Raw genomic sequence first — 72,089 nt, forward strand, 5'->3', positions numbered from 1 at the left:
TAATTTTGTTTTTAATTCATTTTAATAGCTAAATGACCAAAATTTAATTAAAAACTATGGTGTTTTATCTTCCTTTAGGTTTTTTTGTCCAAACTAGTATAATGGTATAATTACTATCCAAGGACCTCCACTTTAAAAACCCATTACTCACGAGTACTTAGTACCTTTGTGAACTAGAACACACATTTTACAACTTTTGCAATTTAGTCCTAAATATCAAATTGGACCCTCTATCGATAAAATTTCTAAACAAAATTTTCATACAATTGTGAAATCATGCCATAGACCTTAAAATGATAATAAAATAAATTTTTCTACCTCAAATTTGTGGTTTCGTAAACACTATTCTGTTTAGGCCCTATTTCAGGATTTTTGTCCCCGAAAATCTTACCAGTGAAGAGATTTGGGTACTGTTTTCACATAGTCTCTTCGGGATCCCATGTAGCCTCGTTTACCCCATGTCTATTCCATAACACTTTCACAAGTGCAATACTTTTGTTCCTTAATTGCTTTACCTCTCGAGCTAGAATCTTTACCGGTTTTTCACCGTAAGTCATGTCTGGCTGAATTTCAACCACTGTCTGAGAAATCACATGTGTCGGATCTGAACAATAACGACGTAGCATAGACACATGAAATACATCATGAATCTTCTCTAACTCAATCGGCAAAGCTAACCAATATGCTAATGGTCCGACTCTTTCAATCACTTCAAACAATCTAATAAAACGTGGACTTAGTTTGCCTTTCTTGCCAAATGTGAGAACTTTCTTCCACGGGGATACTTTCAAAAACACATTGTCACCAACTTGATACTCAATCTCTTTTCTCTTCAAATCTGCATACAACTTCTGTCTGTCTGAAGCTGCTTTCAAGCAATCTCTGATGACTTTTACTTTCTCTTCTATTTCTTTAACTAGATCAACCCCGTAAATTTGATTTTCCTTAAGCTCTGTCCAATACAAAGGTGTACGAAATTTATGTCCATACAAAGCTTCATAAGGTGCCATCTTCAAACTCGACTAATAACTATTATTGTAGGAAAACTCTACTAATGGTAAGTACTTTTCCCAACTACCTTGAAATTTTAGTACACAGCATCTAAGCATATCTTCAAGCACCTGAATAGCTCTTTTTGACTGACCGTCAGTCTGAGGATGGAAAGCTGTACTAAAACTCAACTTTTTGCCCAAAGCTTCCTATAACTTCTTCTAAAATCGTGAAGTAAATCTCGGATCTCTGTCTGAAATGATCGATAATGGTACCCCGTGTAGTCTGACTATATTTGAAATATACAACTCGACCAACTTGTCAAGTGAATAATCTATATGAATTGGGATAAAATGAGCCGACTTCGTTAACTTATCAATCACAACCCATACTGTATCTTTTTTTCTCGATGTCAACGATAATCCTGTCACAAAATCCATAGTAACTCGGTCCCATTTCCACTCAGGGACTAGCATAGGCTGCAATAAACCTAAAGGTACCTGATGTTCAGCCTTTACCTGCTGACAGATCAAGCATCTAGAAACAAACTCTGAAATGTCCCTTTTCATTCCTACCCACCAGTACATTTTCTTCAAATCATTATACATCTTTGTACTACCTGGATAAATAGACAAAGAACTATTATGTGCTTCCTGTAAGATCTTTTGAATAAGCTCATCATTTTTCGGTACACATACCCTGTCTCTGAACATCAAACAACCGTCAGAACTAATCTGAAAATCTGACTCTATATCCAACTCACACTGAGCTCTTTTGGCTAACAACTCACTGTCATTTCTCTAAGCTTTACAAATTTCTTCAAGAAATATCGGTTTAGCTCTCAACTCAGCTAAGATAAAACCATCATCTAATAAGGCTAGACTAGTGTTCAAAGTTCTTAATGCAAACAAAGATTTCCTACTCAAAGCATCAACAACAACGTTTGCCTTACCTGGGTGATAATCGGTCACTAGCTCATAATATTTAATCAACTCTAGCCATCTTCTTTGTCCCAAATTCAAATCTTTTTGAGTCATCAAATATTTCAAACTTTTGTGATCAGTGAATATTTGGCACTTCTCACCGTACAAATGATGTCTTCAGATATTCAGCGCAAAAACAATGGCAGCTAGTTCTAAATCATGTGTCAGATAGTTCTTCTCATGTCATTTAAAAGTGTAGTATGCTTTAGATTTATCCTTCAAAAAGTCAACCCAAGTAAATCTAAAAAAAATCATCAAAATAAAACACATATTTCGTATCTCTCATTCTTTTTGTTTGCATAAGACCAACTATATCTCTATGTAGCAACTTTGAGGCCTTTTTTAGAGTAATATAACTAAAATAAAAAAAAATTGTTACATAAAACTATTCATAAACAAAGTGCCTCTAGTATTGTCCTCTTTTAAAACTTCTTGAATCGCCATAGGTGGGATTTCAAACATATGGAAGTTTTATAATTTGAGAGAGCCAATTTTGCTATTGCGCTCTGTACCTTATTAAACTCTCTAGGAATATATCTCAAGAACATGATCTCCACAAGTTCTTACAACTACACTACCAAATTTAAGAAATCTACACACCGCATCATATCAAACTAACCTTTGAAGATTTGGATAGTTCAAATATCCAAGCTTTTGGTGCCAAACCTTCACACTATGTTTGGTTTAATGGAATGGCTATTCTATTACGACACGGTTTAAAACTCCACAGGAAAACAGTCGTTTGGTAGGTTGAATGCTCAAAATATCAAATAGAGATTCCAGGTTCATTCTAAACATCACCGAATAGCCATTTGGCTTTAGGGGAGAAGGTGCCGAATGGCTATTCCAACCTCTCCATCGAATGACCTTTCTTTTCCCCTCCGAAAATACCCTTTCTTAGACTGAAATTTCTTAAAGGTTTAAACTTTTTTTTTCTTTTGGTCATTTTACAATCTCAAGCTCAAATCAATCTAAAAGGAAGCAAATCAACTGAATTTTGTTGTAAGTTCAATTCAACTAGGGTTTGTTTAGCATTTTGATTGATGTTTTTTTTTGTTTCTGATGATTTGTCCAAGGGGAATTGAAATGGATTCTGCAATTGTTCACGAGGAGATTGATTCATTCTTCGAGTCAACTTCTCCTCTCAAAGATTCTGCTAAAATCATAGACAAATTGAATCAGTTCATCCAATTTGATTCTCCTTTAGGTACAGTACCTGAAGCTAATCGATTATGCATATATTTTTCCCTACCAGATATTTGTTTGTATATGTAAACCGTTTTGTATTTTTCAAGAGAAGAAAAAGGGAAGAGGGTTAAAGAGCTGCTAAAACGATGCCCAAGTTTTAAGAAAATTATTATTTTTAGGGTTATTTCAAAAGCCAAGCCACACAAGGAATGCCAGGTATTGGCCAAATTCACCTCATCTATTATTTGACTCATGGGGAAATACATGCATGTAGAGGTGCAATTTGAATGAGTAAAGTTCTCTCAATTGAATTTTTAAACTCAAGTCTTGTATCAGTTGTGAATTATATGAGTAGATATGCAGGTAGATTTTACAGAATGTAAATCCCAAACATCTTCCCTTTTTATATCTTACAATTGATGTTATTTTTTCAGTTTGATAGGAAAATAATTGCAATCAAAAGAATAGGTTGTTTTTTTTTTTCACTCAATTGTTATTTTGCTCCTTTGCTATTATTGACCATGTTGTTCTCTTCCAAATTTGAATATCTCTCTCATTTTTTTGCTTGCATTCATGTGGAATGTACCTTATATTAACACCTTTAATGAAACTAAAGCTTCTTTTCTTACCAAAAAAAAACGTTTTAAAGAGCTTTATCCAAAATTAATATTTGGTTTTGTGTGTATACACATTATACCCATGGTATGTTATACCTATAAAATGAAATCAAATGAGAATCATTGATAAAATAGCAGTCCATGATTAGAACATTTCAAGACAAAATGGTAAGTGCTTCTCTTTTGCGGATCATAATAAAACTATCCCATCAAAGCATTTCTACAGTTTTGGAACTTGTACAATTTGCACATTTACTTCGTTGTCATTTTATGACTTAGCTTCTGGTTGAATGAATTACCAGTAGTGTTTGTATCTTTGGTTCTTTAACTGAGATTAATTTTATGCTCTGCTTTTGTGCTCTGCTTGGTTATTCACTTGTGTTTTCATCTTTTTTAGCCAACTTTTAACACACTACTCATTTAGCTTGAATTCTTGTGGAGCAGCTTAAATTGATCAATTAGAAATTTAAAGTTGGTTTTTAGGGATATGTGATGTTTATTGTTGCTGCAGATTTTGTGAGAATTGAAGCTATCATCATTAAGAAAATTAAAATAGAGCGTAAATATGTTTTGATGCATTCGGTTGATATTTGGTTAGTTTTATGTAGTAAAAGCCTTAAATGAGATAAAACCATCACTTGGATAGAGAGTTGTATATGCATTGATTGAGGACGATCTTTGTGGTGATGGTGATTTACCGCCTTGGTTTGGTGTAACATGTTCGACTCAAGGAGACTATAGAGTTGTTACTGAACTGAATGTATCATATCTGCTATGATTTTTGTTTTTGCTTAATATGCTTATTAGTGAAAAGGATGTGTCTTTGCTTCACAAACGCCATCTAATGAACAATGCAAATGCCTTTTGCTATTGATTCTTGTTCTATATTTCATTCCAACTTGTATCTATATCTTATGTTATGGTTTAGGGGGGAGATGTCAAAATAAATACCGCTCTACCATGATTGAATTCTAATGCCTTTGTTTATCTAATAAACAATGCAAATGTATTTCACCACTGATTCAACATTCTATGTTTCATTCACATTTATGTTATATCTTACATTATGGAATTGGAGGAAAGATGCCAAAGTGAATACTGTTCTGCCATGATTGAATTCAAACACTTTTTGGTTTCTCATTCTATGTGTTCTTTTTTTTTTTTTCAATTTGTATCTTATCTCATTTTAGAGGCTACTTGAAAGATATTCAAGTGACTACTTTTCTGCCTTGATTCACTATTGTATGTTATTCTATTGGCTTGTATTGTCCCTAACCCTGACCTTGAATTGTTATTATCACTATTTTCTTTTACAGGGAAGTGTATGCAGTACCCATCGTTAGTCCTTTTCCTATTGCTGTAACTAATTTATTGGATTTAACAAATGGGTAGCTTGGGAGACTGAGTTTCCATTGTTGCACGTGCAAAAACTTTACAAATTTTCAATAAGAGGAGCCAATGGTTGCATGTTATTCAAGTATATTCAGTCATTGGTATTCTTGCTTTGTATTTTCCAACTTCTAAAATACATTCAGTTATTGATGCAGGGAAGCTTTATATGTTCAATAATTTTCGAGTAATATATATTATATTAAAATAGCCTTGTATTATCATATTTGATTCTATAAAATACTCTCGGTTAGTATTTTAAAGGAACTTTAATGCTATTCTTTGTGAATAGATACTTTCAATCAATGTTCTTTGTGAAGTTTGGCCCGTATAAAAATGAAGTTGCATGAGATTTTGTGGTTACAAATATTAAATCTATATTATTCATTTTTACTTTTACATGAAATTCTTATATTAAACACGTCTAGCACCATAAATAAATTAATGAAAATATGTTAAAATATATATACAACATAACAATTTCATTAGTTCTTTTGTTGTATTTCAACATCTGTCTATGAGTAAAAATATTTGAGACAATATATTCTTTAAATTAGTCTTTTAAATTATTCTTTAAGTAACATAGAGATTATGATATATATGCTAAATTATTTGTTTTGCTAATAATATTCTAACACATTAAATATGCATTATATTTTAAAAATAATAAAGTAGGTTGTATATTATTTTTGTAATATTATATATTATTTTATTAATTCATATTTTAATAATTATTATATTAAGAATATTATTAAATTGTATATTATTATTGTTAAATTATATTTAATAGTAAATTTATTAAAATAGAATTAAATTATGTATTATTGTTTTTATTAAATTATATTTAATAATAATTCTATTAAAATTTAATAACAATAATCATCATTTTAACAAAATTTCTATTAAGGGTACTCTGGTCATTTCAACTTCTTTTCTTATGCTATTACAACTCTATTCTATTCAACCAAATACAAGAATACTATTACAGTTCTATTCCATTTCATTCAACTCTAATACAACTCTATTCCATTACAGTTTTATTCTATTACAACCCTATTCCATTGTACTGAACTAACCGAAGTATTAAATCTTGAATTAAAGCTTTGTGAAATACGTAATCATTTACAATCCTGCAACAGTTATCAAAGTATCTTGCTCCCTTTATGTTATCAACTTTTTCATTATTAATAACATTACAACTGTCTTTGTTGAATTGTACATGAAGTCATTAAACACATAATTGACTTCTGTTTATTGAATTTACCTTTAACCCCCTATATCAACAACACTGTTTAATATTCAAAAAGTTTTTAATATTTAGTGTACCTTTACCAATGATTTTTCCTTTCCTTTCATCTCCAACGTGACTTTGCCCTCAAAGCAACTTTCAATACCTTTTAAGTTTGTTTCATCACCAATTATATGTCTCAAATAACCACTATTAAAATACAACAAAATGTTTGTAAAAGTCTTTATCGCCGTATGAGAAATGACATAACATTTTTGCTCCTTTTGTCTCCACACATACTTGTTTGCAGGTTGAGAATTTGTGGCAACTCTTGTGGCACTTGTGTTAGCTCCATCTTTAACCTTTCAAAGATCTCCCAACATCTTGTAGTATTTGGGTCATATATATATTCAAAAACTCCACAATGATGACACATTGACACCATCCTTCTTTCTGAGTCGATCAAGTCTACTACTTGATTCATTGATCTTCTTTAATGCATTTGTGTTAAAGAAAAAAGTTCCTACTTTAATAAGCATAGAGGACTTAAATTTTTCTTAACTAATATTATCTCACACTTGATCCATTGCTCTCCATAGACTTAAAAAATGTCTTCGAATAATTTATTTTGTATAATTAGATTATAGGTTCTGATATTATATACTCTCTTTGATACAAAATCTAGAACTACTTATAACTTTTTTTTAACCTATAAATAGGAGAATAATACGCTTCAATGCACTAAAACTTACTTCCTCATGCATTGGCAACAATACATGTACGAATCGAGTAAAGACTCAATCGGTAATCCTCTAATCATTTTTAAAGTTAAACAAAATCAAATTTAACCAAAAAAAATTGTAAAAAAGAAAGAAAGAAAAGATAGTTGAGCCGAAAAGATTGGGGTTTTGTTGGGCTTGGAAACTAAATTAGACCAAACCTAAACAAAGAAGTCAAAGGCATTTGACCATTAAAAAAAGAGTTATGCTTCTCCTCTCCGTCACTCCCTTTCCCTCGCTCAAAAACCCTGAATAATTCTCATTTCCCCTCTATTTCCCAAATTGTTATTAGTATTTTCTTTTCACATGATCCAGACGTAAGCTCTTAGCTACTCATTTCTTCATTTTTCTTTATTTGTTGTAAAAAGATGTATTAATTTGATGATTAATGGTTAATGAATGGTGATTAGCAGCAGATTAAGATGACACAACCGTCGGTCATACTAGCAACCGCCAGCTATGATCACACTATTCGATTTTGGGAGGCAAAAAGCGGCCGCTGTTACCGTACTATTCAATACCCCGATTCTGTCAGTTCCTTTAATTCGCCCTTTTTTCTCCCTAAATCTATTGTTCTGTTTCATACTTTAAGGTTTTCAGGAATTAATAGTTTTTTTTTCTTGTTGGAAATTCTGCATTTGAAATAAAATTATGAATATTTTCCCATCAATTGTAAGTTTTATGTGATTCTAATTGTTACGACTTACAAATATTGGGATGCAAAAGGGTTTATAGTGGATACATGTTTTTGGACCTATTTCATGCGTTATACTTTGTTTAATTACTTTTCTGTGCAAATTGAAGGCCTTGATTTAAGATAAAGTTGGAACTAAGAGGTCCCTGCATTTAAGTTAAATAATGCAGGAAAAAGATGAATGATCTGCAACCAATCTACTATCTATCTTTAGATAGGGATGACATTAGGTTGGTGATATCGGGGAAAGAACATTCATGTGGATAATTCTATCTGGTTGAGATGATTTATGTGGTTGATGCTAAGTTCGGGCTCATCTGTTAAAATGCTTATGAGAAAGTGAGGAGTAAATGACACCTTACCTCCAACTTAGTTTAGTTGGTGTTTTTGAAGCTTTAAGTTTCCTGTAAATGTTTTCTATGGGATTTAATTTCACTTTGTGATGCCTGCAGCAAGTTAATCGGCTTGAAATAACCCCAGACAAGCGCTACTTGGCTGCAGCTGGTAATCCTCACATTCGTTTGTTCGATATTAATTCCAGCAGCCCTCAACCTGTATGTTCTTCTACCCTTTCTGCATGATCTTCATGGACTTTGTCCTCATACATTAGTCCTACTGTTTCTTTTCATATCATTGACTTTGATTAGGCACTACTTTTTACTTTTATACATACTGATTACATGGCAGGTAATGAGCTATGATTCGCATACAAATAATGTTATGGCTGTAGGATTTCAATGTGATGGAAAGTGGATGTATTCTGGTTCTGAGGATGGCACTGTAAAGATTTGGGATTTAAGGTAGATTAAATTTGTGCATGCAGACCAGGGGCCTTAATTTATTGCAATGCTGTCAAGGGTGCAAGGCATGATCTAGGTGCTAGAAACTTTATATAGCCTGAGGAGTAAGGCCCAAAAAATGCACTAGGCTGAGTGAAATAAGACGCAATATTTATGTATGTATTTTTGTCTGTCTATAGATATACATACATATATTTATATCTGTATGCATGCACACATACATACATCTGTAAGCTTAAGACATAATTATGATAATAAACTCTAAAAGTGTTGTTCAGTTTATGCTACAACATGCAAAATTCCGTTTTTTTTTTTGTTGGCAAATATGAATGATTTTCTTATGGTGTCATGCTTGTTGTTGAATATCCTCTTTTTGTTAGTAATGGTAAAATTAATTAAAAATTAGAAATTAGAAAGGACTTCAATTGGGCAGGCTCTTTTTTTTGCCTACAGCTTTAGGAAAAAAAAAGTGCCAACTGCATCAGTCATGTGCCTTGTCCTAAAGGGTTTGATGCTTTTTTGTTGTCTAGCACAAAGGCACGGCCCCTATGTGCATACCCTAACACTGATTTATTTAATTATATTTCCCTTTATGTGCATATTGTATAGACTTATTTCACATTGTTAAGTCTAATGCAGAGCTCCTGGTTGCCAAAGGGAATATGAAAGTCGTGGTGCAGTTAACACCGTTGTCTTACATCCAAATCAGGTGATACTATATAATGTAAATTTTACAGTGGTATTTACTTGAATATTTTTCTGAGTATGCTATTATATTCTGCAAAGTTACTGTTTTCAAAAGAAGATGTGTCTGTATAATGCAAATTATGCATTAAGCAGGCTTATGTTGGCTTTTCTTAGATGTCCATTTCCTTCTTTCTATTTTTTGGTTCTAATACTGTTGCTGTATTGAGATGTTTGCTTTGCTTCATTAAATACCTTTATGCTAATTAACAAACCTACCTGTTTCTCATAGTCTTCGTGCTAATATGGTGATTGAAAAAACTATGTATGTTAACCAACCAAAGAAGAATAAATTTTATTGGACATGTTCATCTTTGATATTTCTTGAACAGTATTTATCCAGCAAAGCATCTCTTCCCACTAGTTCTCTTATTGCTTTTGTTTATTTTCTCTTACTTGTACAGCATTGATTGTTTGACATGTTTTCTTAATTGCAATTCCATGGTTTTGTAGACCGAGTTGATATCTGGTGACCAGAATGGTAACATTCGTGTATGGGATTTGACAGCTAATTCTTGCAGCTGTGAATTGGTATTGTGTTCTTTCTTCTATCTTCATTGTACTGTTTATTTCTTCTTATTTGATTTACCGTTTTCAATGAAGAACTTATATGTGAGATGTCTCTTGCATCAACATGAACTTTGTGCCTTTGTGGGCATCTACATTGGTAGTTCTGTACCATATTTAAAAAATTGACTTTTGTAGAGGATTATTTTATTTCATTTATCATTGACAAAATTATCATAAAGTTATAGAATATATCCATGCATTTATTAAAGATAACTGTTTTAAAGCTCTATGGATGAGCCTGGAAGCACTTGTAGCTAGATATTATGGTCATCACATGAAGGAAAATAATTTATTGGATTTTAGACTGCAGTTTAGTAACTTGGACTAAGGAAATTGGTTGTTTTCTTTGTTGGGGCTGTTCATATGATATCCTATACTTAAACAGTTTGCATGTACTCCAAGCTAGCCAGAGAATCGACAGTACTTATTCCTGCCTCTTATATCCTTCAGAAATGCCTTGAATATTTATGCTTAGGCCTTGAATAATTGCATTGTCTGCTTCTTTCCTCATCCTCTCATCTACTTCTCTACTCCTCAATCTCCTTCCCCCCTCCCCCACCCCCCACAAAAAAAAAAAAAAAGACTCGTTGATGAACCTGAGAACATGTATATTAAACTGTCAATTATTATCAATTTTGTAAATCTAGGTGCCCGAGGTTGATACAGCTGTGAGGTCTCTTACAGTCATGTGGGATGGAAGCTTGGTAGTTGCTGCAAATAATCACGGTACCTGTTATGTTTGGCGCCTATTAAGAGGAAACCAGGTTACAATTTTATCTAAGTTGTGTTATCAATGGTCTTTTATCAACTTATTATGTTTTTCCTTAAGAAGCATTATTTTTTTCTTCTTGCAGACTATGACCAACTTTGAACCACTTCACAAGCTACAAGCACATAATGGATACATACTCAAATGTCTCCTTTCTCCCGAGTTTTGTGAACCCCATAGGTTGTACTGGTTAAGATTAATCTTTTGATTTTTCTGTTCATTTTTTGGCTTCTTTCAGGATCCAATTAATTTTGTTTCTGCATTGTGATGCTAGTGTAATTACTGTTAACATATCATTCAGATATTTGGCTACTGCATCTTCTGACCACACTGTCAAGATATGGAATGTCGATGGCTTCACATTGGAGAAAACATTGATAGGTATGCACTGAAATCTCAACTTTAAGCGATGCTATAATTTTGTCCACATAAATTAGCCCAGCTGTAAATTGATTTTCAGAGGTTTTTCTGTGTTTTATGTGTTATTACGTCTCAGGACATCAGCGCTGGGTATGGGACTGTGTTTTCTCTGTGGATGGTGCATATCTCATAACAGGTATTTGGCTTTAATATTTCATGTCTGGATCATACATCAGTTTTTCTAACCATTTCAGTGCCTTTAGTTTATTTCATCCACATTTATTCGGCTGTTCCTGAACACCCGTTACAGAATCACGTAGATTCTAGTATGACTATCATAACTTACTGACCCAAGTCATGATGGCATCTGTCTCCCTATATATTATTATGGCACTGTGGATGTTACATTAACTGTCATGGTTGTCAAAATAGTGATTTCTTTAAAACAACTCACATCTTCAAAATTAACTTATTTAGTTCTAATTGATTTATTGATACTAAACAATTGCATGAAGATTTTTGTATTGGATTAGAACTCACGAAACTCCAAGACATGCACCTTTCTTCCTCTCTCACTTTGCAGAAATGGTTAAGCTGCTCCATCCTTGGGTTTCCAAGCCTAATCCATGGTTCCCTTCCAAGATCAAAGAAAAGATATTCATATACCATCTTAGGCTCCCCTCCCCTCCCTGCCTCGCCCCGTTTTGCTCTCTATTTCTGTTCAATTGGAGCCATTTTGGTTGAATTGTGGAACTTTAATGCCATTGGTGATCTTTTCATGCATTCATAATTGCGGATCAGGGAATGACAGACATGGACATTGGCCACCCTAAATCCATTATGAGATGGCTGCTACATTGCTCTAAAATGTTAAAGATTTTCTTTCTTCTTCTACTTCATTGCTCTGCTAGGCCTACTCCATAACTGAAAGTTCCTTCTTTCTTTCTAGAAAATGCAATATTTCCTAATTTAATTCGACCCCCAATATAAAGAATTGTGTGATATACCATGCAGCCTCTTCTGATACAACAGCTAAGCTTTGGTCCATGACAAGTGGTGAAGAGATAAAGACATACCAAGGACATCATAAAGCGACTGTCTGCTGTGCACTACATGATGGAGCTGAGCCTTCTCCATCTTAAACCTTGAATGAGGTATTTAACTGTTCACTTAAAGAGATGCGAAGTTTCTGTTCTTATCCTGTTTTGTACAGTGATCTTAACTTCATGGATGGTTACAGTGCCTGCTTTTTTACTTCAAAAATAGCTGTTTGATGATGCTGTATTTTATCTGTTTCCATCTCTTTGAGCTTGTGCATTTTCATGAGCTGAAATCTCTGAGTTTTTAATTTAAAAGATTAAAAAAAAAAAAATTGTTTAGCTGAAGCTGGTATATCAAATGGCTTTTGTTGCTGTAATGTTTAGGTGAGCTGAAATAAATATATCGGGGTTATTCCTTGTGATCACCAAATGGGCATTTTCATTGATTTTGGGGAATATTGAACCACATTGGCCAGATTGGTTGATCTAAAATAGGTACATATTGGTTCAATCGATTTTTTTTTTAATTTTTTAATGATTTATTTAATCAGATCAGATAGGGGAATGAATTTTTTAAATTGCCATGCAATTTGAACGAAACAATTGAATGGAATTGGGAATGGATTAGGGAGTAGGGAGTAGGGAGTAGGGAGTAATTTGGCTGACCAGTACAAGCCAATCAAAGACGTTGATATTTCTCGATACAAAAATTTATATTATTTATATGTATATTTGTTATAAAGCCTTTGATTAATTAGATATCTATTTAATTAACAAAAGATAATATTTTATTTTATAAAGTAAATTGTATTATTTATGTTTTACCATTTTTAAATTGTTTTTCATAAATATATATGTTATATGATTTTATTTTCCATCTGTATTCTGGGTGTCGTAATATAAAATTTATTTTTTCCTTCACGCGCTGAAAACAATAAGCAGGGGTGTAGATACAGGATTGGCATTGGCATTAGTACTTCAAAAATGGTATATATGTCTATTAGTCTCTTTAAAGCTTTCAAGTTAGTTTAATATCAAATTTACATTTTAACTCTAAAAATTTATTATTCATCTCTAGCCCCTTCTAAAGTAATTTTCTTGGTTTGTCCTTAAAGTTGTCATTTTTTTCCTTATTTGACACATCAGCATTTTTTTGTTCAATTTGGAACTTAAAATTTTCAAATGTTATACAAATTAACTCTAAACACTAACAATGTTAGCTTTTTTATGGGGTAGAAATAGTCAAGGTATGACCAACATGTTTAATGATAGGAAATGGTACATTTATTTGAAGTTTTATTTATTTTACTAATTGGGTAGAAATAGTAAGGTATGATTAACATGTTTAATGACAGGAAATAGTACATTTTTTTGAAGTTTTATTTGTTTTGCTCATTGGGGCTGAGATTATTTTAACTACTAATTCTAGGAATGATGTAAGTGGGACTACATGTTTAAAACATAGTTTCTTCAATTCCACAAAAATAGTTAGTAGCATAGGAAATCTGTGTTCAAAAATAGATATTGAAGAAAACAAGTTTTAAAAATCCAAAATAAAACAAATTCAGCTTGAATTAAAAAATCAATATAAAATAAATTAATTAAACAAAAATAATTAAATGTTTAAAATAAAATAAAAATAAAAATCATGTCATCTATCATGGTCATACATTGATTATCTTTATTACCTCATAAAAGAATTAATATTGTTAATATATTGAAGTAATTTCTATAATTTCACAAGTTTAACAATCAAACTAGACAAAAAAGAGCTTGGGAATCAAATTAAAAAAGCTGTCCAATTCAAAAATTAAATTGGACCAAGAAAAAAAAAATACTTAATATCAAATTACAAATACCAAATGTTAATTTTAGTTAGGCTTAAACAAAACACAAAATTATCACCATCACAAAAAGAAAGTGCGAATATGTCAAAGAATTAACATAACACGAATTACCCTAATTTTATCCTCATGTAAACATTGCTTCTACAGTCATTTTAACTGTCTATTACAGAAAATACCCTAATTTACCACCAAAAAAAGGCAAAGAATTGATAATGCATACGAACTTGTCTTCTCATGACCAAAAAAAAAATGCTTGAAAACATGTCTAAAATGAAAACAGACGAACGCAAATCAAAGTGATACAGACATAAGGTTACTGCCATTCAGAGGAGGGAGCTCGGATCTATTGCTGCTGAACTCTCCCTGTCATTCTAGGCTTTCCCGCTGCAACCTTGGCAGGGGTTGAACGCTCGGACTGAGTGAAGAGAATCAATATTTGCATGAGGAAGGTGACGATGGCCAAGATGAATGCTGACAATGCAATACCCCTCCATGAGGATAAAAGCGAAGACCGTTGGAGAAACTTGAGAGCCCCGTAACCCACAATACACGCCCAAGAGCAAACAACCTGACCAAGTCATATTAGTTCCGGAAACAACTCTTAAAAACACCGAAATATCTAGAGAATGGCATGCTAACTGAAGAAAATCAATACAAAGATTAGTTTATTTGAGACAAAAAGAAACTCACCAGAAGAGGCTTAGCTGGCCGACCAATATCCTGCAATGGTTGGTCACTGAAAGTGTCCTCAGCTCTATGTTTGTCCAGCAACTTGTCCTATTTGAGAAATCAAACAGAAAGAAAATAATAAGTAGGAAACTAACGCATCAACTATCGCAAGCACAAGAACGAACATGGTTAATCGTTAGACATAAAAGCACAACGATACACAACCTGGTCAAAGCTTAGAGTAATTCTTCTATTCATTTTTAAGCATACGTTTATCTCAAACATGCATGAAAGACCATCTAGAACGGCGTCTTCCTACAACACTAGATGAGTAATACTCACCTTCTCCACAAACAGATCTTTACACCATTGTGCAACAGCCTCATCCATTTCAGGCAGTTCCTTCATGAGGCATCGTTTGATATGTACATGTACCTGTAAACGAGTGAAAGGAATGACATAAACCCAAAAGAAAGATCAATGATACTGGTAGGTTTTAATGATCACAGTTTCGGAATGACATAAATGTTTCAACCAAGGGAAAAGAAAGGGGAAAAGCAAATACTATTTCAGCAAGACCAACAAACTTGTTGGCCGTCACTCCTGGGATTCTAAAAGATCAGATAAAAGAAGTGAAGAAATTAAGAAGCAGGCCCTTCACTTCATGTTGTCATCAGAGATCTTTGACATCACTTTATACCTTTAAACTTGGCCTGAACTTCATGATAATGCAGAATTTAAAAGTGAAGTCCTTTGAGGAGACACATCAAATTCTCCCCAAGGACATATCAATATTAGACAAAGAGAAAGCAATGTAAATATTCAAAACTGATACATAATTATGCACAGATAACTAACTTGCTTTACACAGGTTGAACTCTGACTTACCACAGAAGATTGCCCCTTGAAAAGTCTAAGCATTGTAGGTGAAGGTGAGCTTTTGGGAATAGCCACTGTAATATCATAAATGGCTGGGACAAATGATCGCATATGACTTACAGCTGAAACAAAACCCTGAAGCAAGACAACGTAATATTGATATTTCAGACATAAGTTCTTCATATGGAATTAGATTTAGTAATGGCCTATAAGATCAGTGGCTATTAACACAATAAAGAAGTTCAGTATTACAAGCAAAATAAGTAACTCCACGTCCAACATGATTAACTCTCAACTAGGACCAGGTCCATATGTGAGGGTGCACAGATGTATCACTGATGAGACTGGCTAACTATTGAACAACTGTGCTAAAGAAGCAAACTTGAGTTGGCCAGAAATTTAGTTTTTGGTGGACCTTGCAACAAAATCTACCTATAATTTAACAAAATGCTATATGCTAACTTTGAAATATTATGAACACTAAAAGAGTGCTACACATATTTATATATACACAAGGTACCCAGATAAAAGATGACAAGAAATTCAAGAAAACCAAAGCAGCAAGAATCCAACCTTTGTACGAGGAATCAAAACGTTTCTAGGTATTGGCAATCCTTGTGAGGTCGCATATTCTTGAGCTGCTACAAGCTTTGCTTGCGTAAAGCGAGTTCCTTCTACAAAAAGCGCCAACCAAAACGGCTGTGGATAGTCCCTTAAACGTTGAAGGCCTGCCTGCAAATATGATTCCACAAGAATTTGACAATATCAATAATGCAGTCTGAAATCAAGCATACACAAGCACTCATGTAAACACAGAAATATTTATGGTCATTATATCTGTATACCATATAGAGGCGGCATATGTAATTCTTGATACATATGCATCTACAATACTAAAAGCAAACTTCTACCTTTATCGTGTTTTCATCCTTGGCCCAGCTTCGTTCCAAAAACAGATACTCAGAAAACCACATTGACCAGCCTATGACCTGTACAATGAGACATCTTTTATTCTTCATAACTAGGCACAAGTAAGTCATACTTGTTTCTTTATAGAGAAACTTTAAAAATAACCTGCGGGATTCACTAGTATGCAGTAAAATCAAAAGACAGTAATATTCACAGATGGCAAGGCAGAAAAAAAGATCTTAGATTTGAATCACTTCATTGAGTGACCTATCACCAAAAAGACCGAATAACTCAATTCGATTATCTCAAAATTTGAAAAAAAAAATCAATTTTTTCTAGTCTAATCAAATTTTATTCATCTCTAATTTTAAAAATAAAATTCAGTAAAATATCATATTAATTACATAAAATAATATTATTCACTATTATAAATTAATAATGTTAATTTTAAATATTATAATAATATTTTTCATGTTAATATAATTATTATTAAATATTTTTATTAAACTATTAATTTTAGTATTAATATTTCAAAATGTAATATTTTAATAATAATATTCAAATTTCAAAGTATTAAATTAATATTAAGTACCTGAAATAATACTATTTAAAGTACAAAATGAATAATAATATTACATTAATCATATTAATATTTTGTAATATTAAATATTAATATTTTATATTATAAAAATTTCTTATTAAAATATCTATAAACTATAATTTACATATTTAGTATTAATATATTAAAGTAAAATGTTTTTAAATAAAATATTAAGAGTACTATTTAAAATTTAAAATGATTAGTAAAGTTAAAATTTATTATTAATAACACTGTAATATTAAATAATACTGTTATTAAAATAGTAAATAGTATTAATTATATTAATAATTTATTATTAATTTAAGAATATTAATTATATATTATTAAAATATAAATATGCATGTTTAATATCATTAAAATTATAGTTTCTGAAATCAATAATTTAACCTTTTGAAAATATTTAAAAAATTAAAATTTATTTTTAATATATAATAATTGACTTTATTCAAGTTAATTTTATTTAAAAATTATGTTACTTACAAGGAGCTCTTTTTTCTTTTAAGAAGGGAAAGATAATTTCAAGAAAACATGTCTGATTTCCTTTGGCCTTCAATTCATTTTCCATTTACTAAGTTATTTTTTTGTGAAACCAATACAAAAAAATGTGTAAAACATTTTCCAAAAATCATTTTTCGCAAAACAAGTACACCCTAAGTTACGCATGATATCCACAATGACTGCAAAAGCATTTGTTATTTCCACAACAAACACACCCTACTCTTTAATTGCATTTCTAGATAGTTTCTATTCTTAAGACAATTCAGGAGACCTTGAGTCATCCCGATAGGTGTGATGTTAATCTCTACCGGACATGTGAAGACAAGTAATCAACTAGGTGACATCTTCACAAGGCTTTAATTGGACTCAATCGATTATCTTTGTAACAAGCTAGGCATGATTAACATCTATGCTCCAATTTGAGAAGTGTTACACAGTCGTATAACGTAATATTACTAATCAATAATGCATAATCTTAGGGAACATATTATTATGGATTTAATAGGTTATTATTTTTTGGTTTATTTCCTTCTGTAAACTATGATAACTTATATAAATAGCTACTTCTAAGAGGAATGGAAGTGTATAATTTCTCTCCCTACTCCAGGCAAACTCACTTAACACATGAAATGCAAGCCAAACTTTGAAATATGATAAAGGATACTAGATTTTCAAGTGAAGAATCCTGCTCCAGTTTTAATAGCATAAGCTAATAAAGCATAAAAAAGAAGTTGAGGAATATTTATTAGAATCTCACACTAATAATCTTAATTTTCTCTCTTATCTCATCAATTTCCTATTGCACTAATCACATGTAACACTTTACACATTAACATGTGTTCTAGAGCATAGACAACTGTGTAATGAAAATGCCATGTACATAGAACTGTCATTAGCTATCGCCATTCATGGTTGAAGACAAACTACGAATTTTGAGACTAAAAGAACTCGTAGCAAACACAATCTCAAGATTGAAAGTTAAAACTTCAAAGGAATCACACCAACACATACCGGAAGGAATTTTGATGATTTCTTCATCACAGCTATTGAACTGCCAAGACAACCTGATCGCTGCCAGAAGCAAATTTAATTGAATCTTAGCCGCAGATAGTAATTTAATAGGAAAAAAGAGGTTAAAATGTCAAATAGAAAATTTAGAAGCACTGCAAATATTTTTTAGAATGCACATTTCAACTACAGACCTGAGCCAGAACCCATCCAACTAACCAATCAATATCACTTCTGTGATTGGGTAAGAGAAGGGCGTGTTCCTTACCTGGAAAAATTTACCATATCAGATGACAAAAACTCAAAAGATCTAGGATAGAACAATAACCATTATACATGTAACTCTTAAGTATTTGCTTGATACAAAGGATGGAAAGGAGTGAGGCTGGAAAATTTATTAATCAAATGGTTAAGATTCATAACTACTTTCGTACTTTGTAGCTTAACCATTAGATTAATAAATTTTTCATTCTTCATACCAAGCAGGGCCTAAAGACCAAGCCCTAAGTTTCTTAGTAGAGGAGATTGACGTTACCCATTAAATTGAAGCTTTCATTATCTGCAAAAACATTAATCTGCAAATAAAATGTATCAAAGATTGAAAGTTAATCTCCAGGAGACCACTAGCGAGGTGACATTGATGGTACGAGTTATTTTCCCACATTAACAGAAGTTGGTTCAATAGTTAACAACTTTTTCATAAGAAGCCCTTAAAGAAAATAGGAAACTTCACAAGCTAGTTCAACTCATATTTACCTAATATCTAGAAGGATTGACAATGCAACAGTCTTTAAGCTTATGAAACCAGAAATAAGAGTTGGCAAACAGACTTCACCTAACTAATGCGTACCTATTTAATGGAATTAGCAGGTCCTTGGAGGAAAGTAAATTTTGCACCACACAACGATACAATTTTCTAATATCTTTGTGTAAGTACTAAGTAATCTGATATCAATTTGAGATTGCGAAAATTTCAATCACAATCATTGACTGAAAGTACCACAACCACACTCGAAATTCCAAAGGACGCAATGAAAACCTTTTACTGATTCTATATTATGGCACTTACAATGTAAAGATCATTTTTAAGACCTACCTTATTCGAGTTGGAAACTGAAATATAAAGCAATTAGGCATTTGATCATCATAAATTGTTGTCTCAGGTTTCAACATTAAACTATACTACGCCAGAAAGGATATCAGCAATTGACTATACTATCTTCAAAAATGCACCCAAAAAGTAATCTTCAGTGATTAAAACCATATTATCTTAAACAATGCAATAAAGGAGCTTATTAGCACCTTAACTCCTGCCCACCAATCAACAAGCCATACAAGTTGAAGCCACAACAACTCTGCCACAACACGATTGATCTTTCTATACGTCTTCTTGGACAGAGGCCGAATGAGAACAAAGCATACCGCCTAGAAAAAACACCAGAAGGTATAACATTGAAAATGGTCATTGACCATGATATTCAAAAAAACAAAATTACACATCAGCCAATGAAACAAACTGGATCAACTTATCTAACACAGTAAATTTTGATTACTACAAAAACAAAGGCAACAGAAATGGATTCTAAGTCCCATTTTTAGCATTAAGTTGGTATGGTGATAAAAGAAGTCAGCAAACAAGGCAACACAAGAAGCAGCTTGGACAAGCTTAAATCAAATATCCCAATGTAATTTTCATTTGCTCCTAAATTTTATTATCTCAGAAGTGAAGTAGATTCAAAGCCCAAATGTACTTATGCAAACTCATTAATAATTCAGCTCAAAAGATGAAATTAAAAAAAAATCCCATTTACCGGCATTTTCCTTTCAATGCAACGACAACAAATTTGAAAACAAAAAGAAATAAAAAAAATGCAGAAGCAACATTCAACAAAGAAGAATAATATAAAACCAGAAAGCAATAATTACCAAAAAAAAAAAAACTCAATCAAATCAAAAGATGAAGCAAATCCGTCATTGAATATATCAAAATAAAAAATAAAACCCAAAAAGGAACCTGAATGAGATTGACAACAAGGCCAGAGATGAAGAAAAGAATGCCCAATGGGACGATGACGGTTGCTGCTGCAATCGCCATGGACCACAACTACTTGAGCTCTAGAGATTCGTGGCAAAAGGGTGGGTTTGTACTTTGTAGTAAGATTTTAGATTTGGGTTGATAACAAGAATTATATTTAAGATTTATTGGTTGATAAAAGAAGATTATTACTCCTTTCTTCAGTATGGGAGAATTGAATTCATTCAAGAAAGATTGTTCATACAAAAGAAAATATTTTTGAAAGAACAGTGACTGTTGTGAAACTGAGTGAATAAAGAGATTGGAAAATCTTATATAAATAGAAAAAGAAGGGAGGAGAAACCGATGAACACACACACGCACACACACAAAAAATAAACTTTCAATTCAAGGCAGTTTTCTCGTTTCAAGGAAAAACAAAATGACAGGTAAATTGGGGACCCATCAATTCACCCACCCCGTAATCATTTCCACATTAATTATTAGGTACCTATATTTTTTTAATAGTTAATTTGTTACTTCCATTTTTTTTTCTCAACTTTGTATCAAGTTTCGACCTGAGTTTTTTTTTTTCTAAATTGATACCTTGAGTTTTTCTTAGTCCCATACAAGTACTTAAGTTTGATTTTAATGTTTAATTTAATACCTGAATTTTTTTTCTCTCAATTAAGTACCTATGGTTTTTTTACTAGAGCATAGATGTCAAATATTTATCGAACCAAATGATGTTTTTAATTTAAGTACTAAATTAAACGTTAAAGCCAAATATAAATACCAAATGATATGGTTTTAATTTAAGGCCTAAAAGGCTCGACCAGTCCAAATATTTCGCGTTGCTTACGTCGTGATGGTGTGTCCCCAACCTCGATGGGTTTAGATTTGCACCCCGCTGTGCGTGAGAGAGAGTATTAATTTAGTCATTCAATTATATATTGAGCTGATTGAATATTAGTTTATTTGGCATCGATATTGTTACTAATATAGAAGATTGTAGATTCAAGCACACTGAAACGTGTTTATCCTCCTATATAAGATTTGGAGGGATTATGAGTAGTTATAAATATTATATAAAAATTAAATTTTATACTAAATTTAAAATTACGTATTTTTCATTTTAATTTAATGCCTTACAAATTCGTTCTATCTTTTATAAAAAAAATTGTAATTCCAATTTTATAATAATAAAAATATTTTTAATATTTGGAAAGATATTTATTTCTACTTTTAATATTTAGTTGTTGGGTTTTAGAGTTTCTTTCAATGGACATGTTTATCTCACCTAAGAAAGTAATTTATTTCATTCTAATATTTCGAGATCAATGCAGGTTGCAAGCATCCATTGAAATAAAATTATGACATTTTTGTGGCAGTCTTGTGATCAGTGATCAAAGTTTGAAAATCTTTTGGAATCAAAATTAAATTGTATATTTTTACGATAATAAAAATATAATTTTATTATTTTAATAATTTATATATTTATAATTTTAAAAAATTAAATTAATTTTTATATTTTTAAAAGATTAAAATATAATTTTATCATTACTAATTTAAAATTCAAATTATATTTTAGGAGGATATCATAGCAACTATTTCATCATTAATCCATATTTGAGAAGAGGATAATATGGTTGCAAAAACTTGTCTAATCTTCCGTTGTAGTAGGCATATACAAATTTATTACCCGCAATTAACATTGAGGGCTCTGGATTTTGTTATTATTATAATATCGAAGGAGTGGAAAAGAGATCGTATAATTTATTTATCAAATAGAAGTAGTGGTTCAAACTCTCTCATCTCTTTCTTCTTCTCCAATATCGTAATGATAAAAAAATTTAAAGAGTCTTGAATCGCAATAGCCAGCAGTAAAACTACAACAAAGAGGTTCCATTGAAAATTATATTTTAAAATGTTTCCATAAAACAAATCAATCCAATAACATTTCGCATTGAATCTAACTAAATCAAAGTTCCAACTTTTTAGAAATTTTACCATTTGTTAATTAATTTTTTTTATTTTAAAGATTTTTTTAATTATAACACCAATCATAATTTAACCTTTTGACATGTGACAATTTATAATTGATGCGTTAGGTTGATTATTTGTTCGGGTCAAATTATAGAGTAAAATTTTGAAAGTTAAAACATGTTTTGAGTTCCTATACGTTTCTTACATTCAAAATTTAGTCCCTTTTACTTTTATTTTCAAGATTTTAGTCCTCTATTTTTTATTTAAAATGCAAGTCAATTGTTACTACTGTTAAAAATTTTCTATTGAATTCACTACTGAGATATTTTAAAATTAAAAGATTCACCTAGTAATCAAGTAATAATAAAAAAATTAATGAAAAATTTGGTCACTAACATTTACATGTTTTGTTAAAATAACATTAATTATATTTTTGAACCTTTCTTGGCAATCAACATTTGTTTTGAAACATTTTTAGATAATTATTTTTTTATTTAAATTAAAAGTTATCTTTTGAATTTCATGTATGATTTATTTATTTTATTATTTTCACATATAATTATCTTATTAAATTATTTAAGTAATAAATTACATCTTATTAAAAATATTCAACATCATCACCATTAATTTTTTAACAGTATTTTACTATATTAATTATTTTAACTAATCAATAATATTATAAAACCTAGAAATAAAATTATTTTAAATATTAATTATAAAATTTAAATTTAGATATAATAGAGGATAAAACTAAAATTTAACTATTTTTATAATAATAATAATAATAATAATAATAATAATAACCCACACCAACGTGTCAGTACAAGAACCCTGACTTTTACATACACCAACGTGTCCACAAACCAGAATACCCAAATCAAATCAGATTAAATATAAAAAATTACTTTTTATCATGCCCAAAAACCAGAATCCAATGGAGAAAATCAAATCCAAAAGGGCCAAAAAGAGAAGGAATCTTTAGTCTAAACAGCAATGGCCAACCAATAGCATAATTTTTTTCCCCAACCACAAACAAATAATCAAATTATTTGGATTTTTTTTTCTTTCTATAAAAGATAAGGAAGCAATCGATGATAAGATGAACATTGCTAATAATAATAATAATAATAATCAAATTTACCCAACAGAAGAAAATTTGTTTCATTCATCAACAATAAGCTTAAACAAAGACAACAAGTTAATCAGAAAAGTTGGGGTTCTTTTAAAGAACCCCAATTTCATAAATGGCAAACAACAATCGTAGGTTTGTATACCAGACCGTATCATCTCCAAAAACATCCAAATTTCACAGCAAGAAAACAAAACTAAAAAAAAAAAAGAAAAGAAAAGAAAAAAAGGAATCTACCTAGACAAGCGAAAAATGGAGTGGAAGATCCGAGAGAACCCAAGGCGAATACGAGGATAAACCCTAAGCGTATACAAGGTAGTCTGTCGTAGCATATCTTCGATTGTCTCTACGAATAGACTTAGACTTCGAATCGGCGGTACATAAAGGGTTAATGGCACCGCCGAGAAAGCTACCGTGAAAAAGAGTTGCAGCATCTGCTTTCTCTTCGTTTGGTCTTTGGAATACCACTCTGGAAGTTTGAAGAAGAGAAGGTTGAATGTGGTGAGGGAGATTTGAACAGTAGTTGGGGGCAAAAGCGAATTTGTGGATGCCAACTCCTGGCTCATGGTACAAGTTGACCTCTATATAGGTGGTTGAATTACCTTCCCTTTTCATTTTGTTGTATGCTGTCTAGAGGTGTGCATGGCCAGGCCTAAAAATTTGCCCAGACTAATAAAAAATTTTAAAATATATTAAATAATCAAATACATTTAAAATAAATATTAAAACAAGAAACAAATAAAAAATATATTAAAACAATTCTTAAAACAATACACAAAAATATAATAAAAATTAATTATATTAAAATTAAAATTAAAATATAAATATAATTAAAAATAAAAAAATATATATTTTTTATATAATTCGGGTCAGGCCGGGCTGGGCCCGGGCCAAAAAAATTTTACCCAAGCCTGACCCATTTTCTAAACGGGCCTCGTTTTTGTGCCCAAACCTATATTTCAAGCCTATATTTTTACTCAAACTCTCTTATTTTTCGGGTGGGCCTTCAGGCCGGACTGGATAGCCCGGCCCATGCACACCTCTAATGCTGTCCCTCTTTTTTTTTTTTTTAGGTTGTAAACCTCAAATCTCAACTCGTTTTAAACATGATTCGGGTTTAGGTCACACTAATCGTAATATTGATCGATTTTATCTTTCTTTTATAATTTATTAAAATACTAATCGTAAATTTTATCTTTCTTTTGTAATTCACTAAAATTAATACATGTAAATCGATGTATTTATTAGAAATAACAATTGATTCGTATACATGCATTGGAGCTTAATTTTATGTTTTTCCTTAATTAATATTCCATTTATTTTGGATTTGAGCTGTACAATTCTTTTTTAGTATAATACCAAAATTTTAGTAGTAATATTACAGATAGATCGATATGGAAGTTTTAAAATTTTACTATAAAAATATATATAATATAAATAAAAGCACGAGTTTGAATAAATTTTTAAACCGATAAAAATATAATTTATTATTCAATATATTATTAAATTAATATTTAATTTTTATAATAAAATTTTATTCCTTTGAATTATATAATTTGAGTTCAATCTATTAAGAATAAATAATATTAATTAAATTATTAATAATAGGTAAAATTTTATCAATATTATTTTTTTGATTTTTTGTTATAAAAATCTGGTTAAAATTATTAAGAATAAGTAATGTTAATTAATTTTTAATAATAGATAAAATTTTATTAATAATATATTTATTTTATGTTTTTATATAATTGAGTTTTTATTCATTTGAATTATATAATTGATTTGAACAAGAAGTAATATTTAATTAATTATTATTAATAGATGTTATTTTATATTAATATCAATTAATTATATACCAACTCAAATTAATGTAACATCTGTGTTATGCCTTGAAGTCGGGTATAGGGAGGAATCGAGTTAGGATTTAGTGGAGAATTTTTGAAATAGGCTAAATGGGAATTTTGATTATTAAATTAGAAAGTAATAAGAGCCAATAGGAAATTAAAAATTACTCTTTAGATAAGAAATATTTAAATAGAAGCATTGACTAAATTGTAAGAGTATAGAAATTATTGTGGCAGAAGTAGGAAATTATGAAGTTATGTGAATATATAGAAAAGATGACAAAAACAAGGAAGGATTAATAGGAAATTTACTTAGTAAAAATATGAGTCACCTATGGGATTATTAAAGATGATGAGGGATAAAATAATAATTAGCACATAATGATTAGGGGTTGTAGTGTAAAGATGTAAGGTAAAAGGGTTATTTAGCAATTTGACCATTTTTAGGTAAAAATAATGAGATTTTTTTTCATGGAATTGTGTAGAAGAGTGAAGAACAGATGAAAGTTTTCATCTCTTCACATTGTCAAACCTTCATCCACCCCCAAGCCTCCATCAAACTTTTTTTTGTTATTCCAAACAAGTTCTTCCACCATCGTTGATCAAACCAAGTTCAAACCATTGTATTTCTTTGATATTTCTTTAGTAAAAACACTAGATAAAGCTAATAGGTATCTTAGTTTTGTGAGGAGAGCTTCGATAGAGGAGTAGGAGAGAGAAAGTTAGGGTTTAGTTGTAATCTCAAGTATTTAAGTAAAAGAAAAGTAGGGAGAGGATCAAATTGAAGGAAAAGAAAAGGAGAAGGCCAAGGATTGAAGGAAGAAGAAAATACATCATCTCAACTATTTTATTATAAGTACTACAAGGGTTTAAATTATTTTCTTCAAATGTTTATAGAAGTTACTTAGGATAAAAATGTAAAATATATATGTATTAAATAAAGAACTAAATGGTGAAATTATGAAATATGTTAAAAGAAGAATATAGATGAAGAATATGAAATGGTATATTTAGTTGAATGTTAAATAACGATGTTGAGAAAAAAGAAGTATGAATGAAATAGATATTATACATGTAATTTATAAGTTAGGGACTAAATTTGAAAAGATGAAAATGTGGAGCCTTTTTCAAAATATATACATAATGCAAGTAATTGTACAAAATTCAACTTCAATACTCAAGTAGATAGAATTATAATTATTAGAATATTAGTGGTATGTCATTAACGATTTTTAGTGCGCTCTCTATTTCTTAATACGTTAATGCTCTTTGTATTAACACCTCGATGCTCTCAACTATGTGGAGAGCCCAAATGAGGAGTGTTTCAAAAAGAAAATATAACCATTTTCTATTGATAAGTTTTAAATCCCATACCTATAATAGTAATTTTCTTTTACACATGTTTTAGTTTATAAGTTAGTAATAAAGTAATTTAATTCATAATATTTAATCACTTCAATGACTTATTTTAGAAAAAAATAATGAAAAATTTTATTGATTTTGAAGAGATCTTATTTTTATAAGAGTTTTTACTCATATTTCTGAAATTAAATTTAAATTTGTACTAACTATTTTTTATTTTATATTTAAATATTATAATACATATATAATAAATAAATTTTTCCCCGTATTACATTAATAACAAAAAGAAAAATTTATAAAAAATATGTAATTGCTTGGAACATTAGTTGCCAATAAAAAAACTTTCCGATTTTTCAATAACCTAAACGTGAAATGAGATAAATGGCAAACTATATAATTCTTTTGTTTTAGTAAGGGTATGCTTGGAAAAACACTCGATGTTAATTTACATTTTATACAAAACCTACTTTTATTTATTACATTCAAACATTTAAATTCAAAGAAAATATGCATTTAAACAAATTTAAATTTATGTCCTTTTAATTATTACAATAGCAAGTACTAAAAATTAAAACTCAATCGACAATAAAGTAAAAATATTATAAAAGCTTTTGTATTAGGAACATGACTATATTTTGCTACCTCTACTAAAAGAATGAACAAATGAATCTCAATATTTAAATCAAAAATAAATTGATCTATTTATTTAAAATTTAATCCAATTTCTACTATTAAAATTAGTCTTTATATTATCAACATAAAATATACATGCTACGTTACATATTATTTTTAGTTATTTTCAACCATACTAATTTTTAACAATACAAATAGATAATTTTTTTAACAGAAAAAACTAACTTACTCTAGTTTAACGTATAAAAATAAATTTACTCATAATTTAGTAGAGGTAAAATGCATTTTAATAAGAAACCTTCGTCCTATCTTTACCCATATATTGAAGAAAAAGGAAATTTCCTTCCTTTAATATAATGAGATCAGATGACTTTCTTTTTTTTTAAATATTTTGAGGGTAGGTCACATGACTAGTTAATATTTAATAAATGGGATGAGCTAATTTTACAACCAAACAATGTGTTTTAAAAGGAAATAAATTCTCTTACCATTAAAAAATTAAAATTTAATTTCCACAAAATTATAAATGAGAAAATAATAGATTGATTCTGGAATTATGGCAATGAACGTGCACCAATAAAATCCGCATGTGTCATTCGTGTCCAGACACTGATTAATCTTTGAAATTTCATTTAAGCTTTTTTTGCCTGACGTCTGTCTATTGGACCACCTTCGTAAATTTAGGAAACTAAATTGCTGGATAAATTTGGATTATATGACCACACAATAAAAATAAAATATAAAAATAATTAAAATATATTAAAATACTTTATATTATTTTTTAAAACAATTAAAGAGTTTACAAGTAATATAAATTATAATATTGTAACCACAAAAAAAATACAAATATGAATATGAAATTCATTTTTTTTTCTTTTAAATTAAAAGAAAATAGAGCTTTTAAATGCCCAAAATAAACCCATCAAACTCCTTAATATCATTGCTTTATCGTTCTCAAAACACTCAATGAGGGATAACTTGGTATTACAGATGTTCACCAAATTGATTGTTTTCAACTACTTTTAAGACATTTATGCCATTCATGTTTAGATGGTCATACACATACACATACACATACACATATACATATACATATACATATATATATACATATACATATACATATACATATACATATATATATACACATATACATATACATATACATATAAAGACGATACATCTACAGATTGCTAGGGCTGCAGATGTTATTGAATGATATGTAATTTTTCTGCACATAAATGTACACCTATGAACAAAGGATAACTCTAGTTCATAATATAATATGGAGATGTATGGTTTTCCTAGTCAAGGAGAAGCTATGTAGAAGTAATGCAGGTTGCCAACTTTTTACAAAGTTGTTGAATGTCAAATGATGGATCATTCAAAGCTATATCAGAAAGTACAGATTGTTAGGGCTGCAGATGTTATTGAATGATATGTAATTTTTCTGCTCATAAATTTACACCTATGAACCAAGGATAACTCTAGTTCATAATATAATATGGAGATGTATGCTTTTCCTAGTCAAGGAGAAGCTATGTAGAAGTAATGCATGTTGCCAACTTTTTACAAAGTTGTTGAATGTCAAATGATGGATCATTCAAAGCTATATCAGAAAGTACAGACCTCGCTTCTACTAATCCATGAGATATACTCTCCAAAATTGGATCTTCACTTGCCATAAGTGAAGCCATAAGCTTTGCAGCAGCCATCCTTTCCTGATGATGATAATCAAGCGGCCAATCAGCACATAGGAAGAATCAACCATTTTCCATCATTAGCATAAAAACAAATAATTCCAACTTGGAGAGAAAACAAGATAGATGCAAGTAATATAAAATTAAGTATTTTTTAAAGTTTTCATTTTCTTTCCCATCATTTTTCAATGAAATGGAAAAAAGATACCTCTTCTTTCAAAATTTCCACCTTTACTACCAATTTTTTTACTATACTTTCAATTTTCCATCTTTCCTATTTTCTATCTAACCAAACAAAGCCTAAGTCCTAACGATGCAGCATGGAAAGAAAGAAAGAACACCTGTCGGGGTGATCAGACTGAAAAAGAAAGTGAAGGTCTAAGAATTTTTGTTTTTCATTGTCCTTCCTATTGTTTAGTTCTAATTCACCATCACATTTCCTTTTTGAATTAAGTAGAAAATAATTAAAATGTATGAATACCATCATGGAAATAACTAAGGAGGGATTCAGAGTTCAAATCAATCACTCAAAATTAATGTTCTTATACTTGAAAATAGTTCTAATTTTTTCCCATATTTTAATTCATTTAAATGAACATTTTCACTTTGCAACTAAGATTTTCATTTAATATAAGAATCCTAATTTCATGAAATAATGTTTCTTAATATTTAAGGCTGTGGGTAGATTGTTAAAATCACTTATTAATTATAAGTTTATTTATATTTTATTATAATAATTTGAAAATATTTGAAAATATATCAATAACAAATATTTAAAAGAAAATATACCACATGCAATGCACATGACCATATACTAGAATCTAAAAACAGTTAACAAAAGCGAGGTTATGATACTTTCTACAAAAAATTAAATAGAGAGGTAATGAATACCTGTTCTGATCTCTTTCCAAGAAATTTCAGAGAAAGTTTGAGGAGGTCACAGGAATACGGAAGAACTGCCAACTTCAGATGATACACCGCAGAGAACATAACCTGGATGAATGCAGCTCTAATCTCTGGTTGAGTTTCTACCTGCAAAATTTGATCCCACGTAGGCAAAAGAATTTGTTAGAATACCAGCTTCGGTCGTTGAAACTAAAAGAAATTAAAATTTACCGGATACATGAATGAATTTAGTGACAGGAGTACCTCAACTGAATCAATTAAACATGGAAGAATCATCTTTGCTAGGGGTTCTTTCCCATAGTCAGATATCTTTTGACAAGCACTGATGAGAACATTAGCCATGCACAGACGAAAAGGAACAGGAACTGGTTCACAGTTTTCATATGGCAACTTGGACCCAGAGATATCACTTTCATCATTTATTAACTGGCTGATCACATTTCTGAGGGCACAGAATTCTGTGATAGCATTCCCTACAATTTATGCCCAAGAGGTCATATCTTGCCCATTGTATTAACATAATCATTCATAGCAAGAACAAAATACCAACCACAATTGCCTTTCTTCCCAGCAATGTTTCTCCTCCATGAGGTGCAATCTTCAAACGATTCAGGAGCTTGTAACTCGGCACATGTCATCAGCGCCAGACAATCAATGCAACCATGTTGTGCTTTGGAAACTGTGACAACAAAAAGAATAATGTAGAAATGTTTTAAGTATTAAACTAAGGATCCTAGACATTTCCAGCATGGGGTGAGGGAGGAAGGAGAATTAATTGGTTGCATGGTTAAGTACCTTGATCTCCATCTGATGATGGCCATAACAGAATCACTTTAATAGTTCTCCAGATTTGAAGAATAAAGGGATGCACAAGGGACTCCTTTCCTCGCACCTAGAAACAAGAAGAAAGATGCATTAACTACAGCTTGAATGGAAAAGCTGAGCTCACAATCATTGCAGAAGCACTGGAATAAACCAGACGGTAAGAGGTATCTACTAAGTGGAGGAGGTGATCACCACAAGGGATGTACAGACTGAAAATAGGCAAGCTATAATCTTCAATATATCCCGGGATTCGGTGGCATGTTCTAATTGTGAGCAAACAAGTGGAAGCAGAACCTAAGGAACCATGAGGCAAAAAAGACAAAATCCCTATATAAGGATTATGAAAATATTTGTGAAATTTCAGAAAATGTCAAGGAAAGACAAGTTATAACAAATTAAGTCATTTCTGGGTACTTGAGGATGGATGCGCCCACAAAGCTCAGCAGCAAGTTTTCTTACATCTTCAAACTCGAACTTACTAAATGCTCTGAAAAGGGGAAAGTAACAAGACATCAGGAGAATGCAAATCAGTGTACAGAAGTTGGATAATACTCATTGTCAAGGATTGACCTATTTACAAGGAAAGCAACAACACTATCATCAACAGTGACGCTGACATCTCCATATTCTGCAATAGAATAGAATAATAGATATATCAAAAGTTATATTCATGACATTATTTTATTTTTCTTCTTTTTAAAGAAAAAAGGGCTATCAATCATTTAAATTTATATTAACGAATCACATTTTCATGAAAGAAATGGGAAAGGCAGAGTTTAATATTTGTAACATGCATAACAAAGCAATGGAGTCAAGCAGATCTTCAAGCCACAAAAAGAGTTGAGTGGAACAACTTGGATTGTCACAGTAAAGGAAGAAAAGATACCATGCATAAAAGGCGCATTACGAAGCTGACCATACACGACAGAGGAATTGAGATCATTAAATACTCTCAATGGAAGTAGCCTAACTATGAGTAAAGGGCAAAGTCGCTCAAACAAAGATTGCTGCATTCTCATGGAGTCATCACTTGGACAAGTTTTAGTCTCCCATCTAGAGAAGAAATCTTCATCAATCCTACAAGAGGGGAAATTTGATGGTTCATACAAAAACAAAAAAAAAAAACAGTGAGATCAACCATTGAACTAATACAAGGTTTATCTTATACATAAATTAATCTTCTTGATGACCTGCAATTGGAAAAGAAAACATTATATTGACAAGTAGAATATCCTAACCTCTTGGCATCTAGAAATTAAAACCATTGTTTAAATAAGCTAATGAGTGAAAGTTTACAATATAAGTTCAGAAGAAAATCAATTACAAGCTCATAAAGCTGGAACAAACCAGTGGGTTACAAGAGGTTTTGCCCCTGTAAACCTTGTTTAAAATAAAAAATGTAACCAAAATATACCGTAATTATTGCATGAATAAATGATGGTTGGTCAAGGAAATTTCAGATCTCTCTGTATCACACACATGCACACCTCCTTTCTTAAAGTGTCCATGCTACTTAGTTTAACAGTTAACTACCAAAACAGTAACTAACTCGGAGATTTAGCAAATTATTTTCTGAAGCCAACCTTAAGAGATGGCATTCAGTAAGTCTAGAGTACAAATCCCAACCAGTGGCCTCTTTTGTACCAATAAAATTTTCACATAATATGTAATCAAAACATTAAAGTAGGTCAACTGGCAAACTTTTTTGTCTTATGCACCCAAACTTTCTATGTCCTGGTGGTCGCATCAAGTATTCTCATTTGTGTTGCCAAGACATTATAAAGAAAACTAATTAGTTAGATTGCCCAGTAACTATACGCATATCTCCTTAAAATTCACAAGATGACTTTTATTTCTCTCTTGAACATTCTTCTACAAATAATACTCTCCTGCACCCCAGCCGTGCCTTCCCTAACTGCTATGATACCTAACATCTGTGGTAACATTCTCTTCTCATACACATGCCTTTCCTGTCATATTTATATGTATTTGCCTTTTTCAGCAATGCTTCTGAGCAGCACGCACGTACTCATGGCTCCAGTGCCATCAGCCTTATACAAGACTTTGACTCCTTTTAAAGTTAAAACAGAACTTAAAAAGCTAAGACAAGAAACATGTTATAGGATGGTATATTATGTGCTTACCCTTTCTGACCTTTCATTTGAAAAACAACACGAGAAAGGACTACATCTGCAGCTTCAGCTAACTGTTCATTTATGTAGCTCAAAAACCTGACAATAGTAGCATTTGATGGCTCTGCAAACATCTTGTCAATCAGGGGTCCAATCAATGTATTCCAGTCCTGAACCTAAAACATTTCAGATGAACAAGAAATTTAAATAATTCAAATACTGGCACCAAAATTGGAGCTCCAACGATCTAATTTCATGGCTCGCATACAGGAAATAGATCAACAAGATAAATGCATGTGGAGGGGAATGAATGTATCAGGCAATTGTCTTAGTTCTCAGATAGTACAGAACCAACAAAAAGAAGATAACATCTTCCACATTTGAATAAACAACCAGACTAACTCAACCAACCACATTAAATTATTTCAAACAAGTTGTGTTAACCATGCACATCTCAACCCAGTCCATGGCCATGCTTTCTACAATCAGCAAGGCAAACAAACTATTTTAGCTTCAAGAAGTATTAAACTTCATCATCCAAAAAAATAGTTTTGCTTGATTGAGTGCCAAAGTAACCTTAGTTATCATCATGTGCATGAATCTTTTGTTGCATTTATTCTGCACTGTATGTGCATGCATTTCGTCTATACGCCTCCATGTGTGTGCGTGAAAGAGAGAGAGTTCTCAAATTCTAGGACTTCATATCATCCTCATCTCATTAATGGTTATGATGCAAAAATATGTTGCAATTTGCAAGAAGTAAGCATGTCAGAAAATTGCTTTGCAAGTCCAGTTAACATTAAGTCAAGTTCTCATATTGGGAATAAAAAGGATAAACACAAAAGAAATTAAAAAAAATTAATGGCATTAGAAGACCAGTTTTTTCATCATAAAGATATTCAGCCCAAACAATGAAAACAAAGAGAGATAATTTCTTGCTACCAGGCTAGCAACAGTAGAATATTATCAGAAAAAATGTTCCCGAGCTCAAACAAAGCCTGTTAAAAGATACTCCAATAGAATGCACACAAATATGCTAAAGGATATACATTAAGATACTTTAAAATTAGAAAAAGGTCAAATAAGAAAGAAGTCTGAATGTATCCCCACTCCACCCTCCCCAAGAATTGTAGAAATTAGGTTCAGTTTTAAGGAGGCCAGGAATGAGTAACTCAAACAGTCTCGATCATACAAAGTTCTTACCTCGAAGAGTACTCAAGTTCATAGTTAAACACACTGTTTCTTTTGTCTCACACTTTATCTCTTCATCTTCCCATTGTTCAGAAAACAAGAATTCACTATAAATTTATCCATACAGCTAGAACTAATATTAGTATGTATGAAAGGAAGTATGCATGTAGGTTAACAGGAAGATGAATTTATGCACATATGTATTTTTATGTATATACTATGCATGTCTGTGCATGGATAAAAAATTCTGAAATATGAATTTATGCACCTATATATTTGTTAACATTTCATTGCAATTTCAGATCATGTGTTCTTGAGAAAACGTGTAACTCAAAATTCTAGCACTTCACATATACTGTCTATCATTCCAATGCATCGGAAAATGGAAACATGATGGTAAATTATACATCTGATGCAGGGTAGTATTATCATTCTCAGTTCTTACAGTTTTTGACCACTCTGGGATCAGCCTTAGCACTCGATTGCAGTCGAAGTTTGATCCTGCCACAATAGTACAAAGAGATTACACGAATCCAAGATTGTATTATAGTCAAAAGAAACTAATGAGATTCACAAAAAAATAGAAAGCTCAAAGTTTGAATTCTTGATGCTTAATCAAAAAGGAGGATAAAAGAATAACAAAACAAGGAGAGAGAAAACAAAAAGAAAAGAGAAGGGAAGGGAAGGGAAGCTTCAAACATCCCTGTTAATTTAGAAATGGAAAAGTCTGCTATAAAACAAGAAAAAGGCATCGGTCAGAATACTAAAGAAATACATCACAATAAATAAACAGATATCCATACAAATATTAAACGAATAGATACTGCATATATCATTTGGTTTCAGAACTTAAAGACAGTGAGAGCAGTCCACAAAACACATCCAAAGCACTTTGTTTCAGCAACAAAATTGGGAAGAAGAATAGCCTAAGGCTGTGTAACAGTAAGAGGCCCACCTTTCCCTATACATACTCCAGCTTCTGCATCAGCTTGGTCCTGACTGAGGTTTCTGCAAGGATTGGTGGAGACAAATGTTAAATAAAAGCAAAAACTGTTTAACTTAGCACTATACAAAGTAGAACCTGCACGTTATGAGAAACTCCCTAACCACATGTATGCATTCCAACATTCTTGCACGTCTAAATGCACACATTCATGAACAAAAGAATACTTTTCTTGGTCCTGATCGGAAATCAAGCTGAATATTGGGAGTAAAAGACGAAAGCAACATACCTAAGACTGTCAAGCATCATGCATATAACTTCAGGTTTCTGGTTATGGTGTTTGAGCACTCTAAATAAAGCTTCACTAGCTGCTGGTCGTGCTTTTTCCTCTGATAAGCAAACAAGATGAACTAATGCAGGTAACACAAATGATGGGTCTGCAAAAAATAAATAATTCGGTCAAGTTCATTCAAATAATTAATGTTCAATAAAAAAGGTTTAATGACAAAGGAACATCATCAATAAGGATGTTGAAGTATGTGCTTAATTGCATAAAACACCACAAGACTCTACAACAGCTTATACCCAAACCAGTTCTAGAATATAAAAGTAGCATTACAAATGATGGGTCTGCAAAAATAAATAGTTCATTCATACAGCAAGTTCATTCAAATAATCAATGTTCAATAAAACAACATTTATCAAGATCTTGAAAATATGTGATTATTCGCATAAAGAAACAAGACCTAGGAAGCACGGACAGATAATACAGGTACCACACATACGGACACATATGGCCATGTCGGATGCCAGTACGACACTGGTACAAGGGGGTTTTCCTTGCGTCGGTGCTTCATAGAACAAGACTCTACAACTTATACCCAAACCAGTTGTAGAAAATAAAAATAGCACTATAGAAAGAAAAAAAAACGTATATGGTCCTCGAGAATTTCTTGATTTCAGGAAATGCAGTAAAGATATGTAAATCCATATGCCTTTTGCTAAAGTGATAAACTATTGAAGTCATACACAATAAAATACACACTTAGCACTGTATAATAAGTTAAACCTAACCAATCAGTGGAAGCAAATTGGGTGTTTGCTCCTGGATAGCAGTTTCTTCATCTTCAAGACACCCCAGTAAGTGATTTGCTATAACTTGCCTGTAATATAAACAGGGAAAGATCAATGAAAACTCAAGAACCACAAAAGTTTAGCAGATAAATTAAAATAACATACCAGGTTGAGTGATGAGCTTTATGTGATGAATCTTTTGATATCTGAACCAGTTCTGATATAACATCAAAAGCGTTCCTTCTTTTAATAGCATTGCCAGAATCTAGCCGCTTAAGAACTTCCTCAAGGCAGTGACCATCAGTACTTCTGGTGGACCAATAATTTGGGTCAGGTTCAAACAGAGGCCGTTAAATTATTGTTGCTGTCAAAAACTAGTGAATGAAAAATTATAGTTTACATGGAGCAGTATTCTGCAATGAGCTTAACAACAGCTCTAGCTGCAGCATCTCGCTCATCAAGAAGGTGAAGCAGCAATGGTACCATAGAGTCCATTTGATTGGTGTCAGTTACAGTGCTTCCAGATGAATTATTTGTCTTAAAAATGATAACCTTGAATATGTGGACAACCCCATCTATTACATCTTCATCATTGCAATGAAGCTTGCCAAAATGCAGCAACAGTACAATTATGTCAACATTGAGACACAAACCACAACTGTATAACTAAGACATGGTATATTATACAGAATGACAACGACAATGTATGATAGCTACTTAAATCTAGAGAATCATGAATACTGATTGAGTACAATCAATCTACTCATTTCCACACATACTTCAAAAATGCCACACATACTTACCTGCGATAAAAGCACATGTGATATCTGCTTTCCATAATCTAACAATACGCATTCAAGTTGTTTCCCATCAAAACGCCCAAGCAGAAGGCATAAGCAATTTATGAAAAATTTTCTGGTCTCTATACCACCGTCTTTACTCTCAGCATGCCCCTCAACATGGTTATTTGTATAGTACTGCATTTTTATTTGTTTTCTTAGCATTAGCAACTTGAAAGATTCATGAAATCAAACAAGACTTAAATAAAATAATCAATAACAATACATAATTATGATACCACAAAAATACTGGATTACATGTATGTTATCCCATCAAACAAAGTAAAGTATTCAAGCATACATTTCACACGAACAAAATCCATCATCAAAATATAAATTATAATTAGAGGTGATCATTCAACAAGCATAAAGCCATAGAACCATAATTATCATAGTTTGAATATAATAATGATATATCCGACCTGGATGCCCGACAAGTACTGGTCCAATAATTCCTTGTACTGCTTATTAAATTTTTTATCTTCCAAGTGTAATAGCATGCCATAATGCTTCCAGCATGAAGAGAGTAGCAATGCTCTTGTTTTTAGAATCTGAGCCTGCCTTGGATATTTGCAAATGAGCAAATCATGTTCAACAAACAGTAGACGCGATAAAAGGTAGATATGCTTAAGAAAGACAATTAAAGTACAGGACTTGCCTCTTCTTGAAGGCCACCATAATGCACTTGTATCTCCTGCAGCCACTTAAGCACTTGCTCCAATCCTTTAGCGTGCAATGGACGACTTTTTCTGCTCCACTGTAACGCATGATAATGCATCAACATCCTATTTTCATTTTTACGCATGATAATGCATCAACATCCTATTTTCATTTCTACGCATGACAATGCATCAACATCCTATTTTCATTTTTGGGACTATAGAGCAAATCCTTCATTAGACTTTAAGAAAAGAAGGAAATGAAGATATTTACATGCATGAGTGATATTCAGATAACAATTAGTCATCAGAACTTTCTTTTGAAACTTCGAAGTATCTGATAAAACATTTGTTGTAGAATGACTCTGGTTTAATGTTCATCAACAGTTGTTTTAGAAATATATTTAACAGTTATAAAATATTACTTTTGAAGCCTAACGGGGAAATGTACTAGTTAATATCTATGAAACAAGCAGCAAAAGAAGAGAATTGTCAAACAGGTGGATACTTTTTACATGAATTAGAAGCTAACTTCGCTTTCTCTAACTTCCTATCAGAAAGAATGCGGTGTAACCTATTCTAAAGAATGCCACAGCCTAATAAGATAAGAGCAATCATTTTCCAATGTACCGAAATAGTTTCTTCAAATATTTAAATTTTCATCACAAAACTAATTTCGATACCAGTTTTATGACCCTTATCCTAAAAGGTTCAAGTCCATTTCTTCCCATAATGCTTAAAAATCAAACCATAATTTAGAGGAAGATCAACCTTTTCAAGCAATGGTAGCTCAAATTTCATTTTGGTAACTTGTTAACATTTAATTTCATACTATAATGGGTATTAGCAGCCTGCTTTTCCAGTTTAATAGCTTTTCTTGTTCCGTATTTGGGAAGTCATTCTTGACTCCCAAAACGTGAGATATTCTAAAGAACACCTTTAACTTTTTCCTACTCCCTAGTTGCTTTAAATAAGTCTGTAGGATACACAGTAAGACCGCAGCCTCAATTCTAAGCAACTTTTTCATTTCTCCAATCCCTTTTGGCTAGGCTCTTCTCTCCAATAGGTAAAACTAATATAACCGCAAAAAAAAAAAAAAAAAATCCATCCATGAAACCATGCACAAGGTGAATAAAAGCTCTTCAGAACACTCACCCTCTGACAAATCTAATGTAAAATTACACTATATAAATTTTTGTAGACCCTCATATGCTAAAAACTGAATAATAAAATGAAAATGTTCTGATGAGTGAAAAGATATAGAAAGCAGATAAATAAGGGTAGGCATTAGACAAAAAGAAAAAAACCAACTTAGAACACTTACAGCAAGAAGTCTCTCCACTAGGTAAATGAGATCCTGTAGATAATCCCAAAACAAATCTTCCATGCCCATGTTTAAGACTTCAGAAGATTTATGAACTGCGCTTATTTTTCTCTCATCAATGCTTGATGCTAATAGACTAACTGGTGGATTGGATTCACTGGATTTCAACGATTTAGTTCTGCTACTTAGCATAGGTTTTTTTGTCAGCCCTTCAGTTAATGTCAACAAACAATCTGCAGCAGCCACTGAAAGGCGTGAAGGGAGCTCAAATTTATCCTGCAAAATGCTGTAGTAACAAATGGAAATTGTGAGACAAATTGGTTAAACATAAAATCAGAATGCTTTCTACAATAAAAGACCATTAAGAACTTATAAAAGTGTAAACTGACAAACTAGTCAAACATAGTGGCAAAATTTTATCATTCTACATAGTACACAACAAACCAATAAAGTAGATGTAATGTCAATCTCTCATCTAAGGGCATTTAAAAAAGAAAAAGAAAAAAAACTCCAAGAAACCAGGAAACTGTATACAGACGAAGCCATGAAGCACCCATTCACATTACGAGAAGAAAAATGCTATTAGCATTAGCAACAATAATCAGATAATGCCCGCAGGGAGCAGAGACAAGGTCAACATCTGGGTATCATTCTTATTTGTGGGGAAATTTAGTCACATGGAAGAGCAGAAAACAATCAGTGGTCACTTGGAGCAGTGCGAGGGCTGAATTTTGAGCCCTAGCTCATGGAATCTGTGAAGGAATGTGGCAAAGAAAACTTCTAAGAAAACTTCATTTTCTAATTCAAGTCTTTATGAAGTTGTTTAGTGACAATTAAACAGCAATCTATACTATTATTCAGCCCCTGACTGAATTGGTGTCGTGAGTCAACCAAGGCACAGGCACCAACTTGATTAGGAAATCACCAAAAATCCATGTTTTTTACAAAGTTTTATTATTTTCGAGGTGTTTTAGTCTTTTTATATTTTATATACAATCAATAAAAACAAACACATGGTAAGATTTGAACCTAAAACAGTTTAGTTTTTAAATCTTCAACTTTACCATTTCAACCAAAGCTTCATTTGATATTTGTATGAACTTTTAATATATATATATATATTTTACATAATTTTTTTCACCCAAGTGTGCCATAATCTACTCAGTATTTCGAGAAACTTAATGCATCACAATCACACAAAGCATGCAGAGATTTTAGTTTTAATGGTGAGATTCGTTTTTCTTATATAGTTCACTTTTCTATGTATATAAGGCTGGAAAGTAAGGCTGTAAAATTCAAATTTACGAGAACTGTTCTTCAGCTCAATTTCTCTTAGAAAGCTTCACTTAAATCTTCATAATTTTTAATTTAGAATTTCTTCAAAAAGAAAAGATGAAAAAGTCTAGCTAACATGATGCCTAATTTACTATCCAACATATCTAAAATAAAGTTCAAGACCTTTGGTTGACAGACCAAAAGCTTAATGAAAGGCAAACTAGTTCAAATAATTTGCATATAAACAACCGCTAATAACCACTTAGTCACATCAGGAATACTTATTCAACACCTATGACATTTGGATACTACCTTCCTTTACGGGCAATACATGATAAGTGCGGAATATAAGTGCAAAGCATCTTCAACAAAGCACTATACTTCTCCTTTATTCCTGAAATAAGATATTCAAAAAGAAAACCATCAGTTTTCAATGCCAATGAGTGAAAGCACAATTTTTAATTACTAAAGATTATTTAACAAACTTCCCAACAGAATATAAACCGGTAACTTGAAATTTGGTAAGAAAAATCAACTCTACCAGGACACAAATATAGAATATAAGTATGTTTTTGGATGTTCCTTTTTCTACTTTCTTTTTATACTCTTGAAGATTTGCTATAAAGCAAAAACAAGCAGAAGTAACCATAATTAATTAAAAGTGAACAAATTAATAAAATGCAACACCATTTCTAACACAATAGTTCCACATAAAACTAAAATTATGCATTTTCTTATTAAAAGAATCATATTTCCAAGTTAAAGCAAAAAAAAAAAATGTTGATACCAAAACATTTAGAACTTCCGGTAGAGGACTTTGACATAAGGTTCAACATTCTTAGAAACATTATCTACACTGTATAAACTTAGGCTTCATGCTTTGAAAAATGTAGTGCAAGCCCCAATTCATGCCTTGTATGCACATATCAGCTTATATAAAGATAGAATAGGGAATTCTAACATAAGTTTTCTGATACCGTAAAAATAAAATAGCAATCTTAACATAACAGTTTCACATACATAGACACATTATCTACACCATAGAGACAACTAATATAGAAATAGAATAGGGAATCCATCCTTGTACCATTAAACAAATATTGATCCATAACTTTTTCGTACTCCATGAGCCCTCGCACAAGAGTACACCAACCAAAAGCTATATACCGGTCATCTTTCCTTGTAATTATATTTGCAAGATTCATTGCAACTGCTTGAAAAAGGAACTCATCTTGGAAGAGCCAATTGAGAAGTATCATAGGTTGATTGTCATGCTTTGAGTCCTTGTACTTCAATGACTGGTAACAATCGAGCAAACACATAAACCTCCATACTAGTTTCAGTATTTCTCATTTTTTTATATGCAATACACACATATATTGAATACGAAATTCAACTCAAATTTTGAATGTTTGAAGTTAATATTTATATTTTTGTGAAAAATAACATGCCGCAGAATTCATTTGAAAGGACACAAAGGTCAAGCATAAAAAAAAAGAAAAAAAACTAAAGGAAAAGAAAAAATAAGCATAGGTTAGATTACGTGCTGAATTATGGGAACGAGAATCTCATCCAAATTCCCGTCTCTCTGAGCTGCATCTCGAACGTACTTGTGAAGAAACCAGAGCGAATAATCCAAAGAATCTGCAAATTTAACATTTAAAAGAATGGTCAAGTGTTTATTGGAAATAAAGTAGAAAATTTCAGAAACTTAGTCATTTGAAAGCGTCAGCTACCAAGCGAGGATTTGATGGAGGAGTCAGGCGAGAGGCGAGAAATGGCGTGGTGGAGTTTCTTGGGACGGGCGGCCAGGACAGTAGCCATGGTTCTGCCGATTGTGACCGAAACCATTGATTCCGGCTCCGATTTCCATATCAACTGTTTTTGTTCTTTCTCTTCTCGTCGCTCCATTTCTGGTTAAATTTACAGAGAGTGGAAAACTAGGGCTTGCACTTGAAGTGTACGGACCGTTTCTAGCTAGCAACCCTGGAGATTCAGGGTTTCTATTTCAATCTAGAAGGTTTTATACGATTCCATTCGACCGTTGGCATTTCTGGGCCTCTCTCCACTGGAGATCTCCTTTAGTAAGTTTTATTTTTACGAGTACCACATTGCAATATCTTTTCTAAGAAAACGTCCAGTGAAATGTACTTTACTAAAATCCCTATTTTAAGTTTAATATTTAATTTTTTCAAATTAAAAGGAAAATAAATAAAGATATATGTATTTTGAAAATATTTAAGCGATATTTAAATTATTTTATTATGATATTTATATTTTTATAAAATATTTAATGTAAAATGTTTAATATGATACTTTAATTATAAATATTTAACGTTATATGTATAAAATATAAAGATGACTAAAATTGATTTGATTAATTAAAAATTAAAAAATTTTGATTAATTGAATAAAAGATTGATGTAAATTCCTTGATCCATATCAATCTTAAAAATAAGGAAACTGACCTCTCTCTCAAACCAATAAATACAAAATAATTCAAAATAATTTTAAAATTCAAAATACTTTTAAAATTTTGAAAATTTATAAAAAATCCAAAATTTATATTTTAAAAATTATAAATAATATAAATAATATATAAAGAAAATTAAAATTTTAAAATTTTCTAAAATAATATTTGAAGTATATCTTATTTTTCATTATTTTCTTTGACAAAATTTTCAAATATATATATATATAGTTTGAAGTTCATGCGTTCTAATATTAAATTAATTATATTGTAACATAGTTTTAATTGAATATATTTAATTTTTAATTTAACTCAAATAATTTTACTTTATTTAACTCAACTTGATTTAAAAAATTTTAAATTAAATTAAAATAATAAAATAAAAATTATCAACTCAATTAATTCAATTTTTATAGGTCGAGTGGTTGCCCTACTAAAATCTACTTGAAATGAACAAAGTGTTTAGTTTATTTTAGTTTAGGGGTAAGTATGCAAATGGCACAAGCAATCGGCAGTAGGACTATAAATTAGTAAGTTTTCACTCCAGATCTCCAAAATCGCGGAACCGATCTAATGCTCCTCCCTCAATCCGTGGAAACCCCAAAACCTCCCCTAAACCCTTTAAACCAACTCTTCTTCGAGCAAAAACTACAGAAACATCTGCAACCTCCTCTCTGTAAACCACACAAGGTCCCTCCCAAAGGGTCTCCAACTCCATGCCCACATCATTAAATCAGGCATTCAAACCATCCCTCTCATATCTCATCACCTCATCAACTTCTATTCCAAAACCCAACTCCCTCTCTTCTCCCTTCAATTCTTCTTCGAAGCTCCACATAAAAGCCCACTACGTGGAGCTCTGTTATCTCCTTGTAGAACCCATATTTTGCCCGGGCCTTAAAATAAATAAACCAAATTTTTAAAAAAAATAAAAAAAATCAAAATGCCCATTAAAAGTCCATTTACAAACAAAGCTACCAACCCAATTACAAACCCAAAAAAAAAAGAAAAATTAAAACCTAAAAGAAACCCAAAAGCTTAGAAACCCTAGCCCACAACCTATTTTCGGAAATTAGAAACTCTAGCCGCAAGCCTCAACCACCCACTTCCAACCATTACCAAGTGGCACATGCCTCCACCACCGTTTGCCTGCCATACAAGAAGAAGAAAAGATAACAAATATATATAATAAAGTTTGTAAATGGCTATAAAGGCTATACTAGAACCGATTGTAAGGAGGGGGGATTAATGGTATTTTGAGGAAGAATCGATTGTATTTTGGGGAAAGAAGAGATTGTATTAGAGGGGGTTGTATTACAGAGACTTTTGGGAGAAATCAAAAGGAGAAAACAAGTTCAAAAGGTGTTTGTCCTTATTTTTATTTTTTTGATCTTCTTTCTATTCGTTCGTTTTATCTATTTTATAAATATTTTTAACAAAGAAAAAAACTTGTAAAAAATATAAAAAAAGGGGAAAGAGGGAAGGATCTTACCGGTGTTCAGTTTTCCAACATCGTGGACGACCGAGGAAGCCATCGCCGAGGATCGGTGGCCGGAAACCGAATGGATTCTTGAGTTCTAGGGTGCTTCTCATTAATTTTTGAAGGTTTTTGGGTCATTTTAACCCCAAATCCGGGCTCTACTCGAGAAGAGAAGCGAAAAAGGGCCTTGGAAGATTTTTCGGTCACCGTGGACTATGGCGCCGCCGTCGGTGGCCGGTGACCGGCGTGACGGTTGATGGCCGGTCCGATGACCGGAGGGGGGAAGGGTTGAGAGAGTTGAGAGCCTTCTCTCTATTTTGAAAAATGAATGTAGGGTGGTAAGGTGGTGTTTTAACTTTTTTTTTTGTTGTTTTTTTTAAAAAAAAGGTTTTTTTTATGATAAAAAAAAGAGAAAATAAAGCATGGTTTTAATTAATAATAAAAACAAAATAGTATGGGGGAATGATTTTAATTAATAATAAAAACAAAATAGTATGGGGGAATAGTTTTAATTAATAATAAAACAAAATAGTATGGGGGAGTAGTTTTAATTAATAATAAAACAAAGTAGCATGGGGGGAGTGGAATCAACTTTTTTGCTTGGGACCATGCATGTTACCTTTAATTGGGTAATTTCCGTAATTGGTCCCCTCCTTTGTGCTAGCCTTTAGTCGGGCCATATTTAAGTTTTATATTATTTTAAATTGGCCCTGCAGTCTGTGTGCTATTTCAATTTGCCCCCTTTGCGCGGTATTTTAAGATTTGGGGCATTTTTAATTTTAGATCTCGGACATTTATACGCAATTAATTTTAGCCCAAAATTCTATTTCAATAATTTGTTTTACTTGTAAGTTATCTCTTGGATTTTGTTTCTTCTCTCAATTAAGTTTCAGTTATTCTTTTTAGAATAAACATGTTTCTACATATTATTTTGATTTCATACTTTTGTAATTATTATTTTTCTCTTTTCTTTTTTTTTTCACGTGCATACCTGTTTATATAAAATACATTTATATTATTATTACTACTATATGTATATATTTATAATATTACTAATAGTTTATTTTTATATTATTATGTATATACCATGTAAATATTTTAATATTATATTATGTATACATTATATATATATATATATATATATATATATATATATCTTTTAATATTGTATTTTATTGTTTTGCATATGCCCTAATATTATATCGTTTATATATTTTTTTATTTCCATATTATCTTACTTTATATATTTTTAACTATATCATGTATATGCTACTACTATATATCTATTTATGTAGTATTATTAATAGTTGTTTCTAATAGTATGATTATTTCTAATATGTATATATTATGTATTTACCTTCAATATTATATATCGTATATTTCTAATACTATTACGTTATTACTACTATTACACTATTATTATATTTTTACCCATTACTCTTTAAATACACTTGTTTTACCTTTTACTCTTCACTCACTATATATATTGTTTACTTATCTATATATTCACATACATATATATAATTTCACACATCATTCCAAAATTTTTATTTGTATTATTACTATTAATATTATTATTATCTTCACTATACTATCATTCTTTAGTCTTACATAATGATTGTTTATTTATTACTAGTTTTTTTAAGCTCGAATATTTCCTAGCTTATTTGTTATTATCTTTTTATTCGTTTGTTACCTCGAAATAAGATTTTTTGCAAATAAGGCAATGCTTGGTGTTTGGAAATTTCGAGAAAGCAGTGCCCTAACTTATTGGGTTGCCACTTTTCTCGTTGAATTCGAATAATTAAGTACCCTTCTAAGTTTTTAGAGGTTTTCTAAATGCAAGCCACTATCTTGGAATTTCAAAGCAATATGTCCTAACTTATTGGATATAGCGTTTTCTTTGTTTGAGACAGAATGTCAAAAAGGATAACTTAATGTCAATACTTTGACGCTAGTGAATCCCAATTTTCAAAGTTAAAATATTTTAAAGAGGACTACATCTTAAATTTTTTTTTCTTTCGACATTAAAGATATTTGATAATCAATTAGGTACCAATTTTTGGGCGTTACGAGGGTGCTAATCCTTCCTCGTACGTAACCAACTCCCGAACCCGTTCTTTTATTTCGTGGACCAAAACTAATGATTTTAAAACAAAATGTTTTAAAGGTAATCCAATCACACCCAAAAAGATTGGTGGTGACTCCCGTTTTCGTTTTTTAAAATCGATTCTCATTTTCCAAAACTCGATCTGATAATGGTTTCGACACTCCTCTTTCGCTCAAAATGAATTCCCTTCCCTTGCAATCCAGTTTTTCCGTACAATGCTTGTTAATAACATTAGGCCCGATGATCATATCTACCCTAGCGCTACTAAGTCATGTGCGATTCTGGGAAGATCTGATATCGGCCAATCGATACATTGCTTGGTTTTGAAAACTGGGTACGATAGGGATGTAGTCGTGGCGAGTTCTTTGGTTGACATGTATGATAAATGCGGGAAAATTAAGGATGCAAGGAACTTGTTTGATGAAATGCCTTAAAGAAATGTTGTTTCTTGGAGTGGGATGATATATGGGTATGCTTAGTTAGGTGAGTTTGAGGAAGCTTTGACATTGTTCAAACAAGCCTATGTTAAGAATCTTGGGATGTGGAATGCAATGCTGATTGCATTTGCTCAGCATTCACAAACAGAGAAAGTGTTTGATTTGTTTAAGCAGATGGAAGGCCTTGGGATCAAACCGAATTTTATTACCTTTTTGTGTGTGCTCTATGCTTGTAGCCATACCGGGCTTGTTGAGAATGGACAACATTACTTTGAGTTAATGAAGGAGTATGGAATTGAGCCAGGTGATCAACATTATGCTTCTTTGGTTGATTTATTTGGTCGTGCAGTTAAACTACAGGAGGCACTTTCAATCATCAGGGAGATGCCTATTCGGCCAACAGAGTCTGTCTGGAAAGCTTTTTTAACAGGGTGTCTACTTCATGGGAACACTGAATTGGCAGATTATGCTGCTGATAGGATTTTTGAGTTGGGACCCGTGAGCTCAGGTTTGCATGTGTTATTATCTAATGCTTATGCTGCTACTGGGAGATACGAGGATGCAGCAAAAGCTAGGAAGATGCTTAGAGACCGAGGGATTAAGAAAGAGACAGGTTTGTGTTGGGTTGAGGAGGGAAATAAGGTTCACACATTTGCTGCTGGGGATAGGTCCCATGCCAAAGCAAAAGAAATTTACAGAAAATTAGAGGAATTAGGAGACAAAATGGAATGAGCTGGTTACATTGCAGACACAAGTTTTGTGTTGAGAGAAGTAAATGGCGAAGAAAAGAATCAGACAATCAGATATCATAGTGAAAGAGAGCTGTTGCATTTGGGCTCATTACCTTTCCATCAGATAGGGCAATTAGAGTTATGAAGAACTTGCGCATATGTGGTGATTGTCATACAGCAATCAAGTTTATGTCCAAGTGTACTGGAAGAGTAATTAGTGTTAGGGATAGCAATGGGTTTCATCATTTTGAGGATGGAAAATGTTCCTGTGGTGACTATTGGTAAATGAAGTATAAGATACCATAATTGTATCCTAACAAAATTCTGAAACAAGTGGGCAAAGAATTTCATTGAAAGACTATAGTGTGAGATAAACAAGTGCCCCATAGGTTTGATGATGGCAATATGCTTCTTGATGACACTATTGATGAACAAAATGTAAGATAATATAATTATTGTACCCTAACAAAATTTTGAAATGAGAAGGGGAAAATTACAACCAAAAAAGACTTTAACTTTTATTAAATTCTCCTTTTATCTTTTTTCTTTATGTGATGCTTGATGCTCAAGGATTACTAAGACACTCTAAATCTATTTGCTTTTAATGTGCTACTATGGTACTTACCATCCTATGTTTAAATTTGTAATGTTTGTAAAATTGATCAGTGATGGAGCATGATGTACTCCATATTTATCTCCTTTCTCTCCGGCATAATTAGTAATCAGGCATGCTAGAGTCAGGCAACCACTTTCCTATTTATGCCACCATTTAAGTGTTATTCAATAGATGGTAGGCAGCATTTATCTAATCTCTGCTCAGTTTTGCTAATGTATATATATACACACACATGGGAGAAACCATGGCAAGAGGGGATCAGTCATTACTATGGACGGTAGATACCTTAATTACAACCAAAAAAAAAATTTATTGGTAGTCTTCATGACCAAAAATAAATAAATACTATTCATTCATTTTGTATTTTATTCAATTTAGTCCCTAAAATTGAAATAGTTATAACTTTCAAATTTGAGCTTTGGTTTCAAAATCGACCTCAATCATATTCATAATAGACCCTATAATATCTATTGTTATAGAAATTTCACATCAATTTTCCAATTTATTCACTTTGGTCCTTCTAAACAAAACTAACAATTAATCTCGACAATCTAGTCATTTTTCACATCTAAGCTTAAAATCTATCAATTTAACACCAATTTCTTTAAGAAATCATCAATGAGAACTTTTAAAAATTTTAAAAATTTTACAAATTGGTACATAGGCTAGTTAAATCAAGCTCCCATGACCTCAAAAATATTAAAATGACTTGAAATTACCTATTAATTCTTAGTCGAAAGCTTGAAGGAATTCAAAGTTTTTTCCTTGTGTTTTTCTTCTAAATGGGACGGTGGAAAGATGAAGATGACAATGGTTGTCAACTCACTAATTTGCTCATATAGCATAATTAAGGATTAGTTTAAATAATTAATCATAATGTTAATTAATATTAAATAAGCTTATAGGAATCTTATCATTTACCGTCCACTATAGCTTATTCATGATAGTTTATTTTCCATTTTGGACATTGGATTAATTTCAATTTGAATCCCTAAACCTTTGGCCAATTTAAAAAACTATAGCTATAAACTTTTACAATTTAGTCTTTATACCTTAATTAATTATCAATTCGACAAAATTACAAGACCAAACTTTAATATATATCTACATTAGCTTCGTAAATATTAAATATTAATATTTATAGACTTGGTTTACAAAAATAGGGTTTTGAAAATGTCATAATATTAATATTAAATATTAATATTTACAGGCTTGGTTTATAAAAATAGGGTTTTGAAAATGTCATTTTCAGCACTATTGAAAATCGGTTTGTTACACATTGTCTCTCTCAAACACAAACACAAATAAATCTCTTCGTCCAAAAATTTCAACACTCAACAAAAAAAAACAATTTAGGAGAAAAAATTTTATTTTGTAAGGGATGGCGGCTGATCTGCCACAAACTAATGTGGCAAATTAGGCTTTCCCGATATGCTTAAGAGCTTATTCTCGAGCAAAATAATTTTGCATAGTTTTTTTTGTAATTTTTAAATTTTAAGTCAATGAGTGAAAATGTCTCGTTTTTGCTCATTTTGTGACCCAATTTGGCCTATGATGCTGTTGAGGGGCCTAACGTGTGATTGAGTGGTTTAGGGACGTGTTGGAGGTTGAAAATGAATGAGAATGACACCAAAGGAAAGGGTGTCGTGATATCCACACCTTAGAATTGCGATACCTCCAATAGTATGGAAGATTGGAGACACCATTCGGTTGTATTGCGATATCTATTTTGGGTATCATGATATCCACCTTTTTAAGAAGACCCCAAGGCTTGACACTGCCCGAGGTATCGCGATATCTTCTTTCGAGTTTCGCAAAATTGATATTCTCAATGGGACAAAATTAGACAAAAAGGGTATTTTTTGTCCACCTGGTCCACCAATCACCCAAGGCCCATATAGCGGCAATTTTAGCAACGAAAATCCATCAAAATTCCACCTAAAACAGCCAAAATTGGCCGAGACAGAGACACACACACATTAGTTTAGTTTTAGCCTTAGTTTTCTATAGGTTTTCTCTTATTTTTTCTACTTTTTTTTAGGGTTTTCATTTTCTCTTATTCTTTCTTAATTTTAGAGTTCATTTTTTCTACGTTTACTTCTTGCTCTTGTTGTTCTTAGTGTTAAATTAAGTTAGTTATCATTGTAGCTTAGGTTTATTTACACTTTCAGTCCCTATACCTTATTTATAAGACATTTTTAACTTTAGTTTAATGTATTTCATCTTTTTCAACTTTAAATCTATTAAAGTCAGTTCCTTTTTATGTTTATTACTTTAGATTTCTTTGTTAAATGTTTTTGGGTTCATGTTCTTTAAGTTTTCTTAAATAAAAATCTCAACTTTTATATTTTTCTTAATATTTACTTTAATGGCTTCTTTGCTTTTCATTTCCATATTCATTCACTTTATTTTCAGCTAAAAGGGGATTGGTTGATGGAGATGTAGGTAAGTTGATTTTTGAACAAATGACTAAATCGTAATAAATTGGACTAAATTGAATAGACCTAAAAACTTAGAAAGTGATGCCCCTAAAGGAATATCTAGGCAAGTGAGACCGAAATTTAATCTTGTTGTGCACCCATTCATTAGCTTCAGATTAACCGGTAAGATCGAGAGATAAATTGGAATTAATTCGTCTAAGTCGATAAAAGTGATATCGAAAGATAAAATGGAGCCACTTAGTAATTTAAGCGATTTAAGTTTTTTGTCCGAGAATTGGTGAACCACATTGAAATCAACCAACCACCGCTAGTCATTTATTTGGTTAAATTCTTAGTTTTATACTCTTAGCAATTTAGTCTCTAGATTAGAATATTTAATTTTCTTGCAAAAATTCATTGTTATGATTTTGCATAATATAAAATAGTATTAGTAGTAGCTTAGACTCTATCATGTATGCTATTTATTGCTCAATCGCCATCACCTTTAGGTTCAATCCTTGAAACACTCCGGTGTTCCATTATAACACTATAAATATTACAATTGACCTGTACACTTACAGTAAAGCCGCGCTTATAATTTTTTTTAAAATAGTTTGTTTTATGCACTTGTGAGAACGTGTGTAGTAGCCGAGAGATTTGATGAAGTAGGGGGAGCAAACCCCCCTTTATATAGGCAACTAAGGGAAGAAATTGAAAAAAATAACAACATGGAAGCCTAATCTGAAAATTATCCCAAGATTCCCAGGTTCTGGATTTTTTCACGGGTTTGGGGTTAGAGTTGAAAATGGGAGAGAAGAAAATACGTCCTACGGGATACGTTTTCAACCGAGGTGGCAAAATGTTCTTTAAAAGTGCGCTTCGTAGGACACTCTTTCAGCTTGTATAGCAGCCAAGTCACCTGAAAACTATAGTACGAAATTAAAATTTTATTATCGATCTAATACTAAATTTCAAATTCTTACATAAATTTTATATAATATAAAAATTCAAAAACTAACCTTAGCTTTCAATTGTTGATCTAATAGTAGCCAGATATCTTTTAGCTCGTCCGCTATACCAACATAACTCGCCTCATTGTTCCACTTAATCAAATATATTATTTAAAAAATAAAAGAATTAAAAAAATATTATGATAAGGGGTGTTTATTCAGGAATGCAAAAATGGTAGCTAGTACCATGCCCATGACTGCAGGAGTATGCAACCACTGATGTTAATTTTTTTGTGGTTGCGTCATCCGATACATATCTCGGTATAATGTGGCCAACACAATTGATCTCCGACCGAGTCGCCTATTTTCTTTCAAGTTGACGAGTTGTAGTAGCCACCTTAAATGTATCAACTATTGAGATTTATCAGGCATTAGAAGACCCCTAATTAACCTCAAGATGAATGCTCGGGCGTATTGTTCTCTTTCAAAGGCACTCGGGGAGTTGTCAATATAATTGAAATTTTCTTCCAACCATTTCAGCTCTATCTGATCACCAAAAAACTTGTTTGGCACATTGCTTAATAGTTGTTCGCAAATTGTGCTCCAATCGCTAATGATCACTACCCCTATAACGACTGGCCCATCCACCGATAAATTGAATTGTAAAGTTACGTTCTCAAGTGTAATTGTATACTTACCGCACAAAAGATGGAATGTATATGTCTTATGTCTAACACCCCTAACCTATATCCGTTGCCGAAACAAGATTACGAAGCATTACCGAGATTTACAGATCAAATACAGATATTATTATTATTCACATCAGAAATCAATCTTATACAATCATATTGTCCATTATATGAACCCTCAAGCCCCAATTATGCATTAGTAACAAGCCGGGACTAAATCGGGAACTCAGAGAATTTTTCGGAAAAAATCAAAATTTTTCCAAGGTGCAAGAGACACACGCCCATATGGTCAGGCCGCGTGTCTCAGGCCATGTGGGCATTCAAAATAAGGACACATGATTGTGTCCCTGTTCATGTCCAAATTAGGGAGTTTTCTGACTTGGGTCACACAGCCAAGCCGTATGCCCGTGTGCTAGGTCGTGTGAATAATTATGAGCATTTTATTTTGCAAATTTAAAGATGCAGGGGACACACGGCCAAACTACACGCCCATGTACTAGGCCATGTGTCACAAACGACTGAGACACACACACGGCTGAGATACACGCCCGTGTCTCTGCCCGTGTAGACGAAAATAGGTCATTTCTAAACCACATTTCTTACCCAATTTGTTTTCCACCTACATTAACATTTTACCACATTCACAAACCAATACAAGTCATTCAAACCAATCTAAAACTAAGTCTTAAGCATGGCATATTTTCACATTATCTTATCATTCAAATTACCCTATTGATCAAAATATATATTTACTTACTTATACCAAATGTACTATCTCAATTTAATATTCCCAATTAATGGCTCTTTGTGAGCTTCCTGTTATATGGCTTGAGAGAGGATTTCCCAATTATGTGCTTTAAAGAGCACTCCTGAATATGAATTGATGGATTTCTGATTTGTACACTTCAAGTGTACTACCTGTGTATCCATTAATGTTTTCAATGATTCAATGGGCAAAATCCTGACATGAGAAAAAATGAACACAAAATGAATTATTACACATATCTGCTTGAAATACACGAAAATGATAATACATGATATATGGAAATATGAGATAATGCTATATGAACATGGAATTTGTTTGATGAATATGTTTACCTATGATTATATATTTGTATATCTCGATCATACTACCTGTATAACCATCGACACTTTGATTGATTTAATGGGCAAAGTTTCGACATGAAATAGTCTGAACTCGAGACAAATTATTATGAAAATATACTTGAAATACAAGGATATGATTTGTATCTGTTGTATGAATACATGATGTGAAAAATATATGTACATGGAAATCTAATTATTATTGAGCCCATATATGTTTCTTGATATTTATATGAAATATATGACTAACAAGGGTGCTGAGGATTTGTGTTAGGGCTCGTGATCAAGTTGATTGAATGTGCCTTGTATGTTTATATTGAATTTAAATGAGTGGTAAGTTAATTACCATGTTATACAAAATTACTAAGCATTTCATGCTTACTCTGTTTTATTTTTCCCTATTCTATAGTAATTTGGAGGCTCGTTAGATTGGAAGCTTGGCGGAGATCACTCACACTATCCATCAGCCTATTTTGGTATATATATGGTAAATTAATTATGGTTATAATGGCATGTATAGGTTAATTGGCCAATATCGGCATATAAATGCTTTAATTGTAACCAACCATTGGAATGGCTTGTGATGGATATATTTGGTATGTGTTTGAAATAGTTGATTGATAGAAATTATATTGGTATATTGATGATTGAATTAAGTTAGAATATTTGATAAGATATGCATATATGTGAACTTGGCAATTTAAGTAAGTGTGTATACTTGATTATATGAGGTATTATATCATGTATAGGACTTGATTTCGAGTTGGGTTAAATGACTTATAATAGTTTGTGAATGTATTAAAGTGTTGGTATAGGAGGATGATAAAATGGGGTGAGAAATATGGCTTGGAAAATAGCCTATTTTCATCCACACGGATATAGACATAGGTGTGTCTCAGCCGCGTGTGACACACGGTCTAGCATATGGGCATGTGATATGGCCTTGTGTCCCCTGCATCTTTAAAACTTCAAAACAGAATGCATATGTATTTATACATGACCTAGTACATGGACGTATGGCTTGGCCGTATGACTCAAGTTAGAGAGTTACACGGCCTAAGACACGGGCGTGTCTCTTGGCTGTGTGAACCACACGGCCTAACCATACGAGCGTATAACCCCTGCACCTAGGAAAATTTTTAATATTTTACGAAAAATTCTCTGAGTACCCGGTTTAGTCCCGACTCATTTTTAATACATGTTTTGGACTCGAGGGTTTATATAAGGGATTTTATGTTTGATTTCTGATATGAATATTGTATGATGTGGAATATCATTTCTTTGTTCTGTAAATTTTGGTAATGCTCCATAACCCTATTTCGACAACGGATTCAGGTTTGAGGTGCTACATAACAGCTGAGAAAAGCATCGTGCTATTAGCCCTCTCGAGCTTCCCGTTATATGGTTCTTGCGAGCTTCCTGTTAATAGCTCTTCAGAGCATCCCGATCGGTTGTGATCCTGCATGTGTTGTGGACACACCGCAACTCTTATCAGCGTCCTGATAAATGGCTCTTCATAAGCTTTCCGATTAAAGGCTTTTTGTGAGCTTCCTGATTAATGGCTCTCCGGAGCTTCCCGATATGACTCGCTTGAACTTCTCAATACATGGCTATCCGGAGCTTCCTGTTTAATAGCTCTTCGGAGCTACCCGTTATTGGCTCACATGAGCTTTTCGATTTTGGCTCTTATGAGCTTCCTGTTATATAGCCCGAATAAGCTTTTCGTTACATGGCTCACATGAGTTTCCCATTATATAGCTCAAGAGAGGGCTTCCCGATTATGTGCTTTAATGAGCACTCCCGAATATGAGTTGACGGATTACAAATTCATACACTTCGTGCGTATTATCGTGTATCCATCGATATTTCAAATTGTTCAACGAATAAAGTTTTGATATAAGTTAAGGTGAATTTTGAATAAGATATTACCTATATATACCTGAAAATACATGGAAATATGATATTTGATGAACTCATCCCTGATTCTTGATGTTCACATGAAATACATGACTAACATGTTGATGAAGTTGTGTGTTTAGGCTATTAGCCAAATTGCTTGGATTTTGTATGCTTACCTTAAATGTAAATGAATGGTAACTTTATTTCTTGTTATACGGACTTACTAAGCATTAAATGCTTACTTTTTTTTATTTTCTTTGTTTTATAGTAGCTTGAAAGCTCGTTTAAGTTGGAAGCTAGTCGTAGACACATCAAACTATTCATCGACTCATTTTGGTATAAATAGTAAATTAATTTCTGATTATAATGGCATGTATAGGTTTAAATAGCCAATGTTGGCATATAAATGTTTTGGTTGTAATTAGCCATTGGTATGCCTTGTAATAAATGTGTTTTGATATATATATATATATATTTGAGATAATGTCATGTTTGATATGAGTGTTAAGTATGGGCAATTGATAGTAAATTTCATAAGTATGTCTAAATGTATTTTTGGACAAATAGTTAAGTTTGGATATATGGATTTATGAAGTAATATGTCATGCATAAGACTTGATTTTTGGCTTGGTTTAAATGTCTTGGATTGGCTTGTGTATGTGTTAAAGTGTTTATGCAGGTAAAAGACTAATTGGGTGAGAAAAGTAACCTTGAAAATGGCCTTGAAAATGGTTTATTTTCATCTATACTGGTAGAGACACGGACGTGTGTCTCAGTCGTGTGTGACACACGGCCTAGCACATGGGTGTGTGGTTTTGCCGTGTGTCCCCTGCATCTTTAAAATTGAGAAACAGAAGGCCCAAGTATTTTTTACACTGCCTGGCACACGGCCGTGTAGCTTGGTCGTGCGACCCTTGCACTTACACACAGGTGTGTGACTCGGCCGTGTGACTTAAGTCAGAGAGTTACATGGGAGTTGGGACATGGCTATGTGCCCTATTTCGAATGCACACACGACTTGTGACACGAGCATGTTTACACGGCCTGACCACATGGGCATGTGTACCCTGCACCTAGGAAAAATTTTAAAATTTAGCGAAAAATTCTCTGAGTACCCAAATTAGTCCCGACTTATTTCTATTGCATATTTTGGGTTTAGAGAGCTCATATAAGGGACTTTATGAATAATATCTGACATGAATGTTAAATAATATGAAATGTTTGTATTTGATCTGTTTGTTCCGGTAATGCATTGTAACCCTGTTTCGATGACGGATACGGGTTAAGGGTGTTACATAAAATCTCTTCCTCGGATTTAAATCGCTTCATGAAGTGTCTCTTGGAGCTAACTTATTGTAGTGACATTTTACTGCTGGTCCATTGTAGAAATACTCCCTCCGCGATGAAGTAACAATATTTGCATATGACGATTTTTTCTTCGAACCATGCGTTACCCAACCTCTAGACTGACTATTCGAACTATGTGAATCCATGATTTCAAACGACAAGGAAGAAAAATAAAAATTTCTGGAAAGATTATGGATTTCACGATTTGGTTCTAAGGGATTAAGGATGTAGAAAAATCCCTTAATCAATGAGTCAAAAAGGAGATTGTTGAAGAATTTAGGGATTCAATAAAAATTTCAGATGTTATGGATTTAGGGAATTTCATGATTTGGGTATTTTAGAATTTAGGAAAAAAATTCGAATTTGGGGTTTGAGATGATTTAGAGATTTATGGTTTTTTTTTGTTTTATATTTATTAAATTTGTTTAATTTTTTGCCACGTCACGTTATTATTTTAATGTTTGCCATGTCATCAGTCAACTAGAACACCACATAGACCAATTTTTTTGACTGGCTGTTGACTAACGGTTAGCTGACGGTTACCATTTTAACTAGATTGATGTCTGAAAAATCCATTACATTGAGGGTCGATTTCAGAAAATCAAAAGGTTAGGGGTATATATTCGAAAGCTCCCAAAGGATGTGGGCTTTTTTTGCAATTATGCCCTAATTTTTTTCTAAAATCGGCATATATATCAAATCTAGTTATAATTTTTTAACTGAATTTTTATGTAAGCTGAAAATAAGGAAAAATAGTAATAAAATTACGATGACGCAAATCCCAAACCCTGTGAACTATCGTTTTTTAAGGAAGACTGGATCAAAATTTCTTTTCTTAGAAAAAAAGAATCCTTTGAGACGGACATGTTGGTAGAATATATGGTTGAACGAGAGAGTTGGCTGTTTATCCTCCATGACATGCATACTTATATATGTATAATAGTTTCCCCTGTTTGTAAAATGCAATAGGCACCCGTATTAATTTCTATCATAAGTCATTGCTGAAGACCATGGTGCATGAAACTCATCAGTGTACCCTGTTGAGAACCAAGACAGATGGCGCCCATGGTCCTTGAGCAATTTCTTTTGATTATGTAGATTTCTTGTTGTACTGTTTTCTTTTGTTTTTGTTTATTTTTCGGCTACCCTAGGTTGATGAATAATATATAATTATTTAATTACCTTGGTGGGATCTCTGGGACTTGTTTATCTAAGGAAGGTTTATGCAATACCTGGTCCTTACAACTTGTTAAAAAATTGGAAACATCTAGCCATTTTGAATTTGCATAAACCTTGTTCACCTTGAATTTCTGTAAAATCATTTTGATCCCTTTAAATTCTTTCCCATTATTGAATTCGAATTGCAGGTTGGGGGTTGACCACTTCCTGTTTTTCTTTTGGCTTTGTCCCAATAAAAAACCAAAAGTTAGATAAATTTATATAATTACTTTTTTTTTTCTTTTTAGATAAATTTTTTTTAGGAAGTTTGAACTTGCTACTCACCAGTTGCTTGTTGAGTAGCCACAGTGTATTCATGGGAGTTGGTGCCATTTTAAGTTTGTGGAGCAATATGGGAAAGTTACCCCTTTTAATGTTCTTCAAAGATTCAAGGTATTCTTCATCTTCCAATCAGTATGATTATTATTATTTTAAATTTTCTTTTTTATTATAATACCTTATAGTTTGATAATAATTTTGCCAGAAATGTTTTGAAGAGGGATGAACTAGGCTCAGAAATAGTAAATATCGCAGTACCAGCAACACTTGCTTTATTGGCAGACCCTATTGCTTCTCTAATTGACACGGCATTCATTGGCCGTATAGGTTTGTGCTCACTTTCTTCTCCCCTTGTTATCATTATAAGGACTTAATATGAGTGCGTATGTATTCGACATGACTATCTCACCTTTTTTTCATATATTATTAGGATTATACCTCTATTCATACACATGTTCAAATATGTATCAAGATTATGGAAGTTTGAATATTTCATGCATAAGCAAATATTTTGTTTTAATTACAATTTGGAAATAGAAGCTAGGCATCACATAGAAGATATCCATCCTACAGGGTTTGCCAATTTACAAGTCATTTAATATAGTTTCTGTATCATCAGTGGCTTGATCTGTTTGCCGTATATGTAGCTAATGTTTGTGATTCTCAAAAACCATTTGGTTTCTCTACATGATTATGCATCCATGAGATTTCTTCATAAATAAAATGTTTTCTTTAATGATTTGATTACAGAGCTAATACTGAATCAGTTATAATATATATATCTCTTTTCGTTAGGTGCTGTGGAGTTAGCTTCTGTAGGAGTTTCGGTTGCAATTTTTAATCAAATATCAAGAATTACCATGTTCCCACTAGTCAGTATTACTACTTCTTTTGTTGCTGAGGAAGAAGCTACCAGCAAACCGACTACCGAAGCAGAGCAAGATGCAAACCCGGAAAGGGAAAGTGATGTCAACCAGGAATTGGTGCCTCTAACTGGTATGCTTTCCACATACTCTCTCCCTGGTTTTGTTCAAGTTCTTTACAAGTGTTGATTTTATCTGTTACATATAGCATTTTTCTGCTTTATCTATAATTTTAATAGTGATAGCATAAATGTCTCATTTGTAGGCAACGGTAACGTGAAAAAAAGCCAGCCTGATGGCAACAGTAAAAAGCATGTACCATCAGCATCTTCAGCTCTGGTTATTGGTAGCATGCTTGGGATACTTCAAACTTTATTCCTCATTTTCGCTGCTAAACCTCTCTTAGGTTATATGGGTGTAAATTCTGTGAGTGTTCATTTAGCAATTCCCTTGTAGCATTTTAAACACTGTTTCTCTGGTTATTGATACTACTTTTGCTTTTTTCCAGGAATCTCCTATGCTCAATATAGCCCAACAGTACTTAACATTAAGATCACTCGGTGCTCCAGCTATTCTTCTCTCATTAGCTGCACAAGGGGTTTTCCGGGGATTAAAGGATACTAAAACTCCCTTATATGCTATCAGTAAGCAAGATTTCTATTATCGGCTGCCATTGTGAAACCAGTTTTAAGGAATCTTATTATTCATCACATTTTGTGAGTAAACTACCTCTCATAGTTGTTTGCAATTGCCAATGCAGTCATAGGAGACTCGATGAATGTTATTTTGGACCCTATATTGATGTTCGTACTTCGTCTTGGTGTCAAAGGTGCAGGCATTGTTCATGTAGTTTCTCAGTAAGTTATTTTCTGGTTCATTGGCTGTCAACTGTCTGGTCTTTTAATGCATCTTCATCTGGTTTAATCACTTAATGCATCATATTTGTAGGTATTTAATCTTTCTCATACTTCTTTGGAGATTAGCCGGTAAAATCGAATTGTGCCCGCCAAACTTTAAAGAGCTACAATTTAGTCGATTCCTTAAAAGTGGTGAGTGGTTTACTTATGGTACTTAACAAACTCAAAAAGAATGTTTAATTGTTTAAAGTAAAATCAAATTTAGTGGTTCAGCTTTTGCCAACTGATTTACCTTAACTTCTGCGAGAAAGAAAATGATATAGAACACTTGCAGGACTATGATATCTGTGTGCTGTCACTACTTCAGGATTTCAGCTATTGATTAAGGTAATATCTACAACATCCTGTGTGACCGTCGCAGCATCATTAGCAGCTCGGCAGGGATCAAACTCAATGGCTGCATTTCAAGTTTGCTTGCAGATTTGGCTGGCAACCTCTTTGCTTGCTGATGGATTGGCTGTTGCAGGACAAGTAAGCTTTCATTTCAATTCAATCAGTTGCCTATGCATGATGTTTGCCCCTCTGCCTTGCCTTCATCTCTAACCCCATAAAAACGAGCTGCAATTTACATACTTCCCACGTTTTTTCCAGGCAATCCTTGCAAGTTCATTCGCAAAGAAAGATTACGAGAAGATAGTCGCTACCGCTTCCCGTGTGCTGCAGGTTCTAACATTAAACTTCACTTGTTTCACTTTCTTACAAACTCTATATTCTGCTTACAATTTCTATCTGCAGATTGGTGTTCTGTTGGGGTTTCTGCTATCATGTACTCTAGCAGCTCTATCACAATTTGCTGCTCAACTATTTACGAACGACAGGGATGTTATGCAACTCATGAACCTCAGCTTTCCTGTATAGCTCTCTTCCTTCCTAAAAGTTTCTACAAAAAAAAAAAAAAAAAGTTATCTTTCTTCAAATGCTAACTTGTTCGATCATCAACATTTTCTTGCCAATATAGTTCATTGCAGTAACTCAACCTATTAATACTTTAGCCTTTGTTTTCGATGGAGTTAACTATGGAGCTTCAGATTTTGCCTATTCAGCTTACTCCATGGTTAGTTCAATTATAACCCACTTCTGCATGTGAATCAAAAAGTAATATCCAACAAAGTTAAAAGCTTTTTCTCTGTCTTCATACAATTTTCTTGTCATTTTCTTAGGTTTTGGTTGCTGTTGTGAGCATCTTTTGCTTGTTCATACTGTCCTCCAGCAGTGGCTATATTGGTATCTGGATTGCTTTGACCATCTTTATGAATTTGCGTGTATTTGCCGGTCTTTTGAGGTAATATAATTCATCTATGGTTTCATTTATCTTCCATGGTGTTTTCTGATCAACCAAACAGAAAATTTCACTTGGTTTTTTATTTGGGAAAGTTCTGTATGATTCTAATACTTCTCCATTAACATTGTTCATCAGGGTAGGCACTGGTACGGGGCCTTGGAGTTTTCTTCGAAACTGACTGCTACAACCCTGCATTTTTTGTGGTGTAACATCCAATTATTCCGAAGTTGATCAGGGTTGGACTCCAAATTGTGACAACTTATGTTCTTTATTTGAAAGATTCAATTCATTACTTAATGGAGTAAAAAAATTGCTATTGACTTTAATTCTTATAATTTTTTTTTTTGAAGTTTTACCATTTATTAATATACCCTAATTAAAGGTCAAGAAGGAAAGAATAATTGTATTATAATTTAAAATCAATTATTAACCTTATTTGATAAATCCATGATATTTTTTTTGACAAAAAAATAAAGCTAAGTTAATTACATAGCGACATTCTGAGCAGAAGGATTACCCTTAGACTTATCCATATCAATAAAGGTGCGAACCATCGTGGGGGGAGATCAAACACTTGCAAATTGTCTTTCTCAATCAAGGCTTGTTTAGCTAAGCAATCCACAATATTTGATAAAAGAATAATCATATTACATGTGGGTGTTTGTTATGATATAAGAGTTTCATTTAATATTTTATTTAATTAGGCCGATTGAGTCTTGGCTCAGTTGGCATTGGTATTATTCTCTATACAGGAAAACGTGGGTTCAAGTGGTGCACTGAAGTGTATTATCCTCTTATTTATAAGTTGAGAAGAGGTTATGAGTAGTTCTAGGCATTGAGTGAAAAAAAAAAAGAAAGATATGATTAGAACATATCTGAAATTATTCATATATATATATTTAATTCAATTGTAGATGAAAGACATAATGATTTATTTAGTCCTCTAATTTTATATAAAAAGTTTATTTTAGTTCATCTAATTTTTATCTTTTATAATTATTAAACTTATATTTTTGTCAAATCACTTCAAAATAAAAGGAAAAATTAATGGTTTTAACTTTGCTGATATGGCATATATGTGGATCGCCATGTGGATAACACGTCAACATTTAATTAATTTTTAAATTTTAAAATTCAAAAAAATATTATAAAACTATTTTTAAAATAAAAATCATTAAAATTATAAAAATATTTTTAAAATTTAATTAAATACTAACGTGTTATCTACATGATAATCCACATGTATGCTAAGTTAGTGTGATTTGCCAAACAAACAAATTTAAAACTTAAAAAATGAAAAATAAAATGAAGAACCAAAATGATTTTTTATATATAATATAAAATCAACTCCATATAAAATCTTTAAAATTAATAGAGTAATTTAAGTATTTAAAAAAATATTTAATAAGATTGGTATAATTTTATAATTTTAATTAAATCTTTTCATTGAATAAATTATTTAAATTTGTTCACATACAATTAATTTGACAATTGTTACAAGTAATCTATAAATTTCCAAACTCTAATTAATAAACACTATGATAGAATATTTTACCTTTTTTATTATCATCAAAATTTCATCAATAATCTCTTCTATTTTTGAACCCTAGAACTTAGATTATGTGTAATATATATTTTAATTCTTAAAAGAGCATTATGAAATAAATAGTGTCAAATTGTACCATTTTATTTTATTAATATTTAAATTAACAGGGTTTTAAGAATGTATTAAAAAAATTATTGTATTTAATTTTATATATTAAATTCTTTGAAGGTTATGCATGTAGATCGATCATGGACCGATTAATGCAAATTTTTAGGTCTGTTTTCTAGGTTAGGCTGAAAAAAATGGGTCTAAAATTTTATTCAAGTTCAATCTAAATAAAATACTAAACTCGAGCCCGACCCGACTGTTCATATTAATTTTTATATAAAACAAATTTAAAAAATATAATAAATCAAATAATCAAATACACTAAAAATTAAAATACAAATTAAAAATAGTAGCAAATTTAACAATAAATCAAGAGTTATACAATATCCAAATAATAATAACAAAATAATAGAAATATAATAATAAAAAACAACAAAACAAAAACAAAAACATATAGACAAATTTAGGCCTGACTCGGAAAAAAACTTATATTTTAGGTTTGATTTTCTTTTTCATTTTGTAGCAACCCTTTTCAATAAGAATTCTCAACCCTTTTAAATGAGAATTCTTCTTCTTTCTTTTTATTTTTTTAATTTTTAATTTTAATTATATTTTAAGTTTGATTGTACTATTTTTTACAATGACAATAGTTTATTTATTTTTCTTTTGTTTATTTATGGAATAGTGACAATAATATTTTCATTATTTTCGTGGTAATGCATTAGTATTTTAGAGATTTTTTATGTAAAATAAATAGAATAATTTAATGAAATTATCTAGAAATCTTCAGCGGATATTCTACAAATAGTTGTAGTCTTTCATTCCTGTCGAAAGTTGAAAGTCAGTTCAGCGATACCATCTACTTCTACGTTCTCTTTTCTAGAAATATGTTCAAATTCTCAAAGACTTATTTTCAACAAAAGTTGTTTAATACGTCTGATTAGAGTTGAATGATATGCCTTTGAAGATATAAGTGCATAATTTCTCAAACCTTGTGAGTTTATAGGTTACTTTTATTTTTTCTTATAATCTTTCTTATTGATGTAAGTGATACGTTATGAAATTTTCATTCTAATTTAAAATAATAGGTTGCATTATCCACTCATATTTGTTTTAACCTCAAGCTTATAGCCTATTCTACACGTGGGTGTAAAATTATTCTTATACTACATGTGGTTCAGCTTGACTCGAAGGCCCACTTAAAAAGTAGGAGAATTTGGGTAAAAAATAAGGTCCGTTTAAAAAACGGGTTGAGCCTCAGATAAGGTTTTTGTTAGTTCGGCCAGATCCAAATTTGTAAAAAAAAAAAAAACTAATGTTTTGCTGTCATTTCACTATTATATTGCTAGTATTTTATTGTTATTATTTGGATATTGTATAACTCTTATTTTATTGTTAATTTTACTACTATTTTAGAGGCATTTACTTGTTAACTTGCACCTATCTTTGTGATATTTAAGTATAAAGATTTTTTAAAATTTTTTAATTTATTAGGAAACAATTATTTTAATATTTTGTATAATATATATATATATTTTTAAAATAATATAAAAAATTTAATACGGTCGGGCCTGACCAAACTCAGGTTTAGCATTTTTATCTAGGTCGAGTTTGGACAAAATTTTGAACCAAATTTTCGAACCTAACCCATCAAATACACCTAAAATTTTATCAAGACCTCTCCCAACCCGACCCAAATCTAACTACATGTGATACTATTAAAATACTAACTTTTGAAAACTGTGAAACTTTCATAATGAATTTTTCTTATTATGTATCTATTTAATTTTAAACTAATTAAATTTTGGTTAAGATAATTATGGATAATAAAAATAACTATAATATTTTTGAAATTGAAACAATTTTGAAACAATTTTAATTTAAGATTTTATTTCATAAAACATTAAAATAAAATTTAATAGTTTTAAAAATAATTTTTATAATTACTATCAAATGATGGAAATGATTCTATTTTTTTAATATATAAAAAATTAACAATGTAATAATTAAAATTAAAATTAAAAAAAATGGCCAAAAAAATAAAAATATTTTGAGATTTTGATTAGTTAATCTAATATGTCTTAAACTCAATACATTATATAATCACATTGCATTCTTGGTATATAACTTAACTTCAAAATGTGCAATACATTGCATCATGAAGGCAAGTTGGATAATTTAGGAAAAAATTACTTAGTGTTATTGACTTATCATTTAGCAAATGCCTCGAAAATGCAACCACTAATTTTCTTGAGAGGTCATAGTTATTGCGAACAAACACTTTAATTGAATGATGAAGAGCACATTTTTCTATGCTATTAATACTTGTACTTACTCTTTTTAGGATTTGATAATATGTTTTAGGTTGTTTGGATAATAAATCTCATTTCTTTAGGGATATTTTTTTATTTGATTTATTCAAAGTTGTTGAGTCATGAATTCCTTTCCTTTCTCTTTTTAGTTGTGATGTACGACTATAAAAATCTATTTTCTCTTTCAGTAATTGATATTCAATTCTTTTCAAAATTCACTTTACCTTACATTTGGTATCAGCGCTTCCTCACGGGACCTGATTGATTTAGAAGTGGCAGCTCTTTACATGATATTTCAGGTGATTGAATATGGCAACAGAAAGTTCATTTGTGCAGCCTGCTGTTCCAAAATTTGATGGACACTATGACTATTGGACAATGCACATGGAAATCTTTCTGTGATCAAAAGAATATTGGATCATAGTGGAAAATGGGGTACATACAGCAGCAGAAGGTAGAGCCCTAACAAAGGTAGAGAAGAAACAGGTCGAGGATCGGAAGCTGAAAGATTTGAAAGAAAAAGAACTATCTATTTTAAGCATTAGATCGTTCAATCCTTAAGACAATCCTTAATAAGAATACATCCAAAAGTATATGGGATTCTATGAAACAAAAATTTCAAGATGTAAAAAGAGTAAAATATGCACACCTACGGGCTCTGCCAAAGGAATTTGAGATTCTTGAAATGAAGATTGGTGAACCTGTCAATGAATATTTTGCTCGAACTCTCACAATAGTTAACAAGATGAAAACAAATGGTGAAAACAAGACAAATGCTAAAGTGGTATCAAAAATTCTGAGATCAATGACTTTCAAGTTTAACTATGTTGTGTGTTCCATTGAGGAATCTAAAGACACAAGTATCTTGACTATCGATGAATTACAAAGCAGCTTGTTGGTGCATAAGCAACGCATCAGCATGAGTTCTTTAGTTGAGGAAGCACAAGCGTTGAAGATTTCTTCTATGGAACAGTTTGGTTCAAGAGGTCGAGGCCGATGTAGTTAAATAGAAATAGAAAGGGGGAGAGGTAGGTGGAGTCTTGATAAAGTCACTATGGAATGCTACAAATGTCACAAATTAGGACATTTTCAATGTGACTGCTCAAGCAAGAGGCAAACTATGTAAAAACTCAGGAAAAAATACTGTTGATGGCATTTTTAGATACAAAAGATGATAATAAAGAGGATACACGGTTCCTTGATTTGAGATATAACAATCACATGTGTGGAAAGAAGGAATATTTCGTCAATGATGATGAAAATTATAAAGATACAGTGAAGCTAGGCAACAATACAAGCTTGGTTGTAACACAAAAGAGCAATGTAAGATTTACAGTGGATAGAATGGTGCAGATCATCACAGGAGTTTTTTATGTGCCAAAATTGAAGAATAATTTGTTGAGTGTAGGGCAATTGCAAGAGAAAGGGCTGGTTGTTCTATTTCAACATGATACGTGTAGGGTATATCACGCTAAGAAAGGGATGATCATGGATACAAAGATGGCTGTAAATCGAATGTTCAAGCTACATGTTGTTACTACACTACCGTTTTGTTTTAGCATAACTATAAAAGAAAAAGTTCAGCAGCTCTGGCATTACAGATATGGGCATTTGAGTTATAAAGGTCTAAAAATGCTTTGGCAGAAGAAGAAGATCAATGGCTTACCAGAACTTAAGTCTTCATCAGAGCTTTGCAAGGAATGTATAGTGGGAAAGCAACACAGAGCACCATTTCCAAAGAAAAGCACTTGGAGGGCAGCACAAATTCTTCAATTAATTCATGTTGATATCTATGGACCAATCATACTTGCTTCAAATAGTGGAAAAAGGTATCTGATTACTTTTATTGATGACTTCAGTATAAAAACTTGGGTTTATTTCTAACAGAAAAAGAAGAGACTTTTGTTATTTTTCAAAATTTTAAAGTTCGTGTTGAGAAACATTCAGATTTGATTATCAAATGTTTGTGAACTAATCGTGGAGGAGAATTTACGTCACATGAATTCACAAAATTTTGTGATGACAATGGCATTCAAAGAAAACTGATAGCTACATATACACCATAGCAAAACGGAGTAGCAGAATGTAAGATCAGAACCATTATGAATATCGTACGCAGCATGCTCTTCGCAAAGAACATTCCAAAAACCCTTTGGCCTGAAGCAGTCAATTGGACAATACATGTTCTAAATTGAAGCCCAACTCTTGTTGTCAAAGATCAGGCACTAGAAAAAGCATGGAGCGAAGTCAAACCCTCAGTTGAGCATTTTCGTGTTTTTAGTTACGTTTCTCATGTTCATGTGTTTGATTCTAAAAGAACCAAATTAAATGATAAAAGCATTAAATGTGTTTTATTGTGGGGTTAGTGAAGAGTCAAAGGCTTATAGACTTTACAATCTAACTCAAAAAAATTATAATAAGTAGGGATGTTGTGTTCAAAGAAGATAAGGCATGGGATTGGGATGAAAAGTATGAAAACACTGTTGTGTGTGACTTAGAATGGGGAGATCAGGAAAATACAGTGACTGGAATTAATGAGACTGAAGAGGAAGGCGAATCTGAAGTTGATGCAGACATAGGGAATCCTTCCTCTGATGTTTCAACTGGAGATGATGCTTATAGTACAGATGAAAAGAGAAACAGGGGACCACTGGCTTGGACGGGAGATTATGAAACTGGAAAAGAGCATTTTGAATAAGATAATGAAGCTTATTTGGTGATGTCTACAGCTGACGATCCTGTTCAGTTTGAGGAAGTTGTTAAAAGTGAAAATTGGAGGAGAGCAACGAAAGCAGATAATACATGGGAATTGACAGAATTACCAAAGAGAGCAAAAAAGGTAAGAGTGAAGTGGGTTTATAAAACCAAATTTAATGATATTGAAGAGGTGGATAACTTCAAGGCTAGACTTGTTGTGAAAGGGTATTTGCAATGGTATGGAGTAAATTATACTAAAGTATTTGCCCCTATTTCTCGTATAGAAACTGTAACATCCCAATTTTGGGCTTAGTCGGAACAGTGTTTTCGGGACCACAAATTCGATGAGGAAAATTTCATTTTTATTATATTTTGTTGGTCTACAATTTCACGAAATGATTTCGTGAAAATTTCGTTCGGAAATTTCGACATTTGGGCACTCAATTTAGTAAAAAAGACTAAATTGTAAAAAGTGCAAAAGTTGAGTTTTATATGTTAGAGGTGTCTAATTGTCATGAAATTTTAAATGAGAGGTCCTTAAATGATAATTAAACCATTGTATAACTTGTTGGACAAAAATGGCTTTGGTTGGGTAAAATTTGAAAGAATAGTAAAAAGGGATTTTGGTCATTTAGGGGTAAAATAAATTAAAAGACAAATTTTAAACCCCAAATGTGTCCCTTTCTTCTTGCTACAGCAAAATGTACCAAGAGCAGCCATGGTTGGGGTTTGGCCAAGCTTCCAAGCTTAATAGTGTAACAGCCTAATTTTCAGTGGTGTTGGAAATGGTGATTTGAGATCACTAAATCCGACAAGTAAGATTAAACAAGATAGTAATTTAACATTTATGAGTCAAGTAAGAATTTAGAAGAATTTGTGAATTGGTGAATTTAGTGAATTAAAAGAATTTATTAGGTCAAACGGGTCAAAAAAAGAGGTATCGAGACCTCGAATTTGAAAACCAAGCCATAAATATTTTTATAAATATTTATGGAGTGTCATTTAGTTAGTATTAAAGTTTGGTTAAGAAATTTTAACATTTGGGTAGTCAATTAAATAAAAGGAACTAAATTGTTACAAATGTAAAATTCGCTAGAAGGATTAAATAGCTCAAGTGTTAAAATAAAGAGGATTTAAAGGACAATTAAGCTTAAAAGTGAATATGTAACGCCCCAATTTTTGGGAATTCTGTGAATGTTGGCATAGGTTTAATTATGTTAGTGGGCCTCTAGAAAGCCCAAGCTTAAGATAGAACCCGACAATTTTAGTTAACTTTTGTTCCATAAGAAAAAGGGAGTGAAATTATGAAATAGGACCTATGTGAAAATGTTTGAAAATGCTATAGGTTAAATTGAAGTGGCCAAATAAATAGGAGTGCAAAATAGGAGGATTTGCATGACAAACCTCCCATTTTACATGAAGTGGCTAGCCATCATGTTGTTGTAGACAATATGAGCACTTGATATCCATAATTTATGGTACAAATTGATACAAATTGATAATGGGTTAGGTAAATGTTTCATGATAATAGGTTAGGTAAATGTTCCATGATAATGGGTTAGGTAAATGTTTCATGATAATGGGTTAGGTAAATGTTTCAAGATAAGAATATCATGTCTTTTGTATTAAAGAATTAAATGGATGAAATATGAAGTTTTATTAAAAGAAAAAGAGGTGAAAAGAACAAAGTTTTGTCCATCTTTGTTCATCATAGCTGAAGTTAGAGAAGAGAAAGGAGAGGAGAAAGCTCTTGAGTATTCGGTCATTAGGAGGAGGAAAATTGAAGGTAAGTTCTTGGTACCTTGCTTCTATTTTGAGGTTCATGAGTTCTTCTTGATTCTACCTTAACTCTTGAAGTATATTTTGATTTTTAGTTGTGTTGTGAGCATTTGGTCATGAATTAAAATGAAGGAAATGGTTGTTGTTTCATGTTCTTTTGATGAAAAATGGAAGATATGTGAAGTTGAGCCAAACAAATGAGCATGCATGTGCCTTAGATGCTAAAGGAAAAATCGGCTAACATGTTGTGCTTTAAAATGATGAAATAGAGATTATGCTTAAGTAAAAATCATAGATATGTGATGATTGATTGGTGATATACATGTTTAAATAACATGCATGCAAGATAGGTGTATGAAAGAGTGATTTGGTAATAAATCTGCTTGGGACAGCAGCAGTAACGTGACTTTGGAAAATCACCATAAATTGTGGGAGATGAATTAGAAGCTGAATAAATTATGTAATTAAAGCTTATTGAGTCTAGTTTCTAATGAAATAAACAAGAACATATTTTGAATTCTGTACAATGAGAAATTTGATTCGTAATGAAGAGTGGTCAGATTAGTCAAACAGTGAAACATGGGAAACTTTGAGAAAAATCTGGTATTGATTGGCTAAACCAAAAATTCTGAAAATTTTATGGATAAAAGATATATGAGTCTATTTTCAGGGAAAATTAACGACACTTGATTTGGAGTTTCATAGCTCCAGTTATAAATGATTTAGTGACTGTTGCTCAGGAAGACAACTTGCAGTGAAATTATGATTATGTGGTAAACATTGACAAAAATTTGTTAATGAGTTGCTTATTGATTTCTTATAAGCTTACTATGATCTGTAGGTGTGGTTGGCCGAATATTGTAAGGGGTTAATACGTAGTTTGTATTTGAATAGTTAGATTAACGTGTTAGTAATCAAATTGTAGGCGGTTCGTGTGTGGATCTCGTCAGCATATCGTCGCAAACAGGTGTGTAACTAACACCCTCTTTCTTAGTCTGGACCGGCAAAAGTCAAAAAGCCAAAATGCCGAAAACCGGTATTTTGTAGATTTGCGAGTGTGCGAATGCTCGTAAGGTAAATCGATTAATATTTTTGGTAAACTGCAAAATTTGGACTGCAAAGTGCATGATTTCTGTGCCCTCGATATTTTTGGGCTTAATGGGCCAAAATTGGAATGATGGGCCAACGGGCCCAATTCGGTAAGAACCCTCAGTAGTGATTCTGTTAGTACGTGAAAGGTAGGAATATGCATGAAAAACCCTAAAATAGATAAATTACTGAAATACCTTTAAAAGTGGAAAATTTACAGTTTTACCCCTAGGAGATAAATTATCGAAATACCCCTAGGGTTAAATTGACCTAAATGCATGTTTGACTGTTGTTATTTACTGCATGTCATCTTGTTATTATCTGATGCATGGGACTGGGATATTGACGGAGGAAGTGCTGAAAGTGGCTTGTCCACGTCTTGGAGGCTTTGCCTCAATTCTTTGATAAGCTGCAGCAAAGTTTTAATGTGGGAGTGTTAAATTTGGGTGGGTTGAGCTATTCCCACATGGAGTGTATGGCTGGTGCGGGTGGAGTGTAGTGGTTGGTGGGTTGAGTAGTCTCCCCAAATGGGCTTGCATATGTTATTGATGTTGCATGTATTTTGAAATAGGCCTATGGGCCATCTTTATTATCTGAATAAGGGCTAAGGCCCGGTTTATTATAATCTGAAAAGGGCTCGGCCCGAGACCATCATTACTGAATGGGCTTAGGCCCAATGGGCTTGAGTGACTTGGGCTTTGAATGGGTTTTCCTTACACATGAGTTTCCCCAAACTCACCCTTTTATTTTCATCCACGCAGAAATCCCCAACCATAGTGGCTTGGAGTCATAAGGGAATTGGAGTGGCCACCCGTTCTGAAAGTTTGATTTTCTTACGTGAACTGGACATCCTTTTATTTACGTTTGAAGTTTTGGGTTTTAAATGTAATAAGGCCGCTTAATTATTTTTGATGGTTTTAATATGTATTACTAAGATAGGTATTACTTATTTTAACTGTTGAAATTGGATAGCTTTAGGGCGCGTTTTCAAAAACAACAATTGATTTCAAAATAACACGATAACAAGCAAAGCTTCCGCAATGAAAGTATTTTCCAAAATTAATCACTTTTCCTAAAAATGACTTAATCAAATCAGTTTCCTAGAAATATCCATGACGTTAAGGTGTGGTAATGGCGGTATGCATGTCTAGGATTGGATCCGAAGGGAGCTTGGTACTTAAGCAGTCCGATCCGATGGACTCACCACCTCTTTTCCGGTTTCCTACCTGGTGCACAGCTTCCATTCACTTTGACCCTTATTGAATTAATCTTTTGAACATCAAGTACGATTTTCTGGACTTAGAATGGAAAAAAAAATTCGTTTTTGATGTGGCATGCCGGATCCGGC

General features: G+C 32.0%; 4 protein-coding genes and 1 pseudogene across 7 annotated transcripts; 3 read left to right on the forward strand and 2 right to left on the reverse strand.

Annotated features, from left to right (window-relative positions):
- The first annotated feature begins 7,303 nt into the window (after window positions 1-7,303).
- Window positions 7,304-12,956, forward strand: LOC108461927 (target of rapamycin complex subunit LST8-1). Of its 4 annotated transcripts, XM_017761922.2 has the most exons (12): window positions 7,304-7,491; window positions 7,588-7,704; window positions 8,321-8,422; window positions 8,556-8,668; window positions 9,308-9,377; window positions 9,866-9,943; window positions 10,630-10,746; window positions 10,837-10,931; window positions 11,053-11,132; window positions 11,248-11,307; window positions 12,126-12,265; window positions 12,536-12,956. In XM_017761922.2, exons 2-11 carry the CDS (start codon window positions 7,597-7,599, stop codon window positions 12,251-12,253), a joined length of 951 nt encoding a protein of 316 aa, XP_017617411.1. In that variant the 5' UTR covers window positions 7,304-7,491; window positions 7,588-7,596; the 3' UTR covers window positions 12,254-12,265; window positions 12,536-12,956. The 4 variants fall into 4 exon arrangements, with proteins under 4 accessions (XP_017617411.1, XP_017617420.1, XP_017617402.1 ...); XM_017761931.2 differs by lacking the exon at window positions 12,536-12,956 and having other exon boundaries at window positions 7,309-7,491; window positions 7,585-7,704; window positions 12,126-12,496; XM_017761913.2 differs by lacking the exon at window positions 12,536-12,956 and having other exon boundaries at window positions 7,309-7,491; window positions 12,126-12,496.
- A 1,149-nt stretch (window positions 12,957-14,105) lies between these two features.
- On the reverse strand, window positions 14,106-21,054 carry LOC108461949 (1-acyl-sn-glycerol-3-phosphate acyltransferase 2-like). The gene is made up of 11 exons (XM_017761950.2): window positions 20,577-21,054; window positions 19,865-19,987; window positions 19,098-19,137; window positions 18,757-18,830; window positions 18,566-18,625; window positions 16,458-16,535; window positions 16,120-16,278; window positions 15,556-15,681; window positions 15,010-15,102; window positions 14,689-14,775; window positions 14,106-14,566 (listed from the first exon to the last, which is right to left on the reverse strand). The coding sequence occupies exons 1-11, from the start codon at window positions 20,655-20,657 to the stop codon at window positions 14,342-14,344; spliced, it is 1,146 nt and encodes a 381-aa protein (XP_017617439.1). The 5' UTR covers window positions 20,658-21,054; the 3' UTR covers window positions 14,106-14,341.
- A 7,374-nt stretch (window positions 21,055-28,428) lies between these two features.
- Window positions 28,429-42,546, reverse strand: LOC108467232 (uncharacterized). The gene is made up of 24 exons (XM_017767820.2): window positions 42,135-42,546; window positions 41,942-42,042; window positions 41,486-41,696; window positions 40,711-40,792; window positions 39,124-39,409; window positions 37,799-37,897; window positions 37,563-37,697; window positions 37,105-37,278; window positions 36,702-36,904; window positions 36,467-36,610; window positions 36,302-36,390; window positions 35,517-35,664; window positions 35,240-35,292; window positions 34,730-34,785; window positions 33,106-33,269; window positions 31,848-32,038; window positions 31,532-31,589; window positions 31,376-31,448; window positions 31,154-31,255; window positions 30,932-31,028; window positions 30,687-30,815; window positions 30,380-30,609; window positions 30,122-30,262; window positions 28,429-29,251 (listed from the first exon to the last, which is right to left on the reverse strand). The coding sequence occupies exons 1-24, from the start codon at window positions 42,307-42,309 to the stop codon at window positions 29,069-29,071; spliced, it is 3,324 nt and encodes a 1,107-aa protein (XP_017623309.1). The 5' UTR covers window positions 42,310-42,546; the 3' UTR covers window positions 28,429-29,068.
- A 4,127-nt stretch (window positions 42,547-46,673) lies between these two features.
- On the forward strand, window positions 46,674-47,911 carry LOC108466106 (putative pentatricopeptide repeat-containing protein At5g52630; annotated as a pseudogene).
- Window positions 47,912-57,539: 9,628 nt separating this feature from the next.
- Window positions 57,540-61,672, forward strand: LOC108466110 (protein DETOXIFICATION 42-like). The gene is made up of 13 exons (XM_053025158.1): window positions 57,540-58,262; window positions 58,354-58,475; window positions 58,944-59,144; window positions 59,277-59,437; window positions 59,520-59,655; window positions 59,772-59,868; window positions 59,960-60,060; window positions 60,236-60,399; window positions 60,520-60,591; window positions 60,664-60,780; window positions 60,887-60,982; window positions 61,089-61,210; window positions 61,346-61,672. Exons 1-13 carry the CDS (start codon window positions 58,186-58,188, stop codon window positions 61,386-61,388), a joined length of 1,509 nt encoding a protein of 502 aa, XP_052881118.1. The 5' UTR covers window positions 57,540-58,185; the 3' UTR covers window positions 61,389-61,672.
- Window positions 61,673-72,089: the final 10,417 nt, after the last annotated feature.

Source organism: Gossypium arboreum, chromosome 2 (assembly GCF_025698485.1).
Source record: "Gossypium arboreum isolate Shixiya-1 chromosome 2, ASM2569848v2, whole genome shotgun sequence".
NCBI classification, from domain to species: domain Eukaryota; kingdom Viridiplantae; phylum Streptophyta; class Magnoliopsida; order Malvales; family Malvaceae; genus Gossypium; species Gossypium arboreum.

Bases quoted from the DNA above. Each gene is read 5' to 3' on its own strand.
- LOC108461927 (XM_017761922.2), top strand. From the start codon at position 7,597: ATGACACAACCGTCGGTCATACTAGCAACCGCCAGCTATGATCACACT. The intron at 10,747-10,836 runs GTTACAATTTTA...TTCTTCTTGCAG, and splicing joins GCCTATTAAGAGGAAACCAG to ACTATGACCAACTTTGAACC. The intron at 11,133-11,247 runs GTATGCACTGAA...ATTACGTCTCAG, and splicing joins ATTGGAGAAAACATTGATAG to GACATCAGCGCTGGGTATGG.
- LOC108461949 (XM_017761950.2), bottom strand. From the start codon at position 20,657: ATGGCGATTGCAGCAGCAACCGTCATCGTCCCATTGGGCATTCTTTTC. The intron at 18,626-18,756 runs GTCTGTAGTTGA...TGCTTCTGGCAG, and splicing joins TTGGATGGGTTCTGGCTCAG to CGATCAGGTTGTCTTGGCAG. The intron at 15,682-16,119 runs GTTGGATTCTTG...GTCTTGCTTCAG, and splicing joins TTTTGATTCCTCGTACAAAG to GGTTTTGTTTCAGCTGTAAG.
- LOC108467232 (XM_017767820.2), bottom strand. From the start codon at position 42,309: ATGGAGCGACGAGAAGAGAAAGAACAAAAACAGTTGATATGGAAATCG. The intron at 36,905-37,104 runs GTAAGTATGTGT...CATTTTGGCAAG, and splicing joins CACATGTGCTTTTATCGCAG to CTTCATTGCAATGATGAAGA. The intron at 33,270-34,729 runs GTAAGAACTGAG...GAAATGTTTTAG, and splicing joins TCCCAGAGTGGTCAAAAACT to GTTCAGGACTGGAATACATT.
- LOC108466110 (XM_053025158.1), top strand. From the start codon at position 58,186: ATGGGAGTTGGTGCCATTTTAAGTTTGTGGAGCAATATGGGAAAGTTA. The intron at 58,476-58,943 runs GTTTGTGCTCAC...TCTTTTCGTTAG, and splicing joins GGCATTCATTGGCCGTATAG to GTGCTGTGGAGTTAGCTTCT. The intron at 59,869-59,959 runs GTAAGTTATTTT...TCATATTTGTAG, and splicing joins ATTGTTCATGTAGTTTCTCA to GTATTTAATCTTTCTCATAC.